The sequence below is a fragment of the Pongo pygmaeus genome, chromosome 3 (assembly GCF_028885625.2).
Source record: "Pongo pygmaeus isolate AG05252 chromosome 3, NHGRI_mPonPyg2-v2.0_pri, whole genome shotgun sequence".
Classification (NCBI taxonomy): Eukaryota; Metazoa; Chordata; class Mammalia; order Primates; family Hominidae; genus Pongo; species Pongo pygmaeus.
In genome coordinates, this window is record NC_072376.2 from 19,033,244 (window position 1) to 19,105,332 (window position 72,089).

General features: G+C 36.6%; 1 long non-coding RNA gene across 1 annotated transcript; it reads right to left on the bottom strand.

Moving 5' to 3' along the window:
• Window positions 1-42,626: 42,626 nt before the first annotated feature.
• On the bottom strand, window positions 42,627-49,748 carry LOC129035634 (uncharacterized). Its single transcript, XR_008502252.2, has 3 exons — window positions 49,001-49,748; window positions 48,583-48,703; window positions 42,627-44,743 (listed from the first exon to the last, which is right to left on the bottom strand). It is a non-coding gene; the product is annotated as an uncharacterized LOC129035634 (long non-coding RNA).
• Window positions 49,749-72,089: the final 22,341 nt, after the last annotated feature.

Sequence of the window (72,089 nt, forward strand, 5' to 3'; positions counted from 1 at the left end):
CGATAGTGTTAAAATGTCCACACTGCCCAAAGCAATCTACAGAGGCAATGCAATTTCTGTCAAATTATCAGCATCATTTTTCACAGAATTAGGAAAAGCAATCCTAAATTCATATGGAACAAAAATATAGCCCAAATATCCAAAGCAATCCTAAGCAAACAAAACAAACTTGAAAAATCACATTACCTGACTTAAAATTATTTAAGGCTACAGTAACTAAAACAGCATGGTACTGGTACAAAAATAGACACATAGATCAATGGAACTGATTAGAGAACCCAGAAATCAAGCCACATACCTACAATGAACGGATCTTTGAGAAAGTCAACAAAAATAAACAATAGAGAAAGGAAGCAATATTCAATAAATGATACTGGAAAAATTGGCTGCCCATATTCATAAAAAAAACTGGACCCCTATCTCTCGCCATGTACAAAAATTCACTCAAGATGTATCAAATACTTAAATATATTTAAGACCTGAAACTGTGAAAATCTTAGAAGAAAACCTAGGATAATCTATTCTGGACACTGGCATAGGCAAAGAATTTATTATAAAGACCTCAAAAGCAAATGCAACAAAAACAGAAATAGACAAATGGAACTTAATTAAACTAAAAACCCTCTGCACTGCAAAAGAAATAGTCAACAGAGTAAAGAGACAGCCTATAGAATGGGAGAAAATATTTGCAAATTATGCTCCAAACAAAGTATTATTAATTCCAGACTCTGTGAGGAACTCAAACAACTCAACAAGTAAAACAACAAACAACCCCATTAAAAAGTGGGCAAAGGATATGAACAGACATCTTCCAAAAGCAGACATACAAGTGGCAAACTAACAGAAAAACATGCTCAACATCACTAGTTGTCAGAGAAATGAAAATTAAAGCCACAATGAGATATCATCTTACATCAGTCAGAATGGCTTTTTGTTTTTGTTTTTGTTTTGAGAAAGAGTCTCACTCTGTCACCTAAGCTGGAGTGCAGTGGCACAATCTCCACTCACTGCAACCTCTGCCTCCTGGGTTCAAGCAATTCTTCTGCCTCAGCCTCCCAAGTAGCAGGGACTTACAGGTGAGCGCCACCACACCTGGCTAATTTTTGTATTTTTAGTAGAGATGGGGTTTCACCATATTGGCCAGGCTGGTCTCGAACTCCTGACTTTATGATCTGTCTGCCTCGGCCTCCCAAAGTGTTGGGATTACAGCCATGAGCCACCACACCTGGCCAGAATGACTATTATTAAAAAGTCAAGAAACAACTGATGTTGGCTTGAAGGCAAAGAAAAGGGAACATTTATACACTATCGCTGGGAATGCAAATTAGTACAACTTCTATAAAAAACAGTATGGGAATTTCTCAAAGAACTAAAAGTAGTACTAACATTTGACCCAGTAATTCCACAACTGGATATCTACTCAAAGAAAAATAAATTGTTATATTAAAAGAACACCTGCACTTATATGTTTATCACAGCAGTACTATTCACAATAGCAAAGTCAAAGAATCAACCTAAGCATCCATCAATGTTTGATTGGATTTAAAAAATGTGGTATGTATACATCATGGAATAATATGCAGCCACAAAATAAGAACAAAATCATGTCCCTTGCAAATGATTTTGGATGAAGCTAGAGGTCATTATCCTAAGTAATATTTCAGACAGAAAACCAAATACTGAATATTCTCACTTATAGGTGGAAGCTAAACAATGGGTAAACACGGATATAAAGATGGAAATAATAAACACTGGGGACTCCAAATGTAAAAAACCTGCACATTTACCCTCTGAATCTAAAACTTAAAATATATATTATTAAATGTTTACGTAGTGGATATTATAATTAACCTGATTTGATCATCATACAATATATACAGGCACTAAAATATCACACTGTATCCCATAAATACGTAAACTTACTGTGTATCAATTATAAATAAAAACTAATCATAAAATTTTTTAAAGGCTAAGAAGTGTATCATATCTGTTTTTCACTAGTTCCTAGCACAATAACTGGCCTATAGTAAGCAATCAGTAAGTGCATATTTATATAAGGAATAAATTCATTCCCTTTCTTCCAGGGACTAAAAATATAGCTTTCGTGATTGGATTGCTTCCCTAGTCCAGGAAATATTTTCACACACCTGTTTGTTCCACACACCCCTGGGAGATAGGCAGGAAAAAATATCATTTGTTTTGCCTGTCTGACGAAGCAACTAATTATTGGAGAGTTAAAGCAATTTACCCAAAGCCAGGAAGTTAAGAAGGAACAAAATTGGGAATACTCTTTCCCCTATACCAGGACACCTGGGTGTATTAGTCCATTTTCACACTGCTATAAAGACATGACTGAGACTGGGTAATTTATAAAGGAAAGAGGTTTAATAGATTCACAGTTCCACATGGCTGGGGAGGCCTCAAGAAACTTACACTCATGGTGGAAGGGGAAGTATGCACATCTTACATAGTGGCAGGTGAGAGGAGTGAAGTGTGAGCACAGGAAAAACTGCCACTTTTAAAACCATCAGATCTCATGAGAACTCACTCACTATCATGAGAACAGCATAAGGGAAATCGCACCCATAATCCAATCACCTCCCATCAGGTTCCTCCCTTGACATACGGGGATTACAATTCAAAACGAGATTTGGATGGGGACATAGAGCCAAACCATATCACTGGAGCAACATACTTAGGCCCTAAGCCATCTCCGTGGTTTACTTTTAAACTCACCTCACAGGGAGCATAATCATCAGAATGCTCCTCCCTTGGTCCATGTAAAGATATTTCATTCAGAAGGTAACCTTCAAATACCACCATGCTTTGCAGACAAGAACTGACATTTCTTGAGTTCTGATTATGTGACAGGCACAGTGCTACATTTTACATGTGTTAGCTTATTTAAACTCCCTAATTACTGTCTAATATAGGTATCATTTCCCATTTGAGGCATCAGATATGGGAAAATTAAATAACTTGCCCAAGGTCAAAGTTGGTAAGAGAGAGAGCTAGGATTTCAACAATACTAGTCTTGTTTCAAAGCTCATTGTCTTTATTACACACTGATTCCAAGAAAGGAAATTAGCTACTCTTCACAAAATATCTGGGGACTCCTGCCCTAAGAAATAACTGAGCGTGATTGCAGTGAACCTCTCTAATAAGAAGTAACCCTGGTTTCCTTTGATCAGAAAGAATGCTTCAGAACTGTGTGGTGTTTACAAAGCCTTTCTCCAGGAATTGCTTTCTTTCTCTGAGATGTGAAACCACAAACTAGTTGCTTTGGGTAATTAAAGGTTCTTTGCACCATCTGAATGTGTCAACAGCAAGTATCCTGGGTAAATTTCAAGTAAGTAATTGCATTCTGCCAATCTGAAATGCCTTTCTAATTTCTTTCCTTAAAATATCCACTTACTGTACCTTTTACTGTGGCTGTATATAATTTTAAAATAACCAAGACTATGCAATCAGTTGTCCCAAATAAGAGTAAGAATATGAACATTCATTTGATGAATATGTCAAAGTCTTCTATGTCATTGGATAGAAGACAACCGTTAAGTTTTGGGAACCTACTTTTCTCCTTACATGTCAGACTTCCAAGGATAATTAAAGCAACCAGAAATGAAAGTTGATTATTTCTTCTTTTTCCATTTCACCTTTACCTGTAGTAGTGTGGGTAAATCAATTTATTCATATTACAAGAACTTTCTCTTTCAAGAAAAAATGTCTATTGAAATATTACATTTATAACTACAACCTAATACACAAGATATTTTTAAAAGAGCTCCACTCTAGAAGATAAGGTGTCACCCTAAAATCCATCACACATGCTTTATTATAACAAGCCATAAAGGGGAAAAAATCTCAACAGCAAGCCATAATTTGAAGGAGGCTTTTCTCCTAGGAGTTAGTAGGAAGGATTTCCCCACAGTAGATCACTTTAAAATGTTTTGGCAAATCAACTGGATAAGTAACTAGTACAAGCAGAAAATATACATGATATTTTATAAATTAATTTCCAGAGCAAAAGCCCTCACATAATTTGCTTTTAAAACTAATCCTTCCCACTCAAGGATATGGTATATAATCAAGCAATTTATAAACTAATGGTCTAGCTAATAATTCTGTAATTGCTATGAAAGCAAATGAACCAATTGTTAATCCTACTAAAAGCATTTGAAGTGGTTTTATAAGAGATCTCCCATGCCCATGTAATACAACCACACTAAACACACACACACACTCACACACACACAAACCCACACTCACACACAGAGTTCATCTTACTTCCAAAAGTAGTTTTGTATTTATGCCTCAGAGTTTTGAGTCATATAAAGGCAGAAAAATTGGCATAGGAATATGTGTCTATTCCATTTCCATAAAGACTGAATGAATGTTTCTTATGTCTTTATTGCATGAAAATTATCCATTTTTCAAATTGTCAAAAAAGTCATTATGCAGGGTCACTAACTACAAAAAAAAATGGCTGTTTGCTTCAGGTCAACTTTACCAATGCCTCATGTTGGTCACCTAGAGCCCATAATTTTTATACATAGTAAAACGTCCAGAGGCCACAGTTATATTCCAACGGAAAGAAAAGGGAAACTATTGGATTATGAGTTTGAAGCCATTCTTTGGGAATGGAAGGTGTCAAGTGACTGAAGAGCATCCTTAGCGTCAATCATGGAACCATTTTCAATCAAACTTAACTTTAATTCTCTGCCCCTTTCTAGAGGTTTCTAGTCCTGGAACTTGAAAACCATCATATCCAACTTCTAAAACTGAAATATCAGATGAATAGTTTAAATTAGTGAAACAGTTTAAGTGTGAGTGTATGTTAATTTGCTGGAAAGATACCAGGATTCTCAGCAGTACTCAGATGACAGAAAAGATTAAATGCAAGAAGTAAAAGAGAATTAAGGCAGGGTTGATTCTAGAATGAAAGCCTATACACTCCCATGTTGGCTCTTTGTTCTACCCATGGTGCTATATAATGAATGATTTTCTTCTCCCAATTGTCTACAACATATAAACTCTTGGGGTACAGACCTTGTCTTCTAATATTAACTCTCTCAGCAATATTTGTTTTGACCATAACCTGGCTTGAAAAAGATCCTCAATGAATGGTAATTAAATTGCCCTTGGTGCTTTGCCTAGTAAAGGAAACCATTTCTAACCTAACTTTCTCACATTACCTTTCATTGTTTCCCAACATTAACTCCATATATCTGTCCATGATGACATATTACAAAAAGCAATATGAAGCTCCTTCATCCTTTAGGAAATTAATTTTGTATTTTTGTATCCCTACAAATGAGGTAATGATGAATTTAAGAGGACTTATAAGAAACACTTGCTATGGGCTCAACCATCCTTTTGTTCCCTGGTCATTCTTTAGCTAAGCTGAGTTCATAATTTCTTGTTACTGTAAAGGTTTTGACAGCTACATAGTCACTGCAAAAATATGCTTCAGGCCCTGAAGTAATCCATCTCATTAGTGCCTGACCTTTGATCCACAAAAAAAGGGTAAGGAGTTAAATATTTTACATGCTTCTCATGGCAAAATGTTACTTCTCTGTAAAACAGCAATTCAGAAAAGAGACTGGAAGATATACAAGGTTTCATAGAGAGAAAAGAAAATCAATAACTGTATGATAATCATGATTACTAAAGGTTACTAAAATATCTAATACATTTTCTCCACATGCTTTTAGATGGCCATACAATAGGAAGGAGAATTGAACTCACATGATATCTTGACTTTTTTTAATCAATGAAGCAGAAGCAATGATAAAGATAGATTAAAATTTGTTCCTAGCAGATACATTACTTTATTACAATTGGCTACCATCTTAGAAGTAATGGGGCAGCAGTAATCTTGGGTTACTCCTTATTGTAATAGAAAGCAAAGAGGAGGCACTGGCATGTAATAAATGCCTACTTAGTCCCACACATTCTTCATGTATTATTTCATGTAATCCTCACAAAAACTCTATTTGGTAAATATTGTTATCCTTATTTTACATGGGATAATAGGGAGCTAAATCAAACATCTTGCTCAATGTCACACAAATAATAAATAAACAAATTAGAATATATATCCGGTTCTACACACACCAACCTCTATGTAGAACTGTTTAAACACCTCAAAAATAACTAGAAAGAGAAGAATAAAAATGTTCTAGGATTTGCAGTGGAATATTTATTACGTTAAATTCAAACAGCTTTGGGAGGCCGAGGCGGGCGGACCACGAGGTCAGGAGATCGAGACCATCCTGGCTAACACGGTGAAACCCCGTCTCTACTGAAAATACAAAAAATTAGCCAGGCACGGTGGCGGGCACCTGTAGTCCCAGCTACTTGGGAGGCTGAGGCAGGAGAATGGCGTGAACCGGGGAAGCAGAGCTTGCAGTGAGCCGAGATCGCACCACTGCACTCCGGCCTGGGTGAAAGATCGAGACTCCGTCTCAAAAAAAAAAAAAAAAAAATTCAAACACCTTTATTGCACATTGTATTTCAATATTAGCACACTGTTGAAAAGTAGTACATACTTCTGGAAAAGTATTAGAGCACTTTCAAATTCAAGATTTCTAACTAATAATTGTATTTTAAGCTTTTATGCCAAAAATGATATTCTTTCTATTCTTTAGATCTTATACAGATTATCCTAGAATATTTTATTCTATAATTTAGAGACTTTATAATATAAACATATACAGAATTTAAGGTTCATATATCTTCAAGTTACTTCATATCCAGTGACTTTGTAACCAAGAAAGACTATTCAAGTATAGTTTCATTAGATTTGGGGATGAAGAAGGCATATAGTAAATTTATTCCCATGAAATCCCATTGCCAGAGAAGACAATATTACTCAATTAAGAGAATAGGGAGGGTGGAGAATTTACACTGACACTTTGTAGTGTAATTGGTGTCAACATTTTTCTCAAAAAGAAGGATGGCATAGACTAGGTTAAGTTTCCATTACTCGCCCACCCAGTGAATCTGGCTGATGAGTTTAATCAACGGATTGCAACATCTTTTTGTCTTAGTCCATTCAGGCTACTATAATATCATAAGCTAACTAACTTATAAATAATAGTGACATTTCTCACAATTCTGGCGGTTGGGAAGTCCAAGATTAAGGCATCAGCAGAAACAATGGCTGGTGAGAGCATGTTTCCTGGCTCAAAGATGATACCTTCTCACTGCATCCTTACATGGTGGAGGGTGAAATGCAGCTCTCTGGGGCTTCTTTTATATGGGTATCAATCCCTTTCAAGAAACTCTGCCCTTATGAACTTATTACTTCCCAAATGCTCCATTTCCTAATACTGGGGGGTGAGAATTTCAACATATGAATTTTGAGGAAATATAAAACATTTAGTCCATTCCACTTTCCCAGTGAAAAACTACATGGCCTTTGAAATCTTATTAAATATTTTTACTCCTCTTAACATTTCAAGCAAATACCACCAATCAATAATTTAAATTGGTTTCTATACCAGTTAGACCTTACGTTAACTGAATGTAGCAAAATCCTCAAATAACAGTGGTTTATTATATCATATAAATGAAATCCAGGTGTAGGCAGGCTAGTGATGTTATGTTGTGTCTACAAAGTACTTAGGACTTAGGATTTATTTAGCTTTCTAGTCTGTGAACATGAGCACTAAATTCTATATTTACTTTCACTTTATGGTTCATGTTTGATTCATCTTGTCAGCATGTAAAAGTTAGGGTTTTATTAGAAGTGCAAAACAACCATGAGGACATAAAGATATTTATTATAGGGATTAGACCTTGTACAATTGTGGGAAATTGTTAAGTTGCCCATGTTGCTGCTATGTCTGATCAGTCAGCAGGGATCACAGTCGAGGATATGGGAAAGCAAGGAAACATTTGAATGCATAAGGATAAGGTTGAACCCATGAGGATGCACTGGACACTACATCAGTCTCTCAAACCCACAAGCATACAACTTTATTATGCAGGTCATCTGAGACGACCTAGAAGACTCTGATACAGATCTGCACAAGGGCCTGAATATGTACACCAGGATTCAAAGACAATAAAGAAGATTCAGCTATTGTCCCACCAGGCACCTCATGGTGGCTGGAGTTTAAACCATCATGTCAACATTCTAGCCAGTAATATGGAGACTGTACTTTTCAACTGAATCAGTTCTTTTTTCTCTCTCTCTTAACAATTTTTTCAGCGTATGATACCCTATTGTTAACTATAAGCAAACTGGTACAGTATTTTTACAGAAATTTTACACCTTGCATGAAAAGTTCAATACCCAAGAAAAATAAAATCCTCATTTCTCCCTACACTCAGCCTCTGGCAACCACCAATCTACTTTTTCGTTCTATGATTATTTTCTTTCTATGATTATGCCTATTTTTGATACTTCATATAGGTGGAATCATGTAGTATTTGTTCTTTAGTGGCTGGTTTAATGGAAGTAGCATAATGTCTTCTAGGTTGTTCTGTGTTGTATCATATGACAGAATTTTCTTCTTTTATTGTTGACTAATATTCCATTGTGTGATATGTGTGTGTGTGTGTATATATGTGTGTGTGTATAGCACATTTTAAAATGTGCTATAAAAATGGGCAAAATCCATTTGCCCATTTGCCTTAATCTATTTTCTGTTGTTTATAACAGAATATTGAGACTGGATAATTTATGAAGAAAAATAATTTATTTGTTATAGTTGCAGAAGCTGAGAATTCCTAGGTTTTGGTGCTGTACCTGGTGACAGCTTTCTTGCTGGCGGGGAGTCTCTGCAAAGTCTTGAGGTGGTGCAGGGCAACACTTGGTGTGAAGGCTGAGCATGCTAGCTCAGGTCTCTCTTCCCTTTGGTTTAAAGCCACCAGTTCCACTCCCATGTTAACCCATATATTCATTAACCCATTGGGCCTTCATGGTCCAATCACCTCTTAAAGGGCCTATCTCTCAATGCTGCCACTCTCCAAAGTTGAAGAGTGCAAATAGTCAAACCACAGCACCATTCATCCATCAGAGGACATTTCGATTGTTTTTATCCTCTTGGTTGCTGTGAATAAAGCTGCAGTGGAAATGGAAGTGCAGCTATCTCTTTAAAATATGATTTTAATTCTTTTGGATGAATACCCAGAAGTGAAATTGCTATATCATATTATCATATGGCAGTAGCGGTTTTAAGTTTTTGAGGAAATTCTATGTTGTTTTCTACAGAAGCTGCACCATTTTATATTCCCATTAACAGTACACAATGGATCAAATTTCTTCAGAGCCTTGCCTTGCCAACATTTGCTATTTTATATGTGTGTGTGTGTGTGTGTGTGTATGTATGTGTATATATGTGTGTGTGTATATGTATATATGTATGTGTATATTTATATAGTCATTCTAACAGATGTGAGGTGATACCTTATTATGACTTTGATTTGCATTTTCCTAATGATTAGTGATATTAAGCATCTCTTCTTATACTTGGGCTTTTGTATGCCTTCTTTAGAGAAATGTCTAGTCAAGTCCTTTGCCTATTTTTGATGAAGTTATTTGTTTTTGTGCTATTGAATTATAGGAGTTCCTTATATATTTTGGAAATTAACTCCTTATCAGATGCATGCTGCATTAGCCTGTTTTCATGCTTCTAATAAAGGTATCCCCAAGACTGGATAATTTATAAAGGAAAGATGTTGAATTGACTCATAGTTCCACATGGCTGGGGAGGCCTCACAATTATGGCTGAAGGCAAATGAGGAAGAAAGTCACATCTTACATGGTGGCAAGCAAGAGAGCTTGTGTAGGGGAACTCCCCTTATAAAACCATCAGATCTCATGAGACTATTCAGTATCATGAGAATGGCATGGGGAAGACCCACCCCCATGATTCAATTACCTCCCACTGTATCCCTCCCATGACATGTGGGAATTATGGGAATGATGGTAGCTACAATTCAAAGTAAGATTTGGTTGGGGACACTGCCAAACCATATCATTACACCCTGGCCCCTCCCAAATCCCATGTCCTAACATTTCAAAACCAATCATGCCTTCCCAACAGTATCCCAAAGTATTAAATAATTTTAGCATTAACTCAAAAGTCCACAGTCCAAAGTCTCATCTGAAATAAAGCAACTCCCTTCCACCTATGAGCCTGTAAAATCAAAAGCAAGTTAATTATTTTCCATGTACAGGCATTGGGTAAACACAGCCATTCCAAATGGGAGAAGTTGGCCAAAATAAAGGGGCTACAGGATCCAGGCAAGTCTGAAATCCAGAAGGGCAGTCAAATCTTCAAGCTCCAAAATTAACTCCTTTGCCTCCATGTCTCACATTCAGGTGACGCTGATGCAAAAGGTGGGTTCCCACAGTCTTCGGCAGCTCTGCCCCTGTGGCTGTGCAGGGTACAACCCCCCTCCCAGCTGCTTTCATGGGCTGGTGTTGAGTGTCTGCAGCTTTTCCCAGCACATGTTGCAAGCTGTTGATGGATCTATCATTCTGGGGTTTGGAGGACTGTGGCTCTCTTCTCACAGCTCTACTAGGCAGTGCCCCAGTGGGGACTCTGTGTGGGGGCTCTGACCCCACATTTCCCTTTTGCACTGCCCTAGCAGAGGTTCTCCATGAGGGCCCTGCCCCTGTAGCAAACTTCTGCCTGGACATCTAGGCATTTCCATAACCAACTCTCGGTAACAATTTAGTGTATTGGTTCATTCTCACATTGCTATAAGGACATGCCTGAGACTGGGTAGTTCATAAAGAAAAGAGGTTTAATTGACTCACAGTTTTGCAGAGCTAGGGAGGCCTCAGGAAACTTACAATCATGGAAGAAGAGGAAACAAATAGTTCCTTCTTCTCATGGAGGTAGAAAGGGGAAGAGTGAGAGCTGATCTAAAGGGAAGCCCTTTATAAAACTATCAGATCTTGTGAGAGCTTACTCACTGTCATGAGACTAGCATGGGGGAAACCACCCCGTGATTCAATTATCTCCCACAGGGTCCCTCTCGCAACACATGAGGATTATGGGAACTAAAATTCAAGATGAGATTTTGGTGGGGACACATCCAAACCATATCACATGGTTTGCAAATATTTTCATCCATTCAATAGGTTTCCTTTTCACTCTGATTCTGTTTTTTGTTTGTTTGTTTGTTTTGTTTTGTTTTTGTTTTGCTTTGTAGAGGATTTATGGATTGATGTAGTCTTGACGATTTTTGTTTTCTAGTCTTTGATATATTTAAGAAACTATTGCCAAGACCAGTTTATTGAAGGTTTTCTTCTCTATTTTATTTTAACAGCTTTTAACTTTGGGGTCTTAAGTCTTTAATGCATTTTGAGTTGGTTTTTGTGTATGGTATAAGATAAAGATCTAATTTTATTACTTTGCATATGGCTATCCAGTTTTCCTAGCACCATTATTTCTTTCTTTCCAACTTGGATTCCTTTTATATCTTTTCTTGCCTAATTTATTTGACTAGTATTTTCAATACTATGTTGAATAAAAATAGTTAAGAGTGGAGGCCGGGTGCAGTGGCTCATGCCTGTAATCCCAGTACTCTGGGAGGCCAAGGTGGGTGGATCATCTGAAGTCAGGAGTTTCAGACCAGCCTGGCCAATATGGTGAAACCCTGTCTCCACTATAAATAAAAAAATTAGCCAGGCATGGTGGTGCATGCCTATAATCCCAGCTACTCAGGAGACTGAGACGTGAGAATTGCTTGAACCTGGGAATTGGAGGTTGCAGTGACCTGAGATTTTGTCATAGCACTCCAGCCTGGGTGACAAAGTCAGACTGTCTCAAAAAAAAAAAAAAAAAATAGTGAGAGTGGGCATCCTTGAGTCGTTCCCAATCTTAGATAAAATGTTTTCAGTTTTTCAGTGTTCAGTAAGATGTTAGCTGTGAGCTTTTATATATGAGTTGTATTATGTTGAGATAATTTTCTTCTATTTCCAGTTCTTGACTGTTTTTTATCACAAAGGAGTGTTTAGTTTTGTCAAATGCTTTTTCTTCATCTATTGAGATGATCATGTGATTTTCATACTTCATTCTATTAATCTAGTGTATCACAATGACTGATTTTGGTACATTAAGTCATTTTTGCATTCAAGAAATGTAAATCACATTTGGTCATGGTGTATAATCCTTTCAGACGCTGTTGAATTCTTTTTGGTAGTATTTTGTTGACTATTTTTGCATTTATATTTATCAGGGATATTTGGTGATATATATTTTTTTCTTCTAGCACCTTTGGCCTTCGTATCAGGGAAATAACAGCATCATAAAATAAATTTAAAATTGTTCCCCCATCTCTTTGATTTTTTTGGAGAAACTTAGAAGGATTGGCATTAATTCTTCTTTAACTGCTTCATAGAATTCTGCAATGAAGCCATCTGGTCCTAGGCTTTTCTTTTCTGAGAGTTTTTTTTATTACTGATTCAATTTCTTTACTAGAAATAGATCTGTTTAGATTTTCTATTTCTTTGTGTTAGTCTTGAAAAGGTGTATGTTTCTAGAAAATTATCCATTTCTTCTCGGTTATTCAAGTTGTTGGCAAATAATTGTTCATAATAATCTCTTACAATCCTTTTAATTTCTGTGGCATCAGTTATAATGTCTCCTCTTTCCTTTCTGATTTCATTAATTTGAGTCTTTACTCTTAGTTAATCTAGCTAAAGTTTTGTCAATTTTTTGATCTTTTCAAAACATCAAATTTTAGCTTTATTGTTTTTTTCTATTATTTTTCTATTCTGTATTTTTTAAATTACTTTCTAATCTTTATTGGTTTTTTCTTCTGCAAATTTTAGGCTTATTGTGTCCTCCTTTTTTTCTATTTTTTGCAAATGTGAAGTTTGGCTTTTATTTAAGATCTCTCCTCCTTTTAATATAGATATTACTGTTATAAATTTTTGTCTATCTGTGTAAGTCTTTCTTTTTCATTTTTAAGTATGATTTTGTCAGATGCAGTATTCTTGCTTGGCAATATATTTTCTTTCAGCACTTTGAATATCACTCCATTCTCATCTGCAAGATATCTCCTGAGAAATTCACTATCAGTCTGATGGAAAATCCTTTGTATGTGATGAGTAACTTTTGATGCTTTCAAAATTCTCTTTATCTTTAACTTTTGACAATTTGATTGTAATGTATCTTGCTGTGGATTTCCTGAAGTTCATTTTACTTGGAGTCCATCAGGCTTCTGAGTCACTGTCTCTCCCACTTCTTGGATTGAGAATGCATATACTTGTTGGCTTGATAATATTCCATAAGTCTTGCAGGCTTTCCCTATTCTTTTTTATTCTTTTTTTTGTTATTGATGTTGTAACTCTGACAGAGTAATTTCAAATGACTTGCTTTAGAGTTCAATTGATTCTTTTTTTGTCCTTGATTAGGTCTGCTGCTGGTCTCCTCTAGTGAAATTTTCAGTTCAGTTATTGTATTCTTCAGCTGCAAAATTTCTGTTTGGATTTTTTTCTCTCTCTTTCTAACTCTATCTTTGATAGAGATTCCTCTTAGTTGACATTCTCATTTACCCTGAAGAGCATCCTTATGGAGATTAATTGCAATTCTTTGTCAGATAATTCATATATCTCTGTTTATTCAAGATTAGTTTCTGAAGATTTATTTTGTTCCTTTATTTTGGCCATGTTTCCCTGCTTCCCCATGTCTTATAACTTTGTATTATGATCAGCACATTTGAAAAAACAGCCATTCCCAGTCTTACATACTGGCTTCATACAGGAGAATACCCTCACCAATCAGGCCAGCTAGAGATTCTGGGGGCCTTTGAATCCTTTCATGGGAGGTATGCATCTTCTTTGGATGTGTGTGTGCTATTTCTCTATTAGAGGGGCGTGTTTTTATCAGGAGCTTGTAATCTCCCACCCCCTCTGGTGTCTGTCTGCATCATCGCATGTTCTCTGGTTCTATAGCAGCATGCCACTCCACTCTCCCTTGTTTTTAGTAGCCACAGGCATCCAAATTATGGAGACTCCTTATCAGCCCACCGAGTCAGGTGAAACAGATACCAGTCCCTTGATAATCCCTCTAAATACCCAGAATACCAGATGCACAATCCACTTCTCACTTTCTTCCAAGGGAGAAATCTCAAGTTGTGTCTTCTCCTGATTTCACTGAGCCATGCTGGCCACATTAAGCCACTCTTTACTGTTCTTTGCTCTCAGCAGCCCCCAGGCATCCAAACTATGCCTGTTAAGACACCATTACAATTGAGGTAAGACAGAAACCAGTCCCTTTAGAAGATCTTCTAACAGCCCAAAGAATTGGACATAAGTACCGTTCTCTTTTTTCCCCAGAGGGAGAAATCAGAAACCAGGTCATTCTCTCCTATCACTATGCTCTGCTGTCTTGAAGGAAGAGCTGATGTTGGTAGAGTGAAATTACTCTTCTTATCTATTTAAATGAGGATTTCCTCAGCTTTGTTTTCACCTGGGATATTATAACTTCCTAACTGGATCCAGAAATTCTTCCCAAAATTATTTGGGTCTATATATCATTATTATATTGGTGTTTCTGTGAGAGAACAAGGATTGAGGCTTTCTATTCCAAAGTCTTGCTAACATCATCTCTGAGCCAACACTTTTAAAGCAACCTCTCCAGAAGTTCTACCTAACACTTATTGAAAGTTAAATGTTTAATTACTTCATCACATGACAAGACTGCCACAAACGCTGAGAAGTAGTCTTTATGTTTAGCAGCTATTTGCTCAATTAAAAATGCAGTTTCTAGTTTCAAGGAAGAAGGAAATAATAGATATATTTAATAACAAGTGACCCATGCCATAGCACTTCCAAATGAAAAGGGTAGCCTGCTTCCTCAGCAGAATATATAGAAAGCATTTACATATGTTACTATCATAGCACCTACATCTACCTGATGTATCTTGTTTATTGTCAGCCTCTCCTTGTAGGATGTGTTATTTAGTGCTATAAACTCCAAAACCAACAATAGTACACGAAAAGTATGAAATCCCAATAAAAAATTATAGGATTATGTTTATTGAATACACCAATAGCTTTTGCCATCCCATTGAGCACGCCCATGTTTAATTATACCCAAGATGACAGGTCTTTGATACTTCCCAAGATACATCCACAAATCCCAACTATGTATCAAACTGCACTGTTGAAGAGCTTCTAGGAAAAGTTAATTTTAGCCAAATTTAGACTGTCCTTCATAGGCCTGAAAATTATTCCGTCCAGCTTCCGTGCCTGAACTGACCATATCAGTTTAGGTTCCTCTATTATATAATCTTCTATTACCTTGTCCTCCTTTATAACATTTATTGCAACTGGAATCCATTAATTACCTTTATAACTCTACAGTTTTCTGCTAGATGTGAAGACAAAGAACTTGTCCGTTGTATTCATTGTCATGCCCCCATGTTCTATCAGAGCAGGTGCTGAATAAATATTAATTGAATTACTGAATTTACTCATTAATTAAATCTACAGCATCTGCTCTTTTTCTTTAATCTTTACCTGTAACGCATCTAGCCAGGCTTAGGGTTTCACAATAAAGAATTTAAGAGTCATAGCAAACCAAGTCATTTTATTATTGAAGAAATAATTCTGGAGATTATTGTTAAACTGTCTAAAATTAAAATCAATGTGATAATGGCACTAGAACTGGGACCCATGCCTCCATGGGCTCAGTTAAACACTACTCATTGCACTCTACTGACCTTTATGCTGAGAGTCCTTTGGCAACCCCATCTTCAAAATCATTTTAGGAATCTTGAGCCATCAGAACCACATACTTTGTTTTTATGTAGGACTCCTAATTATGTAGAGCTTTGGAAAAAGGTAAGAAGAGAACTCTTACTACTGAAAGTCAGTCATCTAAGGTCACAAGAATGATGCTCCTTTCTTTCAGCTGCCTTGAACTGCAGTCCTGTCTTTCCTCCTTTCTTACTGGCAAGACTTCTCAATTTTTATTAACTTCACTTTGTCTCTCTTTTTAAGCTCTCTTCTCCTCTCATTCTAGATATGTTTAGGAGGTCTTGTCCTTTCCCATGGTTTCAGTTATGTTGTGTAAGGTGCTGGTCCTAAAATATATGCCTACACAATAATGAATAATGCTAGTGACCTACTCAGACTGACTTGTATCCCTCTGTGTGCTTATCCTCTAGTTTCTATGTGCTTTGTTGTCAACGGCTCCTACCTATGACTTATAGAGGATTTCCCATGGCCACTAGAATTACCTCACTCACCTGGAATGCCAGAAGTACCTTGGAATTTTATATATTCACTTCTCTACACTCCAGGGTATAAGACCTAGGTCCTTTGATTTCCTTGGGATGAACTCTTAGGTGTGATTTATACTGTAAAAATCTCTGCATATTGGGTAGAAGCTGCATAACAGAAATAACTCTAGTGCTTGGCTTATTTCTTTTCTCTGCCCTGCTTCCTTCACTTTCTTAATAAATCATTTGCATCCAAATTCTTGGCTTACATTGTGTCCTAAAGAGAATTTCACCTATGCCACAAAGTTTATACCTACCTTCTAAACTCCAGACCTATACCTCTAATTGCCTGCTGAGCAACTTCACTTGGGTAGCTCACAGACCAACTTTACATGCTTACGACTGAACTCGTCTCCTTCCTTTCCAAACCTGCTTATCCCCCCGCATTTTCTATCCTACTGATTACATTATCATCCCTACAGAGGTCAAGGTATCAACCTGGGATTGCTTTGTTGTTCTCTTCTTCTCTTTCCATCTTACCCTTGAACCCTGTTCAACCAATCACCAATACATGTTATGCCTCTTGCTGAAGTAACAGAGCTCTTCATAGCTGAAGCCACATGTCTTTCACTTGAATTTTTTCAACAATCATCGAACAAGGCTCCTCGGCTTGAGATACAGTCCATATATTTTCCACACTGCAACCAGAGCAATCTTTATAAAAATATAAATCTCATTATAATCCTTATCGTCTATGTAAAGAAAATGAAACAAATTCTCTTACCCTAAGTCCAGAGGAAACAGTCTGAAAAATTTACAAAATCTTCAATATCTGGGCCTTTGTTCACCTCCACAGTCTCTGGGCTTCTGCTATCTGACATATTTTTAGATTGCCTGACAAATTCTGCTCTCCCACATTCAGACCCTTACCTCTTTTTGCATGTCCTATTCAGCTCTAAATACTGCCTCCATCAAAACTACTTTCAACACATCCTTCTAGTATCTTTACGTGTATTTACTCAGTCAACAAATATCATTGAATCTGTATGACATTCCAGGCACTATTCCAGGTAGTCAAGTAGCTAGACCACTAAATTCATAATATTTCAGCACTTGATTGGAAAGGCAGATATTAATCAATTAACTACACAAATGTGTAAAACTGCAACTGTGTGAAGACCTACAAAGGAGATATACACAGAGCTAAATATTCCTTTACTATACAGATTTTTTTCTAGGCATGAAAGTCCTCTCTAAGAAACTGATAATGCATCAGTTGAGATCTACAAAACTTACATTAAATAAATGAAAAGTAAAATAAGTATTCTTAACATAAGGAATAACCTGGAAAAGACCTTGCCATGGGAGAAAACACTGAGTGTCAATGAGGTTAAAAATAGGCATTCAGATTAGTTATCATGGACATAAGAAAGCTGCCTAACCACCCAAGCCCCTTCTAGGAGGTTGGCGCAAGACACCATTGTCATGCTACTCTGTATGTCTCCCTGTGCAGAGCTCTATTAGGACATTTACACCATACAGTGTAACTGTTTATTTATATACTCAACAAATGCAATTCATTTAGGATCAACACTGTATCTCTAGAACACATTGCAAGGGTGATATTTTAAAGAGGGAAGGAAGAAAGGAAGAAAGGAAGGAAGAGGGATGAGAGATGAAGGAAGGGAGAGAGAAAATAATTATTTTAATGGCAAATGAATTGTAACCTAACCTCTTGGGAGGTGTGAGGCAATTCAGGATATACATAGGAAGGATTTATTTCAAAGTGTGAGAGTTGGGTGCATGTGTACATTCATGGGAACTAATATATATATTAAAAAATATATATTTATTTATATACATAAAAATATATAATATATATTTGATTTATATATAATTATATATCGATTTATATATTTTATATATATTTGATTTGATAAATATACATATTATATATATATATATTAAATATAATATATATTTTATATATAAATATAATATATATTTTATATATAAATATAATATATATTTTATATATATTATATTTTTATATATTTTATATATATTATATATATTATATTTTATATATATTATATTTTATATATATTATATTTATATATTATATATTTTATATATATATTATATTTATCTATAAATATAATATATATTTATCTATAAATATAATATATATTTATCTATAAATATAATATATATTTATCTATAAATATAATCTACATATTTTATCTATAAATATAATCTACATATTTTTATCTATAAATATAATCTACATATTTTATCTATATGAAATATAATCTACATATTTTATCTATATGAAATATAATCTACATATTTTATCTATATGAAATATAATCTACATATTTTATCTATATGAAATATAATCTACATATTTTATCTATATGAAATATAATACATATTTCATCTATATGAAATATAATACATATTTCATCTATATGAAATATAATACATATTTCATATATATGAAATATAATACATATTTCATATATATGAAATATATATATAATATATATGAAATATAAATTATATATATATGAAATATAATATATATATTATATATGAAATATAATATATATATTATATATGAAATATAATATATATATATTATATATATGAAATATAATATATATATATAATATATATGAAATATAATATATATATTTGAGACAGAGTCTTGCTCTGTCACCCAGGCTGGAGTACAGTGGCATAATCTCGGCTCACTGAAACCTCTGCCTTCCAGGTTCAGGCGATTATCCTGCCTCAGCCTCCTGAGTAGCTGGGATTACAGGCATGCACCACCATGCCTGGCTAATTTTTTTATTTTTAGTAGAGACAGGATTTCACCATGTTGGCCAGGCTGGTCTCAAACTCCTGACCTTGTAATCCACCTGCCTTGGCTTCTTAAAGTGCTGGGATTACAGGCATGAGCCACCACACCCAGCCCATGGGAACTAACTTAATGATGAGAGAAAATGACGCTTTTTGGTTCTCAGATATCCTGCAACACAGCCTCTAGGAATAAAGGATGTGAAATAGAGTTTCAGTTACTGTATGGGGTTGGTAGTGGATAAATCCTCCAACCTACAGCCTTCTCAAGAGATTTGAGCTCTGGGGACTAATTGTCCACGAAAGACAAAGTTTAGCATGAGGCATTGTTTAGGGAGAGTACAAAGCAGTAACCTAGGCAAGGTTGTTACGGCTGAAAATTGAACAAAACATTTTTTGTCTCAAACAATTTTTTTTCAAAATGACAGAAAACTTGAGAGAAAGAGGCTCATTTAAATAGGCTGGGCAATATGAAATTGCCTTTATTCATCTTTTTTTGTATCTACAAAAATTGTGATTTCACATGGCCTAACTTAATACTAAGAAAAATGAAAAATAAATGAGCAATAACTTCCTGAATATTTTAGCTATCTCTAACTAATATACTTTTAAAATATATTATGTTGTCTATGGTAAATAAGTTTCTGTATGTCCACCAAATGATGGCATATATTGATCAGGAAAGAGAATAAGTTTCAGAGAAGTATATTCATTTATTTAACAACTATTTCTTGTTCTCCTACCAGGTACTAGGCATTGTTGTACGGCCAGGGCAAAAAAAAAAAAAAAATAGCTACTAATGTGAAACAAAACATTTAACAAATGAACACAAATATAAATTTTTATTTCTATACTATAAATGGAATGAAAAGTATAGCACACTATGAGAAGGAACAATAGAGAGCATCATGAGTTGGAATGTGTTCCCTCAAATCTCATATGTTGTAGTTGTAACTCCCAGTATCTAATAGTGTAATTGCATTTGGGATTGGCACTTTAAAAAGGTAGTTAGGTTAAAATGAAATCATTATGGTGGACCATAATCTAATATGATTGATATTCCTACAAAAGGGGAAATGAGTACACAGACATGCACAGAGGGCATGATATGATTTGGATGTTTGATATGGTTTGGATGATTGTCCCCTCTAAATCTTTAGTTGTAATGTAATTCCAAATGTTGGAGGTGGGCCCTGGGGGGAGGGTGATTGGATCACAGGGGTGGATCCTTCACGAATGGCTTAGCACCATCCCCTTGGTGATGAATGTGTCCACACTCTGGTAGTGCATGCAAGACTTGGTTGTTTAAAAGACTGTGTGTATTAGTCCATTTTCACATTGCTGATAAAGACATACCTGAGACTGGGCAATTTACAAAAGAAAGAGTTTTAATGGGCTTACAGTTCCACATGGCTGGGGAGGCCTCACAATGATGGAGGAAGGTGAAAGGCACATCTTACATGGCAGCAGACAAGAGAAGAGAGCTTGTGCAGGAAACCTCCCCTTTTTAAAACCTTCAGCTCTCATGAGACTTATTCACTATCACAAGAACAGCATGGGAAAGGCCCGCCACCATGTTTCAATCATGTCCCACCGGATACCTCCCACAACACATGGGAATTATGGGAGCTACACAATGAGATTTGGGTGGGGACACAGTCAAGCCATGTCATTACACCCTGGCCCCTCCTAAATCTCATATCTTCACATTTCCAAACCAATCATGTATTCCCAACAGTCCCCCAAGTCTCAACTCATTTCAGCATTAACTCAAAAGTCCACAGCCCGAAGTCTCATCTGAGATGAGACAAGTCCCTTCCACCTATGAGCCAGTAAATTCAAAAGCAAGTTATTTAATTCCTAGATACAATGGGGGTACAGGCACTGGATAAATACAGCCACTCCAAATGAGAGAAACTGGCCAAAACAAAGGGGTGACAGGCCGTATGCTAGTTCAAAATCCAGCTGGGCAGCAAAATCCTAAAGCTTCAAAATGATCTCCTTTGACTCCATGCCTCACATCTAGGTCATGCTGATGCAAGAGATGGGCTCCACACCCTTGAGCACCTCCAACTCTGTGGCTTTGCAGGATATAGCCCCACTCCTGGCTGCTTTCACAGGCTGGGGTTGAGTGTCTGTGGCTTTTCCAGGCATATAGTGCAAGCTGTCAGTGGATCTACCATTCTGGGATCTAGAGGATGGTGGCCCTCTTCTCACAACTCCACTAGGCAGTGTTCCAGTAGGGATACTGTGTGGGGGCTCTGACCCCAGATTTCCCTTCTGCACTGCACTAGCAGAAGTACTCCATGAAGGCCCCACCCCTAGAGCAAACTTCTGCCTGGGCATCCAGGCATTTCCATACATTTTCTGAAATCTAGCCAGAGGTTCCCAAACCTCAATTCTTGACTTCTGTGCACTCACAGGCTCAACACCACATGGAAGCTGCCAAGGCTTGAGGCTTGCACCCTCTGAAGCCATAGCCCTAGCTCTACATTGGCCACTTTGGCTAGGGCTGGAGCAGTTGAGATGCAGGACACCAAGTCCCTAGGCTGCACACAGGATGAGGACCCTGGGCCTGGTCAACAAAACCACATTTTCCTCCTAGGCCTCCAGGCCTGTGATGGGAGGGGCTGCTGCAATGTCTGTGACATGCCCTGGAGACAATTTCCCCATTGTCTTGGTGATTAACATTCGGCTCCTTGTTACTTAGGCAAATTTCTGCAGCTGGTTGAATTTCACCTCAGAAAATGGGATTTTCTTTTTTATTGCATTGTCAGGCTGTGAATTTTCCTAACTTTTATGCTCTGTTTCCCTGTTGAAACTGAATGCCTTTAACAGCACTCAAGTCATTTCTTGAATACTTTGATTCTTAGAAATTTCTTCCCCCAGATAAACTGAATCATCTCTCTCAAATTCAAAGTTCCACAAATCTCTATGGCAGAGGCACAATGCCACCAGCCTCTTTGCTAAAGCATAACAAAAGTCACCTTTGCTCCAGTTCCCAACAAGTTCCTCATCTCTATCTGTGGCCACGTCAGCCTGGATTTCATTGTCTATATCATTATCAGCATTTTGGCCAAAGCCATTCAACAAGTCTCTAGGGAGTTCCAGACTTTCCCATGTTTTCCTATCTTCTTCTGAGCCCTCCAAACTGTTCCACCTTCTGCTTCTTACCCTGTTCCAAAGTCGCATCTTCATTTTTCACGATCTTTTCAGCAACAACCCTCTCTACTGGTACCAATTTACTGTATTAGTCCATTTTTACATTGCTGATAGAGACATACCTGAGACTAGGCAATTTACAAAAAAAAAAAAGGTTTCATGAACTTACAGTTCCACATGGCTAGAGAGGCTCCACAATCATGGTGGAAGGGGAAAGGCACATCTCACACAGCAGCAGACGAGAAGAGAAGAGAAGAGAAGAGAACTTCCTTTTTCTAAAAACCATCAGCTCTCATGAGACTTATTCACTATCACAAGAACAGCATGTGAAAGACCCACTCCCATGATTCAATCATTTCCCACTGGGTCCCTCCCTCAATATGTGGGAATTAAGGAAGCTACAAGATGAGATATGGGTGGGGACACAGAGCCAAAACATATCACTGTGGCACCCACCTTTCTCTCTTGTTGACACTCTTGACAAGTAACATGCCAGCTCCTCCTTTGCCTTTCGCCATGCTCATAAGCTTCCTTAGGCTTTACTGTGAGCCAAGCAGTTTCTGGTGCTATGTTTTCTATACAGCTTGCAGAACTGTGAGTCAATTAAACCTATTTTCTGTATAAGTTACCTAGCCTCAGTTACATCTTTATAGTCAGGCAAAAAATGGCCTAATACAGAAAACAGGTATTGAGGAGTGGCATATTGCTATAAAATTGCCCTCAGATGTGGAAATGGCTTTGGAATTGGGTAAGAGGCAAAGATTCTAAGAGTTTGGAGGGCTCAGAACAAGAAAAAAAGAAAGTCTGGAACTTCTCAGAGACTTGTTAAATGGTTTTGACCAAAATACCGATAGAAATATGAGCAGTATAGGTCAGGCTGATGAGGTCTCCAATGGAAATGAGGAAGCTGTTGGGAACTGGAGTAAAGATCATTTGTAATATACCCTTGCAAAGAACTTGGCCACATTGTGCTTATGTCCTAGAGATCTGTGGAAGGTTAAACTAAAGAGTGATGACTTAGGGTATCTGGTGGAAGAAATTTCTAAGCAGCAGAATGTTCAAGATGTGGCCTAGCTGCTTCTAACAGCTTACAGTCCCATACAGGAACAAATAAATGACTTAAATTTGGAACTTATATTTAAAAGGGAAATAGAACATAAAAGTGTGGAAAATTTGCAGAGTAGTCCAGTGGTAGAGACAGAAGCTAAACAGGCTGAGGAGGAACCATTTGGTAGAAAGATTAGCATGACTAAAAGGGAGCCAAGCGCTAGTATCCAAAACAATGGGGAAAAGGCCTTGAAAGTATTTCAGAAGTCTTTGAGACAGCCTCTCTCATCATAGGCCCAGAGGCCTAGGAAGAAAGAATAGTTTTGGGGGCCTGGCCCAGGGTACAACTGCTCTGAATAGCTTTAGGACACTGCTCCCCATATCCTGGCGACTCTGGCTCTGCCGTTAACTCAAGGGAGACAAGGTAGATCTTGGACCACCACCCCAAAGGGTGCAAGCCATAAGCCTTGGTGGTTTCCATGTGGTGATAAGTCTGCAGATTGTTTGAATGCATGCTTGAAGGAGGCTTGGGGGCTTCCACCTAGATTTCAGAGGATGTATAGAAAAGCCTGGGTACCTAAGCAGAAGCCTCCCACAGGGGCAGAGCCCCAACAGAAGAACTGTACTAGGAGGAGAAATGTGGAGTTGGAGCACCCACACAGAGTCCCCACCAGGACACTGCTTATTGGAGCTGTGACTAGGAGCCAACCACTCTCCAGACCCCAGAATGATAGATTCACTAGCAGCTTAGACCCTCTTCTTGGAAAAACTCCAGACACTCAACACCAACCTATGAAAGAAGCCACGTGACCTGTACCCTGAGAGGCCACAGAAGCAGAGATGCTGAATGTCTTGGAAGCTCACTCCACACACCAGGATGCAGAACATGGTGTTAAAACTTATGTTGGAGCTTTAAGATTTAATGTCTGCCCTACAGGGTTTCAAAATTGTATGAGACCTATTACTGCCTTCTTTTGGTCAATGTCTTGCTTTTGGAATGGAAATGTGTACCCAATTCCTATACCACCATTGTATTTTTGGAGTAAACAACTTATTTTTGATTGCACAGACTCATAGATGGAAGGAATTTGCCTCCAGATGAAACTTTTGACTTGGGACTGTTGAGTTAATGCTGAAATAAATTAAGACTTTGAGGATCAATTGCAAAGGCATAATTTTATGTTGAAATGTGAGAAAGGCATGAGATTTGGGGGGCCAGGCATGGAATGATATGGTTTCAATGTTTGTTCCCTCCAAATCTAATGTTAAAATGTAATTCCCAGTGTTGGAGGTGGGGCGTGGTGGGAGGCGATTGGATCACGGGGGCAGATCCCCTATGAATGACTTAGTTACATTCCCTTGGTGATGAATGAGTTCTTACTCTGGTACTTCATACAAGATCTGGTTGTTTAAGAGTCTGAAACCTCCCCCATCTCTCTCTTGCTTCTGCTTTTGCTATGTGATACACCTGTTCCCCCTCTGCCTTCTGCCATAATTCTAAGATTCCTGAGGTTTCACCAGAAGCTGAGCTGATGCTGGCATCATGCTTTCTGTACAGCATGTAGAACTGTATGCCAATTAAACCTCTTTATAAATCACTTAGCCTATGTTATTGCTTTCTAGTAATACAAAAACTAACACACTATGTGAGGACATGGAGATGGCCATTTATAAGCTAAAGAAACAGGCCTCAGAAGAAACCAACCCTACTGACACCTTGATCTGGGATTTGTAGCCTTCAGAACTGTGAGACAATTATTTTTGTTTTTATAAACCGAACAGTCTCTGGTATTATACTTTGTTATGGCAGCTCTAGAAAGCTAGTATGGGTGAAGTGGGAGGTGGCAGAATAGATTGAGCCCTCTCTATTGAGTAGAGGATTGGTAGGAAGAGTAAAGCATTGGTAGGAATTAGGTAGAACATGATTAAAGGAAAGAGCAACACAGGCAACGGAGGTAATGTATACCATGAAGCCAGAGACCTGAAAAGCTCTGTTCTCTCTGAGTAGTATTTGATTCATCTGCCTAAGCCATCAGCAAGACCAAAGAGTGAGGCTTCTATATGGATGGGACTTTCATTCATAGTTTCCCATTACACATATCTTCAAGGCCAGACTTTCAAGTTAGCTGGGTCATTTATTTTTTTCATATCATTAATGTTAATACTTAAAATACCTAACATTTATTGAGTAGTTATTTATTTTAAGCACTACCGTAAGTACTTTACTGTCATCAACATGTTCAAGACTCCAAGCAATTCTATATGGTGTTTTTTATTAATTATTTTTTATAGGTGTGTTAACTGAGACACAAGGAAACAGACAGGTGAATTCCTCAACAGCACAGAGCAAACATAAGAGAAGGAAAATGAATCTGATGAGTTGTTCTGACTCTAGAACCCATATTATGAGCACAATTCTAGCTATTTTGGAATCCTGCATGTAAATTTTCTTCAAAAATGTTCTAAGGTTTGTTTGTTGTTGTTGTTGTGGCTTTTTTCCCATTTTAACGAATAGGTGTCCTGCCCTAAAATCAGATTATAATGAAAATATGGAGTCCATTTCAGCTCCTGATGACATTTTAAAATTATGAGTGAACCCTGAGCTCCAAACTTCTAGTCAAATAAACAATGTGTTCTCATGTTTTAAAATACTGTTCATCAGAGTTTTTGTTACTTGAAGCCAAAACTTTCTTAAAAAAATTTTAACATATAAGAAAAACAAAACGAAAATTCCCAGACACATCATATGAGGAAAATGAAAGAACATATTGTCTGTACTTCCACTAAATATCCAAACTGTTAATGTTTTAATGTGTATGTCATTACATACATTTTCTACACATAAATTACCAAAAAAGGATCATTTTTTAATATACATTTTATCCTAACATTATTTTATGAACATTTTCCTATTATATATCTTATATGTATGAAATATGCATGAAACAATGGCACTAAATATTCTTCTTAAGCAGGAATCAGCAAACTTTTAAATATAAAAGGTCAGATAATAAATATTTTAGGCTTGGAGGCCATATGGTATCTGCTGCAATCACTCAACTCTTCCATTGTAACATAAAAGTAGCCTTAGGTTATATATAAGCAAATGGACCATGTTTGTTAAAACTTTATTTACAAAATCAAGTTGGGGGCCAGATTTGACAAGTGGGCCAGTTTGCCAATCATTGTGTTAAAGCATTGCTTTGAATGGCTGTTTTGAATCCCTTTACTATATGTATTATGTTTTATTAAGCCTTTCTAAAGGCAGAAAAATAATATATCCTATATAGTTGCTATAACCCATAGCACTAGAAACACAGATAAGTTATAAATGTCAGTTTAATTAATAAATTAACAAATGCTGATAAAGTTTAGAATCAAGATTCAAGTTTTCAAATGTATAAGAAAGACACAAATTTGAAGAAAATAGGTAATCTATTCCAGTAAATAAAGAAGGAGAATTTGGGAAGCTTTTTATTCAGTGGGCTATGAGAAAGCAAATGAAACAGGAAAACCAGAAAAGATAAGGTTGAAAGAGCTAACGGAAAAATAGCAGAATCCAAAGAAGCATTCTCAGGGGGAAGGATATATAGCATTGAAGGAGAACAAAATCTGGATTGGGCTTTGGTGCTCAGACCAAGAGGGCTTGGGTCATACTAATTTGAGGTTTGATTTGAGAGGAGCCACTTTACTGGAGGGAAAGTGTTTGGTTCTTTGCAAAATTAGAGTGTTAAGTTGATGATGTCTAAGCCTCCACCCAAATCTAGACAATTTTTGCATTAATCTTTGGTTATAGATGTTCTTTCTTCTGCAAAGAACAGTTTGGTTCTCACTAGGTTAACTTAAACATGAGCATTCATCAGATGGGAATATTAAATCACAAGATGAAAATATTTTGGTGACTTGGGACTGTACTATTCCACACTATAAAGCAAAAATTCAAACCATGGAAGCATGCATATTTGCAAGCATTGAGCTGGTTGTATTATTAAATGTTTCCCACAATTCCTCAAAATCTATAAAGGAAAGCTATGAAAAAACAAAGGAATTATTTGCCATCTGGCTAAACCTAATTAAATACCCCTCTAGAAAGTTGGTACATCTTTCCCTTAAGGATATTATAGCAATTTTCCATTAGATGTTGTGTTCCTCCTCAATAGTTCACAGAGGCGAAAAGATAATACTTCATTCAAACAGAGACTCCTGTTGGATTGTACAGTCCGGGCCCTGTAACCTGTGAACTAGGAAAAAAAATGTGCGCAATCCCTACAGGTTTACCAGAGGATGCAGGGGTAAGTGCCTTGTGTGGAACTATGGTGATAAATGGGAACGATTCAATTGCTCAGAAGTTTGAATCTTCTATTTAGTGAGGCCTACATAATAATTTAACACACTCCATGAAGCACTTGGAAATGTAATTTTAAAAACCCTGTTTATTCGTGGCAACACTTAGGGTCAAAGCACTCATCTGTGACTCAGCGAATCATTGCTGATATGGATTGGTTAACGTCTTTATCCGGAAGAATGTAGAGATTTATCACTTAAAGAGATCTTTCGAACAGAGATCTTGAATATTTTTGTAATGAAATGTTACTTTTCATTTTCCTAGAACCTTGGGATCATGAGTAGTTTGTACATAAATAGGTGAATATTAGTCTTAACTGCTGAGCAGAGTAGAGAAAGGTAAAACGCTAATGCTGGTAGTTTCAAGTCCATCAACAGAAGATGATGAGAAAAACATAGGTGTGTTAACCAACTTGGATAATGATCATGTAGTATGTTTCTGACATCTGAGCTATTGTTTTTATTCTAGCAATGACTGTGCTCTCCCTTAACACATTACTATTACTACTGAAATTTCTCCTACTACCACTACTTATCATTTATGGAAAATGTACAATATGCTATTCTTTAGTAAATTCATTCCAATCATATGTATCTAATCTTTACAATATGCAGAACACTGTGGTAAATCCTAAGTACACACTGACATGGCATTCCCATTTCAGTTCTAAGCCCTTTCAGAAAGTTGTTTTATGTCCACATGTTAGGCCTGAAGATGTAACCATGGGTGATCTTTCAATATTTCCATTTAACAAGTATTCTCATAGATGACAAATATTGGAATGTACAGAAAAACATTCACATGTGCTAATATATGGCAAAGAAATGCCAAGTAATTGGGAAAAAAATTGGAAAGGGCTTACAAAAATGCAAGAAATGAACAGAAATATCATATTCTTTCTGTTACATCCTGAGCAGAAGCACAGGAATAATCTTCAATAAGGTACAACGTTTATCAACTCAGTGTGTTTTGAGGACCTACTATGTGCTAAGTACATACTATGTGGTGTTTTAATTATAATTCTTATTCTGAGAAAATTGTAGAAAATGTATCATATGATGTTATGAAATTATAGAGAGACAATAGGTATATTTTATCCAATTTTTCTCAGTGGTAGTATCTTTCAAGCCTATAGTGTAATATCACAACCAGATATTGACATCAATACAGTCAAGAGATAGAAAATTCCCATGGCCACATGCATCCATCCTATTGTCTCTTATAGCCATGATAAAAGGCTATACTTTTGTATGTCCACCCCCTTCTTAACACCTGACATCCACTAATCTGTTCTTTCATTTAAAGAATGTTACACAAATAGAATTGTACACTATGTAACCTTTCAGGGACTGACTTTTCTTACTGAGCTTAATTCTCTGGAGATTCATGTAAGTTATATCGGGTATCAATTGCTCATTTCTTTGTATTAGTGAGTGCCAAGTCCATGGCATAGATGTGCCCCAGTTTGTTTAACCCTTACCCTATTGAAGAATATTTGGTTGTTTTCAGTTTATAGCTATTACAATTAAAGCAGCTATAAATGTTCATGTACAGATTTTTTGCATAAACATAAGTTTTCCTTTTTCTGGGATAAATACCTAGGAGTACAATTGTGGAGTAGTATAACAATTGCAGATTTAGATTTTTAAGAAAGTATCAATTTGTTTTCAATGTGGCTGCACCAATTTACCTTCTCACCCCAGGGTATGAATGATTCAGTTTTATCCACATACTGTCCAGCATTTGGTATTGTCACTGTTTTGTTTTTTTGATTTTACCCATTCTGATATGAATGCAGTGTTACCTCATTGGAGTTTTATTTTGCATTTCTTAAGGGCTTATAATGAAAAATATATTTTCATGTGCTTATTTACCACCTATATATCCTCTTCAGTGTAATGTCTCTTAATGACTTTTGCGTATATGCTAATTAGATTGATTTTTTTTCCTTACTGAGGGTTTTGAGAGTTCTTACGTATTCTAGATACTAGCCCTACGTTGGATGTATGGTTTGCAAATACTTTCTCCAACTCTGTGGTATATTTTTTCATTCACTTAACAACTCTTTTGCAGTGCAAACATTTTCAATTCTGATGAAGTACAATGTATCCTTTTTCCCTTTTATAGATGTTTTTGGTATTAAGATTTTGCCCAGCCCTAGATCCAAAAAGATTTCCCCGTATTCTTTCCTAAGAGTTTCATAATTTTACATTTTATACTTACATCTCTATTTCATTTTGACTTAATTTTTTAATACAGTTAAGACATCGATCAGGTTTTTTTTTTAATTTCTCTGTTTTGTTTTGTTTTTTTTTGTTTTTGTTTTTGTTTTTGTTTTGCCTATGGAAGTTCACCTGTTCTAGCATCGGTTTTTGAAAAGGCGATTTTTCCTCTGTTAAACTGATCTTGTTCCTTTGGCACAAGTCAATTGGGTATATATGTTTGGACCTATTTCTGGGGTTCTCCATTGTGTTCCATTGACCTATGAGCCTAACTCTCTGCCAATACCATACAGACCTGGTTATGGTATCTACATAAAATAGGTCTTGAAAGTGGGTAAAGCAATTTTTCCCACTTTCTTCATCTTTTTCAAACTTGTTTAGCTATTCCACTTCCTTAGCCTTTCAATGTAAGTTATAAGATAACCCTGTCTATACCCACAAAAAAAAATGCCATGATTTTGATAAGAATTGCACTAGACATGTATATCCCATTGGGTAGAATTGGCATCTTGGCTATGTGAGTCTCACAATCCATACATAATGTACATGTCTCTTCATTTTTCACAGATCTTTGATTTTTTAAATCAGTGTTTTATAGTTTGAAGCATACAAGACCCGCAAATGTTTGGTTATATTTAAAGCTAAGTATTTAATTTTAAAAATGTTTGCAAATGGTATTACATTTTACATTTTGTTTCTATGTGTTAATTGTTTTATACATAGTGTGTGTGTATGTATATATATACACAATTGATTTTTATGTTTATTTTGTTCTATCAACTTGCTAACTTTATTTACATGTTCTAGGAGGCTTTTTTGGTAGATTTTGTAGAATTTTTCCATGTAAGATGATCATGTTATCTGCAAATAAAGGTAAATTTATATCTTTCATTCTGATCCGCATTCCTTTTATTTCTTTTCCTTACCTTATTATGTCTACTAGAGTTTCCAGTACTATGTGAAATAAGAGGGTTGAGAGTGGATGTCCTTGCCTTCACTCTGATTCTACAGGGAAAGCATTTAGTCTTTCACCATTAAGAATCACGTTATCTGTAAGAATTTTTTTTTTAATGAAGTTGAGGAAGTTCCTTTCTATTCCTGATAAGGTTTAGCTCTGTGTCCCCACCCAAATCTCATCTTGTAGCTCCCATAATTCCCACGTGTTGTGGGAGGGATACAGTGGGAGATGATTGAATCATGGGGGAGGATCTTTCCCGTCCTGTTCTCATGATATAAATGGGCCTCACGAGATCTGATGGTTTTTAAACAGGGAGACTCCATACAGAAGCTCTCTTTGCCTGCTGCCATCCAGGTAAGAGGTGACTTGCTCCTCCTTGCCTTCCATCATGATTGTGAGGCCTCCCCAGCCACATGGAGCTGTAAGCCCAGTTAAACCTCTTTCTTTTGTAAATTGCCCAGTCCTGGGTATGTCTTTATCAGCCAGGTGAAAACAGACTAATACAATTCCCTTTTCCCTAAGAGTTTTTCCTTATGTGTGTTAAAGCTTGTCAAATATTTTTTCAGCATAATTTCATGTGAACATGCTATTTTTATTCTTTAACCTGTTAATATGATAGGTTACATTACTTTTTAAAATGTTGAACCAGCCATAAATCTCTGGAATAAATCCACTTGGCTATGGTGTACATTTTTTACATATTAATGAATTCTGTTGACTAAATTTTTCTTAGGGAGTTTGTTTATGCATTCCTGAATACATCCAGGTATACTCCTATTTAGATTGGTCAGTAGTTTCATGTTTTATTATTTTTCCCGGTTGATCATGCATAGCACAGAGTGTTATTAGCTTCATAAAATGAATTGAAGTGCTCTCTCATCCACTTTCTGGAGAAGATTGTGTATAATTGCTGTCATTCTTCTTTAAACATTTGCTAGAATTCAAGACTGAAGTTATCTGGGCTTACTAGATTTTTTATCGTTTTCTTTCAGCTACAGATTCAATTACTTTAATAGTTAAATGCTACTATTGTATATTTGATGAGTTGTGAGTTTGTATTTTTCAAGTAATTGTCAATTTTTCGCATGTAAAGTTGTTCAAAATATTTCCTTATTAACTTTTTGATGTCTGCAAGGTTATAGTTTTATCCCCTGCTTTATTTCTGATAGTGTTCATTTGTGTCTGCTTTTTTCTTTCTCTTGCTAGAAGTTAGTCAGTTTTATTAATATTTCCACAGAACAAAGTTTTTGTTTTCTTGTCTCTATTTTTTATCTGATCTTAATTTTATTAATTTCTGCTTTTCTTTTTAGTTTTTTTTTCCTCAATTCTTTGGGTTTATTTTGTTCTCTTTTCTCTCAGTTTTTGAGGTGGGATCCTAGATTATTGATTTAAACTTTTTCCATTAACGTATGCCTTTATTGCGCTCTCTCTCTCTATATATATACACACACGTATATATATACACACATATATATACACATATATATACACATATATGTGTGTGTGTATGGATTATGTGTGTGTGTGTGTGTGTGTGTGTGTATAGTTGTTTTTTTTCTGAGACAGGGTCTAACTCTGTTGCCCAGGCTGAGTGTAGTGATATGATCACACTCACTGCAGCCTTGACCTCCTGAGCTCAAGCAATCCTCCCACCTCAGCCTTCCAAGTACCTGGGACTGCAGCCATGTACCACCACACCTGGCTAGTTTATGCTTTTTGTAGAGATGGGGGTCTCACTAGATTGCTCAGGCTGGTCTCAAACTCCTGGATGCAAGTCATCCTCCCACCTCAGCCTGCCAAAGTGCTGGAATTACAGGTGTGACCCACAGAGTCTGCCTGTATGTTTTTTCTTTTTCATTCAGTTCAATATATATTTGTATTCCCTTTAAACATCTTTGTTGATCCATGGATTATTTAGAAATGTGCTGTTTAGTGTGTAGTACTTAGGGAGTTTCCTGTTCTATTTTGTCATTGAATTTTAGTTTTACGAATCTGTAAATTGTATTTTTTCCAAATTTTGGAACTACTTAGACACTATTTTTTTAAATATCCTTTCACCTCACCTTCTTTCTCCTCTCCTCCTAGGATTCAGATGACTCAGATGTTAAATATTTTCATATAATTCCACGTGTGTCTCAGGCTCTGTTCATTTTGGTTTTTTGTTTTGTTTTTAGTCTACTCTCTGCTGTTCAGAATGGGAATTTCCACTACTCCATCTTCAAATTCACTGATTTATTCTTCTCTTTTCTCCATTTTGCTGTCTAGCCCACCCACTGATTTTTTTTTTCATTTTGGCTATTATATTTTCAAGTTCTAAAATTTTATTTGATTCTCCCTTCTATCTTTTCTTTCTTTGTTGATACTTTCTATCTTTCCTTTGTTTTACATATGGTCTCTCTTCTCCTTTCCACCTTTCCGAGTTTTATTTTTTACAGAATTTTCATCTGTACTATTTATGAATTTTTTTGGGAAGGGCTTTTATCTGTATTTAAAAAGAAGAGTGGAGCAAAGAATGTCTATTCTACCTTTTTGGAAGTGGAAGTCCTCTGTAAATGATGATTTTCTTTCTTTCATTTACTCAAGTATTTATTATCTACCAATTTCCAGTGACACAAAATGACTAAGATATATATGGTTTCTACCTTCAAGGTTCTTAGAGTCTAGTGATGAAGATAGATATTAAAAAAAAATCTATTTTTTTAAATAGATTAAAAAAATTGATTACAACTGAAGTAAATTGTACCACACAGAGTAGCATATTAGCAAATATAGGGGACCTAACTTAGTTTTATACAATATTTCATACAATGCCTTATACATGTGTTAGTTGTAAATAATGTTAGATTATACCAAAAGGAACAGTTTTTTCACCCAACAGGAATAGACTAGCATGTATCGTTTGAAATAAACAGAAGGTAAATAAAAATAGTATTTTATGCAGTGCCTAATAAACTTAAAATCTAATTATGGCCAAAAGGAATGCTCATGAATGTTGAATCAAAAATTTGGAAGCTGAGCATATTTCTGAGTGGTACATTCCTCTGCATTTTTGTTTGTTTTTGTTTTGTTTTGTTTTTGACAGTCTCTTGCTCTGTCACCCAGGCTGTCATGCTGGATACAGCAATGCAAACACAGTCACTGAAGCCTCAGACTCTTGGGCTCAAGTAATCCTCCTACCCCAGCCCCCTAAGTAGCTGGCACCACAAGCACATACTACCATGCCCAGCTAACATTTTTTAGAGAGGCAGTCTCACTATTGTTGCCCAGGCTGGTCTCAAACTCCGGAGTTCGAGCGATCCTCCCACCTCGGCCTCCGAAAGTGCTGGGATTACAGGCATGAGAAACTGCTCCCAACACCATTTCTATGCATCTGAGGTTATTATAATGAATGGTAACTCTACTCTGTTTTACACACAGATTCTCTCTTATTTCCACAAACAAGACAGAACTCCAGGTTGAGAGAATTTTAGTTATACTCCAGTACAGTGATTCTTAGGGTATTAGAGTGCCTGAGTCTCTTCAGTGTCATAGCACTATTTCATTATAGAATGTTCAGCTACTTTGTCTTCAGATTTGGCTGACTTCATTGTCTACCATCCTCCAAAGAACATACTGACATTTTTAATTTGATGGACTGCTGAGAAACCACAGCAGGATATAGACCAACCCATCAAAAGTGAATTTAGGATTGCATTGATGTGTAGAACTAATTAGGTGACTATGGGGAGTGGGACACTGATTGAAATCCATATGACTTTTCAATACTAACTCTGTAAGCTAGCTTCTGAAAGGAATAGTAAATTCAGGTGACTTGTTCTCTGCTGTTACCACAGTACTGCCTAGCACTTCTCTGCTTCAAGTCAGCAGCAGAGGCCCTGACCCCTCCCCTAAAGCGAAGCATCCAAAAACAGGCAAGAATTTTCTTTCACTGATCTTGAAGTAGTTTTCAGTTTATCCCGAAAAGATGCTGAAAACCTACCTTCAGATCTTCTACCAAACATATCAACTCTGTCTCTGTACTCTCTCTCAAGCCCATTTTGAGCTTTAAATACTTTAAAAATAACACTGACCACTGTATGTATATGTAGATACGAAGTATTTATATTTTTGTAATGAAAATTACACAAATATAAATATTTGTGTATGTTTGTTTAAATTTTGTATTTATAGTTTGCTTAAACTCCCTAGGGACAGATCAATCCCATGTAGTTATGGAAAAGATTACTAAACTTAGAAGACCTGAGTTTGTATAGCTTTCATAACATGTGAGCAGCTGACATATTGTCTTGTAAAGATTTTATAGGACAGTGCCAATTGCTCTTCTTCTTAAAGAAGCATTCACTAAATGTGTAAATCTAACATTTTTCTGTCTGATATCCATCATTTCTTTGAACTCTTTTATTTTTACCCAATCTGAGCTGTCTTTTGTGCACAATCAGCTTTTATCCACCTGGTAAGACTCTCCATTGGCTACCACACTACACTCAAATATTTGGTTTTGATTCATGCTCCTTAGGGTATGATATTCCTGAATCTCCACTCCAAATATTTATTTTAGATTTTTTTTTCAGAATGTCTGGTCCTTACCTCTGCTCTTACTGCTCACATTCTTGACTGAACCAGCCCTGTTTTATCTCCACATCAAATCCTGCCATTTGTTCACAGTTAATTAAGATAATTTTAGGAAAGAGAAGTAACATTTTTCTTGGGTATTAATTAAGTGGCAGAAAAAAAAAACATTGAATTGTGTATTTCATAGGCATTATCCCACTGAATCTCCACAACCTAGGTATTATTATATTCACTTTTCAAAATGCTTAATAGAATCACAGATAAACTAAGTAACTCATATAAAGTCATATAGCTGGAGAATGATTGGATTAGGACTCAAATCTTAGATTGTTTGACCTCAAAGTGTTTTGAGCTCTTATTCTCTATAACAGTTTCTTATAACCAAATGATGAATTGATCCCTTTAAATGAGGAAAATTATGGTGGGCACTGATTCATGGTTTAAATTATGATCTTCATAGTGGCACTTATTGAATACAAAAGTATAAGTTTTATACATATAACTTTTGTGCAACTCCAACACTAAATACATCTCTGGGTATTGAAGAGACTTCTTAAACTTATTATTTGCAAAACTGATCTTTTGATATTCCCTTCTATTTCCACACTTGCTCCTTCTGCAGTTGTATCTATTTCAGTTAATGTCAACTGCATACTTCCAATGTTGCAAGTCAAAAATAATAATGTCAGCCTTTAATTTCCCTCTTTCTCTCACTCCCCACATCTAGCCCATCAGGAAATTATATATTCTTTATTTTCAATGTAGATCCAGAATTCAAGCTCCTCTCACAACTCCCCCTACTCCCATCCTGGTTCAGGTCATCGTCACTTCCCTCATAGGGCAGCCTTTCAACTTCTTTCCTTGCTTCGGTTCTTGACATCGTTAAGTTCATTCTAAACACAGCAGTCAGAAAAATCCTGGTTAAACATAAATCAGATCACAATGTTTCTGTGCTACAATCTGCCCAATGGCTCACACTGGACTCAGAAGAAAAGCTAAAACCCTTCCAATGATTTACCAGGCCCTACATAGTCGGGTGCATGTTTTTACTTCTATAACATTCTCATTTTATTCTCTGCCTTATTTATATCTCTCCAGCAACATAGACCTGATCACTCTTGTCAACTACACAGACATGCTCTTGCCTTAGGGCATTTGCACCTGCTATTCCCTCTACTAGAAATGCTGTTTCCCTGGTTGTCAACATGGAAAGTTGCATCTTCTTGAAGATCTTCAGTGTAATTCCACCTACTCAGTGAGGCCTTTCTTAACCATAATACTAAAGCATACTAAAAATTGCATCTCACCTCATCCTCCTTAGTCTCCTTTACTATTTCATTTTTCTTCCTAATCATTAATCAGTATCTCACATGCTATATAGTCTACTTATTTATATCGGTGAGTATCTGCCTCTTTTATTACAGTAAAAAGATGCATGAGTGCAAACATGTTTATCTATTAATTATCCTATTTCTAGTACCTAGATGACTGATTTGTACATAGAAAGGCTTAAATAATTATTGAATGAGAAAATAATTTAAAATTAATAAAATAACTATACAATTAATAAAAGTAAATCTGAAAATATTAGTTGAATGCAATAGATAAGTTTTATGATATATATAATGTAAATTTTTTGAAACAAATTTTGCCCATATTGCATCCCATAACAGAAACATATTTGCACGTTTTTGATTTTTACTTGTTTTCAGATTAATTCCCTTGAATTTGACAATGCTAAGCCATTATTATCACTTCTCTTAATTTTCTTATTAACAATGCAATTGTTCTTTATTTTGTTGGGCCAATTAGTAGAATAGTGCCCCTCAAGCTACCATATAAAAAGAGAAAACATTTTCATTCTTTGCATATTTACTACCACATTTATTATCAATGAAGCATGGATAATTGGAATATAAAAGATGGAAAATGTCCTGCAAACATCAATTCACCATGTGAATATGGCAGATAGAGCATGAATTGTTCAGTGAGCCCAAATTTTATAATATGCAGTAACTTACTTTTACCTTTGACTCTTCCCTACTTGAAATATTGTAAAACTTGTGTCTTACCAAGTGAATTCTTCTGCCCTTCACCTCTTGTGAAGGAGATTGTAAAGGCAAATTCATATATGGGAAATAAAATGCATCTCAATACTCAATTATGAGATTATTATACAGGTGACCCAGAATATGCATACATTTTTTAAGATTGTCATCAAGAGAAAAATATAAAAATTCATCAATTCTTATAGAAATTGAGACTATGTCTGCAAACTCACATGATCCACAAAGCACAGTTTAAGAAATATTCCTTATACTACAAGGAGTTTGCACGGTAAAGTATGATAAATAGCATATGGCAATATTACACTAGATTGAATTGAAAGAGAAACATTCAATTTGTGAAAAAGGACAGTCTTATTTAAGGAAATGACATTTATACTAGGGCCAATTTAGGAAGGTAGAAACTGAAAGGGAAGTTAATTCAGCTGGAGAAAATTCCATGAGCAGAGAATGAGAAACCAAAAAGACCCTGATTTTTCAATAAATTTCAAAACCATTAATTTGCTGGAAAACAGTTTAAGAAGGAGATTAATGAAGATTAGCACGAAGAGATAGTCTGGATATTAGATACACTAAGAAATAATGGTAGCCTATGGGTATACAGTGCTTTCTACACCCACAGGCACTCTCCTAAGCGCTTTACCCATAGTCCCTTGTTTCACCTGCACCATAACCCTTTGAAGTAGATGTTTTCATATTCTTCTCTCTACTAGGCTAAGAAAGGTTCAGCAACTTTTCCAAGGTCACACTAATTTGATAGATCTTAGAGTTTGATTCTGGAGCCCATGTTTAACACTCTGTTCTAGACCTCTAAATATATAATTCAGTGCGTATGAAGAATTAGAACCCCCTCCAGGACACAATAAATTATTGACAGTTGATGTAGTAGGAAAAGTACAGAAAGTTCTCAGGAGCAAGAAGTAATATTTTGAAATAAGAATCTCCTAAAAGTTAATAAAAATACCTTACAGACTCCTAAAAGTTAATAAAAATACCTTACAGACTCAGTTTTCTCATAAGGCCAGAGAAAGAGAAGAGTTTCTAGTGATCTTTTGTATTTTAACAAACCACATTTTAATAAAGTGTGTTTCTCATTTCCTTCTTTCTCTCACATCCCTCTCCCTCCCACAGCTTTGCAACAGTCACCTCATTGCAGCATTTCCTTTTCTTTCAAGCCCTATAACAGCTCTGACTGCTCATTTATCTTTTTTTCGGTACTAACTAAATATTTTAGTAGTTTGTGCCCCATGAATCTGATGTAAGAAATTGTTGGCCTTCAGTGATCTCATAAATGCTAAATCTGATCTGTGAAAACTTGGCAAAATCGTGTTATGATCTTTGTTTCTCATGTTCTCCACCCTCAAGTGCGAAGGGACCACTTAGCTAAAAATGTTTAAAATTTTCAAGAAACAAAAGTCAAGCAGAAGAAGTGAAGTGGTTTTATTTTTCTCCTTAGTAAATCTTTAAGTTTCTATGTGTGTTCTTTCATCTGCTCTCCAGAATGGTAAATGGAAGTCCTTGACACATAAATTAAAATTCATTTTAATCTTAATAAATATGGTATGGGCATTCTTTGTTTTTCTCTACACATTCCCTTTATTAAAACATGCAGTCTGGTAACTGATTAAAACATTATTTCCAGTTGACACAAAATACAAGGACATTTCATGTAACCATATAATAATAAATATCTGAATTAAGAGGCTTTTTCTCACTTTAAAATGTAAAGTAGAATCTACATTTACTTCTCTTTTTATGTTGTGGGGAAAAGGTGTGGGAAATCATAGCATGGTATCATTTATATGTTTATGATGGTAATATAGGATTTCCAGGAAAATTATGTTAAGTATTCTGTTTTACAAAAGCATACTTTTTAATGATTATCATTGAAATAGTTAAATATTTTTAATTATCAAACAAGGAATGAATGTTATTCATCAGTAGCATCTGCAACAGACCTAATATTGGATCAATGTTGTGTTAGATTTTACAGGCAGAAAAGCTAGGAATGGGAGAATTAGATGGATCATCAAATATAGGAATGACTCCATGCTTGGTGGAGAATCAATACAATAATATGTGGCCACTCCAAACTAAAAAGTGGCTATGCCACTGTACTCAATACTTGATTTAAAATATTTATTAAGTCCACTATATGCCACCCTATTTGGTGCTGCAATGAATTAAAAAGTCATTGCAAAGAGGTAGTCCCTGGCCTCATACAACTTTTTTTTTTTTTGGTTGGGGGTGGGGTGGAGATCATACAGGTAATAAACAAGCATACAAATAAATAAATTATATTCAGGTTCTCAGTCCACTATGGGAGAAAATCCTGGAGACTCAAAAATCTAGGTTGTACTATTAGTATAGAGGAAAAAAGTATATGAAAACCTGGACAATATTAAACACTTGCTTCTGATAAACCTGGGAAGACATTTACACTCTATCCTTTTCTATCTTCATATCTAAGGTGAGAATATTCCACTGACAAGTCTTTTAATCCCCCCTTCATGTTGTATAATTTTAAAATCCTTGTGTTGACTTCCTTGGCTGAGGAAAACAAAGGAAGACTTTCAAAGGGCATAGATGGCTTTCGCACTCCAGTGGCATCACGATCTCTATTAAGGTGCTCAAGGTATATGTTCCATCTAAGTTGAAGAACACCCAATTATGACAATAGAATGAATTTTGAGATTTCCAGTCAAGATGACAGATTATAGTGTTCTCATTTGCCTTTTCTCTTCTCCACCAGGCCCCATTAAAACAAAAACAGGCCGGGCTCAGAGGCTCATGCCTGCAATCCCAGCACTTTGGGAGGCCGAGACGGGCGGATCACCTGAGGTCAGTAGTTCAAGACCAGCCTGGCCAACATGGCAAAAACCCATCTCTACTAAAAAATACAAAAATTAGCTGGGTGTAGTGGCGTGTGACTGTAATCCCAGCTACTCAGGAGGCTGAAGCAGGGAGAATTGCTTGAACGCCAGAAGTGGAGGTTGCAGCCTGGGCGACAGAGCGAGACTCCGTCTCAAAAAAAAAAAAACCAAACAAACAAAAAACCCCCACAAAAACAAAGTGATTTTTTGAAAGGTATCTATAAATTCAAAGAGAATTGAGGAGACAACACTATCCAATTTTTCTAAGCTGCAAAGTATGAGCCTTAGCCGATCAAGAAAGCTGACCTCTAAGTCAGCACTTGAAAAAGCCAATAAGCAACTTGCCTTACTGAAACATACACAGAAGACTCAAATTTCATCAGCAAGTATCTCTGTTCTGAGGATAAAATTGTGGCTAAAACCTGGAGTCCTGAGAAATTCCATTTCATAATCTGCAATACATCCCCTGTTTCAGAGCTTATTCTTCACTTTCAGCATTCAGAAGACGACCTTACCTTATTTTGGCCAAAAATTAGGGTTTATTTCCTGGAAAGGTGGAAAAAAAAATAGAGACTCTGGAATAAGATCCCAAACAAAATTGAGAGCAAGTGTATGAAAGGAAAAGAAGGCAATTAATTATGAGCATAGTTACCGAATGTAGAGATTCCTAGACCCTTTCCTCCACTTTTCTAGGAAATTTTGATTTTTTTTTTTTTAAAGAGTGGACAGAAATAAGGTACCTCAATTGGGGAAACATCAAGAAAACACTAGTCAGAGCACCATACAAAAATGAACTTCAACAAGTTATACCGCTCATACGTACAATGATTCTAATCAGATTTTTCTTACCTCTCCTCAAAGCTAAGCATCCCATGATAAATTTAAGGATATCGTCAAATAGAAAGAGACCAAGGAATCAGGTTAAAAACATTAAATTATAGGAAAAATAAAATATTTCAGGAGGAGAAACTTGACAAAAAAAATCTTCAGAAGAATGTAATAAAATATTCATGAGGTAAGTGTAATAAACTGCAAAAAGAAAATACAGAGACCAACTAAGAGTTCTTGCACTTAAAATATTATTTAAAATATTTGAATATAATACACTTTTAAAAATTAGAGATCCATTCCAGGAAGTCCAAAATTTGGATAATGGGAGTTTCAGAGACAGCGTGTATAGAGGAAAGAAAGGAATGGCCAGGAAAGTAATTCAAGAAAACTTTCCTAATCTGAAGCTCCTGAGTTTCCATATTAAAATTTTCTCCAAAGAGACTACAAAAATCAAGAAAATAGACTCACCAAAGCACATCATCATGAAAATTTAGAGCACTGAGAACAAAGAAAATTCTACAAAAGTTGAGAGAAAATAAGTTTATGTGATGTATCAAGAATCATATTGGCGTTAGATTTTCTACAGTGACAAAGAATGCCTTCAAAATTCTAAGGGAAAATTGTTTCCATTTAAAATTTTCTATCTAGGAAGCCATGAAAAAAGAGAGTCTCTGGATCTGCAGTTTCCTCCACTATCTACATAGAGCTATTGGCATTTGAAATGTGGCTAGTGTGAATTGAGATGTAATATCAGTAAAAAATACACACTAGATGTCAAACACCTGTTACAAAAGAGTGCAAAATACTTCATTAATAATTTTTACACTTATTATATGTTAAAATGTTGATAGTTTTGATATGCTGAAATAAAATATATTATGGAAATTAATTATATATGTATCTTTTATTTGTTTGCTGTATCTATTAGAAAAAGTGTAAGTGATATATGTGGCTCACATTGTATATCCATTGGACAATTCTTCTAAAAAGGATGGATAAATGAGAGCTCAAGCCAAGATCTCTGGAGCAGTCTTATAAACAAATTGCCTAAATTGGAGCAGATCAGAGGATCCAAAAAATCTTTTCCAAGTGACGAAATTAACAGATACTAAGATGAAATAGAATCTAGATTGAGAGAATATTTATACTACTTTGGAAGAATTTTCATTTGAATTAGTAATAAGCACTTAGAAAAAAACAAGCAATTAAGGAACAAGACAAATTTAAAGAGAAAATAAAATCTTATGTAGTAAAGGAAATATCAACATAGTATTACATGGCTCAGCTGTGAATATTATTTACACAGACATGATAAAAACAATGATTACTGACCTAAGCAAAGTTAGGATATAAATAATTATATCCTAATTTGGTAGGATAAGACAGGAAGTGTTCATGTGTGTAATGAGTGCTGCAGATTACGACACAGAGTCACTCATATTCCATGACGGTAAGAAAAAATTGAGTACCTAAATTTAGACAACCAAAACTGACAATATAAGAATTTTATTCATAGAGATAGAAGTGGGTATTGAAAAAATCAACAAAGAGAGTTACAAGTAATTTATCCTTGGAAGTAGAAAATAAAAGAGAAGGGCAGATAGGCAACTACTATTTTTTACAACATACCATTTGGGTGTCTAAATTATGTGCAAGTTATAATTAGATTAAAATTTTAAATATATAAAACAAAAAATAGGCAAAGAATAACAAGATATTCATAGAAGAAAGTCAAAATATACAGTAACATATTGAAAAAAATTCGAGGTTTTTTATTGAAATTGAAATGGTATAACTTTGAATCCATCAAATTCAAATCCAGTGCTCATTATTATGTGGATAAATAGGCTCTTAAATGTATTGCTAATGAAGGGTGAATTGCTGGAAATGGTTATGGAAAATAAACCTTGCACTGTCTAATAAAATTACTTCTTCATCCAAAAATCCCATTTTGAGGAATTATTTTCACAAAAATAAATGATAATAGGAAAGACTTATTAATAAGTATATTGCATCTGTATTATGGAATATTAAGCATCTATTTAAAGAATTTATTAAATCTATATGCATCAAAGCAAGAAGTAACCCTTTACAGATTTTAATTGAAAAAGTAATACTAAGAACAATGTCTTTAGTATATTCACTTTGTTAGAAAAAGAAAAAGGTAGGAGAGAAAGAACAAAGTTCCTCCACAAACATGTATTTATATGTCGTTATGTGAATATGTAGAAAAATGGATTAATATGTTGCAAATTGTTGATTTCAGTACTATTAGCAGCCGTGTGAGACAAATGTTTTTTCTGTACATGTTACTTAGCAAAATCTTAATGACAAGCAAGAGAAATTCTCACGTTCTCATCATACCTTAATAAGACTTCAGTTTTCAACACCTATAAACTTAGATTTAATTTATGTTTACTCATCTATCTATCTGAAAGTCTGTAAATTTGGTTGAATGATCTACGAAATTCTTCATGTTCTATCACTTTGATCCACAAAATGGCAATATCATATACTTCAACCTATTATTCACCTGTCTTTTTTTGTCTATTTCACCCTGGGAATATAGAAGTTCTCTGAGGGCAAAGGCTTTGTCTGTTTGTTTACTTTACCCCTAGTGCTAAAATAGTGCATGGCTCATAGTGAGAATTGGGTTAAAAGTTTGTTTAGATTATGTATGAATGAATAAGGTAGCATGTCTCGTTTTTCTAGTTTAAATAGAAAATATAAAATTTTCAAATATCGAATCTTTAAAATATCTAAATATATTTGTATTTCCTCTTTAAGCAAATAGTTGTTTACGATGTGAAATTGATGGTTCAACTTCAAAGTATTGTTATTCCCTAAATTTTTATATGTGATTTCCAGTTTTACTATGTCATCAAAAATGTGGACTGTAAATTTTCAGATTTGGCAACTTTGGCCAAATTTATTATTGTTTATAAAATCTGGTATCACTTAAGAAAACATGCAGGTTTTTCTTGTAGAGTACCCAATTCACACATATCTATTATTTCAAGTTTATTTAACTAAAATACTTGAATTTTTATTAATCATAAGCTAGTGATGATGCTTCATGCTATGGTTAATTCTTTTTAATCTCTCTTTGTCAATACTGTGCAAATGTTCATCATCTAAAGTTTACAGCTATTAAGTATCTAATATAAATTGTGGTATCTGTCAATAAGGAATGCCCCTTTTGGTCATTTGGTCTCAATGACCTTCATTCCAGAAACATCTTTAAAAAAATAAAACAGGTTTCTAGTTATTAGACTATCTTCTTAAAATTTAAGTGATAAAAACTACAAGGATCTAATAGGCCTTAAAAACTCTGGTATATATTTTTGTCCAAAAATGTATCTCTACTCTTTTTCCCAGTAACATTTTACTGCAACAAAAATTACAATGTATGAAAGTAGAATGAAGTGGTACTGATTTATATGCAGTCAATGGCACAACTGAACTGCATAACTATTCTTATAAATTTTATATTTTACTTTGGGTACAAAACAAAACAAACAGAGCAATCCTTGATCTTTTTTTGGTATTTGTCTGATTTAGTTCCAGGTCCTCAAAGTGTCAGCTGGCTTTCTTCTGCATCATTAATCCTTTAGAGAAAGGAAAAAAAAAGAGAGTGGAAAAGAAAATAAAGATTATTTTCAAAAATAAATGTGTGTTTTATATATATGTAATAGACATGCATATATACATATACATATGTAATAGACATACATCTATACATATGTAATATATTTACATAAATATACATATGTAATAGACATTCATATATACATATACATATGTAATAGACATACATCTATACATATGTAATATATTTACATAAATATACATATGTAATAGACATTCATATATACATATGTAATGTACATACATAAATATACATATGTAATAGATATTCATATATACATATGCACGTATATATGTAAACCCCGTGTGTGTGTGTATGGAGAGAGAGAGAGAGAGAGAGAGACAGAGACAGAGAGAGCTTGAAATGCATTCTTCCTTCACTGGAAGACAGGCCACTCTGCTTATTTTCCAGGCTCTCCAGGCAAACATGAGTCATCTGTTTTTACTTGTATTCAGTTTTTCTAATGATTGTTGGAGAGATTAGGTGGAGTAAACCACACAGATGACACTATCTCCCTTCCAATTTTCTAAAATGTAATGTGATTTTCCTGTCAACCTTTCTGTGGACTTGTCTCTAAACTAAACTATGCTAACATATATATTAAGATATTAATAGATCTTTGTTATTGCCACAAATATTATTCCAACAACAAATTATCACACTTAAACAAGGCCCAAAACAAATCAAGTACACAAATGAGTGATTATCTAGAGCACTCAGTAAGGAGGCCAGAATTTGCTATTTTTGTTTTCTGTGCATTTTTTTGGTCATAGATTTCTCCATACACTGCTGAAAACTCATGCCTTCAAAACCAGAAAATCCTTTATCTTTCTCTCCACAGGTGGTAGAAGACTACATAATTTTTCTCTAAAGAAAGAGAATCACAGCACAGAAAATTAATTTCCAAGACCATTAACTAAAAAATGAAATTCTGCTGAGTTCACACCACAGGAACTAGACTATGCTGCTCTATATAGTATTAGTTCTTATAAGTCTCCCATCATAAAATAAGCTAATATGTCTCTCCATTCACTTAGTAGTACACAATGTGATATCAATCAATACTTTCATTCATTTAATGAAAGTTGATTAAGTACCTTAAATGTGCTGGGCATCACTCCAGCCACTGGAGATAAGAACGATAAACAAAACAGACAAACTCCTGCCTTCATGTGGCTTACTCTCTAGTGAGCAATTCAAAATGAAAAATGTGTAAGTCACTGACAAGTGGTATGGAGAAAAGATAGCAGTAAAGGGGATGGTGGTGGGGGTGGTGAGTGCAATGTCAAATGGCTCCATCCGGGAAAGCATCAAGGGGAAGGGGCCATTTAAATAGAGATCTGAAGGAGGTGAGGAAAGAAACCTTGTTAACATCTAGGGAGACACTTTCCAGGCAAAATGGTGATATGCATAAATATTTGAGAAAAACTGTATATTTACTGATACAATTAGGCATCAATTATCAAAGTGTTTGCAACTAAAAAGTACATTTAACAAATATATTTTAATATAGATTCCTAACTAAGGACACTCCAATTCAATACATTAAAGCAAGCTTTGTTGTGATTTCCTAGGCCTGTCTCTTTCGTTGGCACACTTTGATCCTTTCCCTACTGACTATGATTTTCTAATCACCCTCTTATAGAAACTCACTCTCAAGATTAAATAGGGATAGGTTGATTCACACTAAAACGCGTAGTAACTGATAATACTCCTAGGTTTAACTACCTGTCTCCAGGAACACTTGAATTTTGAAAGTGCATCAAAATTCAAACCAAATAAATCCATTTATAGCAGTGGTGTTTCAAGATTTAGCAAGAGGTAATAATGCTACTAATACAAGGAACGCAGGAGTAAAACTCTGGACTTGAAGGTAGAAGTCTTCAAGTTCACTTCTTACTAAATTGCTGAGGGTTCTTTGACAAATCACACAACCTCTTATAGCCTAACCTTTTCACTTATAAAATTAAGGCATTATGTGGAATAACTACCAGACATCTGCAGCTACCGTGCCATATATTTATCTCAATGAGATTTTATAGGAGCCTTTTAATAAAAGAAAACAACAAAGGAGGTGATATGATTTGGTTCTGTGTCCCCACCCAGATCTCAGCTTGTAGCTCCCATAATTCCCTCACTGTGGGAGAGACCCAGTGGGGGATACCTGAATCATAGAGGTAGGTCTTTCCCTTGCTGTTCTCATGATAGTGAATAAATCTCACAAGATCTGATGGTTTTAAAAATGGGAGTTTCCCTGCGCAAACTCTCTTCTCTTGTCTGCCGCCATGTGAGATGTGCTTTTCACCTTTCGCCATTAGTGCAAGGCCTCCCCAGCCACATGGAACTGTGAGTACAATAAACCTCTTTCTTTTATAAATTACCCAATCTTGGATATGTCTTTATTAGCGATGTGAAAACAGACTAATACAGGAGGACTATCTTATTCTGCTATGTCAGAGACTGAATGTCTAATCCAATGCCCTCTGGCTCTTAAGTACCCATTAAATTATAACTCTAATTTCAAATGAGACAGCCCTGTAACTGGGGTGGGGTAGACTAAAAAGTCCCATGGCTTTTATGTATTAAAAGTAAAATAGATGATGGGAAATGTCTTATGGGACCCACGTTGAATACAGTATATATTTTCTCAGTCAACCAATTGCCTCTAAATTTGCTATTTATAATTTACTCAGTCTTAATTAGCAGGCTGTTCCCCAAGTCAACCCTGCTGCAGGCAGAACATGAAGTAGAATATGAAAAAAAAAAAAACAAGTGTTTCTGGTTGCTGAAAGCAAGCCATACATATTCATGGTGAAAACAGAAAATCATTTGCCAAACTGTGGACGGTAAATACAAATTAACCCTGCAATAAAAAGTGTAATATTTGCATTTTCAAGCCTTAGATCTCTCTGGGATTAATTAGGTGATCAATCAGAATTTGAGTTATCAGGAACAAAATCTGGCCTTAGATTATGTGTGTTAGTGTTTGGAGGGGGGAGTTGTATTATTCATTATTTTTGCTTTCATTATAATTATTTGATCCCATCCTCAAAGACTGTTGTATAAACTGATTGATGAAATCCGTCTGTGAAAATATTTTACAAACTGTTCATGGCTACATAAATACAATGGGGTTTTATTGTTTCTAGGTGTGCTCAACAGAGTAAAAATGAAGAGATATATTCATAATCTGGAAGATTCTCAAATTGTCTCTCTCCTGTCTATCCCCACTGTAACCTCCATGGCTTAGCTACTCAACATTTCCTTTCTAGGGGAATGCAACAGCTTCTCCATTACTCTCTGGCTCCTGGCTCAAGGTTTGCTTCATTCTGGTCCATTCCCACAGTGCTGCGAGAGCAAATTTTCTGAGACCCAAATATGAAGTTAGATCATTTATAAAGTTTTGCCATGCCTTTGGATAAAATTCAACTTTCTTAGCTTGCCACAGATGATCCCTGTCCTGCCTACCTCTCCAGACTCATCTCCTGGCACTCAATCTGTCAACAATTCTTGACCAAGAATCAATTTTGTGCCAGGCACAATTCCAAGCCCTGCACATTTCATTCTCCACATTTTAGCTTTATTAAATCATGTACATCCCTTAAAAATATTGAGATCTCTAAGCCTTCTGTGCATTTTCACATTGTTGTTTCCCTGCGAAGAACACTCCCTTTTGCCTCTACATCTTGCTAAATTCTTATGGGTTAGGACTTGGATAGGAAATTCAATTCTATGGGAGGTCCTCTCTGACTTCATTTTGCCCACATTAGTGGTACTCCTCTCATGGCACTTACCAACCTGTATTATGTTTGTCAACTCTCTGTTTGTCTTTCTCCTTTCTTAAAATTCTTGCACCTTGAAAACAAAGATGGCGTCTGGTATTTCTGACTTGGTAGGGCCCAGCAGAATCACTGGCACACTGTAAATGAAAATAAATATGCAATCAATGGATGAATGCCAGAGGGGAAACTCTCAAAGGTCCAGGACACCAAAAGTAAGTCATCAGTGATATCCAACTTCATAAAATAAATTTTTATTAATTATGAAGATATTCTGGATAAAGGAAAACTTTTATGGTTTCTATTACTTATATCCTGTAAAATAACGTTGGCAATTTATTTCAAAATTTAATGTATCATTAGGAATCTATCCTTTTGGTTTTAATTTACTAAAAACACTATCTTTGAAATCACAAGCTTAAAAAGCAATTATTTACCTCAGGATTTATCCATTTGGAAAGACAATTGGGACATTTTCTGAGGGCACCCAAAAAGATAAAGTGAGGGCTTAGGTGGGTCGGCATGGGGTGAAAACAAATTATAGTGAGAGATGACAGCATGCTGGCAGTCCTCACAGCCCTCACTCGCTCTTGGCACCTCCTCTGCCTGGGCTCCCACTTTGGCGGCACTTGAGGAGGCCTTCAGCCCACCGCGGCACTCTGGGCTGGCCAAGGCCGGAGCCCGCTCCCTCAGCTTGCAGGGAGGTGTGGAGGGAGGGGCGCGAGCGGGAATCGGGGCTGCGCGCTGCGCTTGCGGGCCAGCTGGAGTTCCGGGTGGGTGTGGGCTTGGCGGGCCCCGCACTCGGAGCAGCCGGCCGGCCCTGCCGCCCCCGGGCAATGAGGGGCTTAGCACCCGGACCAGCGGCTGCGGAGGGTGTACTGGGTTCCCCAGCAGTGCCAGCCCACCGGCGCTGCGCTGGACTTTTCGCCGGGTCTTAGCTGCCTTCCCGCCGGTCAGGGCCTAGGACCTGCAGCCCGCCATGCCTGAGCTTCCCTATCCGCCTCCGTGGGCTCCTGTGCAGCCCGAGCCTCCTGGACAAGCGCCGCCTCCTGCTCCACCGCGCGTAGTCCCATCGACCACCCAAGGGCTGAGGAGTGCGGGTGCACGGCCCGGGACTGGCAGGCAGCTCCACCTACAGCCCTGGTGCGGGATCCACTGGGTGAACCTAGCTCGGTTCCTGAGTCTGGTGGGGACGTGGAGAACCTTTGTGTCTAGCTCAGGGATTGTAAAGGCACCAATCAGCGCCCTGTCAAAACAGACCACTCGGCTCTACCAATCAGTAGGATGTGGGTGGGGCCAGATAAGAGAATAAAAGCAGGCTGCCCCAGCTGGCAGTGGCAACCCTTTTGGGGTCACCTTGCGCACTGTGGAAGGTGTGTTCTTTCACTCTTTGCAATAAATCTTGCTACTGCTCACTCTGGGTCCACACTGCTTTTATGAGCTGTAACGCTCACCGTGAAGGTCTGCAGCTCCACTCCTGAAGCCAGCAAGCCCACAAGCCCACCAGCCCACCAGAAGGAAGAAACTCCGAACACATCCCAACATCAGAAGGAACAAACTCCAGACGCCCCGCCTTAAGAGCTGTAACACTCACCGCGAGGGTCCGCGGCTTCATTCTTGAAGTCAGTGCGACCAAGAACCCACCAGTTCCGGACACAATAGGAACAAAGTTTGGAGAGACTCCAAATGGAAAAGCAAGTTAGGACTTGAAAACACTGGTCAAACTGTAGGCAACACTCTAAACCAACTATGAGCTATAGTCAACTATGGCCCATAGGTAAAATCCAGCCTGCTATCTAATATAAATATGTTTTTTACAAATTTTAAATTGTTCCTTTTTTAATAGTTATCTAGGTATCTATATAACATCCATGTTTTTGCCTCTTTGTCTGCAAAGCATATAATATTTACTGTCTGGCTGTTTACAGAATACATTTCCAAAGCCCTGGTGTACTAACAAAGGCCAAGAATGTGAGCATGGAATAGGAGTGACACAGATGGGAAGAATGCAAGCAGAAGGTGGACATTTTTCTGAAGGGGCCCAATGAATTCAGACACACACTACACAGAAGCCCCTGGAATCACAATCATGTGTAAACAAGTTTCTTCACTTATATTGAAGAATATAGGCGATATCCACTCTTTACACATCTAATCAACCAACTGGTCTTAGGGAGAGTCTTACTTTAGAAGCCCACCCATAGTCCTGGAGATCCTGTAAGGGAGTTGGGTGGGATAATGATAATATGAAATGAAGTAGAAAGAGAAAAGATCTTTTCAGTAAAAGAAGAAAGTCAAAGAAACTTCTAGTCTTGAATACTTCTTCCTAGACATGAATAAAAGTGGATGATTTATTTTTGGCTGAGTCCCCTTCTGAAAAACACTGTGATAAAGAATGAATGTTTGGTGGCCATGTGAACTAAGAGTTCAATTCACTTTGGTCTACAAATCAAATTGTCAAAAGCTCACCCTAATCTCGTCCATCGTTCTCACTTATGATGTGTGCCCACTTAACTTAGGCTTTAAATTTATCTGCAATGATAACTTCTTGTCAACTTGATAAAATGTACAAAAAGACACCAGACTGAGTCAAAAATTGCTTTCACAAGTGGCTTGAAAGTCATTGAGCTTTGTAAACATGAAAAACACATCTTGACTAAAGACATGTTCAGAACTCTGGAGTGACACAGTAACAGTTTTAAATCCTACAGTGCATTCCTCTTTTGTTCTTAAGAAAATGGGAGTATATATAATGGAGTATATAATTGAAGCAATTATGATGTGTTAAGTTCTAAGTGAAATATATGGAGATAATCTCTTTCTAATAGCCCTTAATTTAGGTGCCAGTGCTATAATCTGCAAGTAACCCTGGTGGCTCTTAAAAAGTCATTTTTGACCTTGCATTTTTCTTCCCCTATTTAATTGTCTGTCCTCCACATCTTTATTTCTCAGAACAAAGCTGAGAGTGGTCCTCTAGGAGCAGCCCTTAGAGCTGCATCTAATTTAAAATATGGAATCTTTCACGCCATTACCTGAGGACTTACTACATATTAGACTGTGTATAAGCATTTCTTATAACAATTTGGCAAATTAGGGTCTCCAGTCCTCTGATGAGGAAACTGAAGCTCAGAGAGGTTAAGAAACATAACCATGTTGGATTTGTGCCATATCAGCATGGATAAAGTCGGAAATTGTGCTCCCCATAATCTCTTTTCTTGTATGGCTCCAGGTTAACATTGGTCAAAGTGGTACTTGCATGAGATATAGAAGGTGGAAGTAAAACAACAGTCGTTCGTTTCCCTTAGAAGATGGTTGCAATTAGACACCATGATAAACAGGAGAAGCTTGCTTTTGCTCTCCTGTGCTCTAGGTATATCTCATCTTCCAGAAGGCTGACCTGCTGATCAATAACAACCCAGGCCCACCACCAGAGAGCTGGCTTCACACAGCAGAGGGAGAAACTACACAAATACAACAGCTCTCTATAGACTCTCCACAAATCCCTTTTCTTTGGTCCCAAATAGGTATCTTGAACTGCTTGGCTTTTTATAATTCCCTGAAAACGCTGGCTTGCTTAACTATACCACTGCTTCAGGAAGAGTGATGAGTGTTACTTTCTCTGACTTTTTGAACTCCTCTTCTAGACTTTTACTTCCCTAATGTTTCCCACATTGGCTGGAGGTCCAATTGCTATAATAATTCCTCACTCTCAAGTGCTCACTGTGGCTTTACTTGTTTGTCTCAACTCTGACTGATACACACAACCAAGACCATGAAGCAGACACTAGGACAGTCACAGCCAAAAGTCCATGCTCTTCTTTTCTATGGATTATGGTTTTTGACTATCTTTATGTTTAAGGGGTGATTCCAGGCCTACTTCCAGCCCTTAAAAGAAGGATAGAAAATGTAATAGTCACAGATCGCCACAACACAAGGCAGGAGGAACTAAAATTCATAAGAAAAGTGCAGGCAGAGCATTAAGGGCCTTCAAAGGTAGAAGAGAAGATCTGCTAAACGGAGCCTTTGGAGATGAATGCTCCCTCAGCATTCACAGTGAAGAGAGTAGAGGTCATCAGATGGAGAAGCACAGAGAATGAAGAAATTATGTAATAAGATGGCAATATTTTTTTCTCTAAAAAGCCAAATCTGGATTTCTATTGGGGAGAAAGCTAGATTAGTAGGAAAAAATGCATATGTTACAAACTGAGCAAATAATGCTTCCCTCCCCTCAAGGGCTAGTGTGAAAAGTCTTCAAGAAAGGGGAAACTACTCTCATAATGAAGGCAGAGGAATTTGAAATGGGATTTGGGTATGGATGTGAAGTGCAGAAAAATCAGGGAAAAGAGGAATGAGAAGGGGACAGAGGCAAGAAGAAAAGGAGAAGGAGAAAGAGGAAAAGGAGGAGGAGACAAGAAAGTAAAGGACAGGAAAAAGGTGGAAGAACTTGAGCAAAATAGGAAGGAAAGGAAAAAAGAAGAAAAAAAAAGCAAGTGGACGGAGAAGAGAAAATGATTCCCAGTGGCAGAAGGTTTTAATATGTAAATACCCCCATATTAACCCCAAAGTTTACAAAATAATTTTTTAAACTAAGTACATCATACGAGCAAAGTCTTGGATGTGAACACACAAGAGTTTAACATCAAGGTACAGTACTGCCAAGCAAAACTGATATGTCCCGCTGGAATGCAAGAGCTTGAGGGTACAGTGAAGCTTGAAACAAGATCCACAGACTTGGCTGAAATCATGGGAAAGATTTTGGAACATCACAAGTCATGGATTGGAGTTTCAGACAAGTTTAATGAGCTCCCTGGAGGGCAGGGGTACCCCATATGACATCTGTGTTATTATAATTAGAGTTACCATACATTGAACATTCTAAGTATGTATGCCATTTAGCCATCTCCAAAACCATAAAGTGTAAACTATTATTATCTTCATTTTACTAATAATAAAACAGAGCAGTTGAATAACTTCATAAGATCACACAGCTTAAAAGGGTCAAAGATGATATTCAAACCAAGGTTTTTCTGATTCCAGAACCAGCAACTTAATCTTACTTCTCAATGACTTAGAAACAGTTGCATGCACTATAGTCTTCTTTATTCTCTTTGACTCTGCACTATGTTGAAACCAGAACACTACATAAAATGTAGAATCTGCTATCAATTTTTCCAGGGCCACTTCTTATTATTGTTTCTTCAAATGAGACAAAGCTGCAAAATCACTGTTTCTTTTCATTAGGCACTTGGTAAGGGACTGTTCGGCTATCACAATAAAGCTAACATGATCTCAGCCATTCTTATTAAGACAAGTGTTTTAAATTAAAAATTAACATCTTTGACATGTTAGAATGGTATATATTAACTCGAAGTCAGGTTTCTAAATAGGAAAAATATGAGATTAGCATGATCTAATGGACGAAGGGAAAGAACACCTTGTCTCATTCCTGTCTTCTAACATGGAAGGAAATATTTCCTGTGCTTTTGTTTAAAATCAAAAAGCAGGGTTAAAATGTCAAGTAAAAACAGAATGCAGTTGACAATAAGTTTAACCATACATTATAGATATATATTTTTAACAGGTGACTTGATATGAGATTCTTATAAATCAGAAAGGAAATCCCCAATCATGGTTCCTATTACTCTGTCTTTTAACCATTGAAGACTAGTTTCTATTGAAAGTCTCTTTTGTGTTATTTTTATATAATGTTAGTGTTTGGCTTAAAGACTAAGAAATATCCTGGTGCGCTCTAAAATAACTGTTGAAGTATGAGACACAGAATTCCCTGGATACTGGAGGTGCCTCATTCATCCTCCGTGTTAAATCACAGCCACCAAGTTGAAAATAGAAAAATAGAATTGCCCATTTCTTTGGCACATATGTCATAAAATAAACAATTGATTTTATGTTTGCGTGTTTGTATTTCTGTTTTAAGTACATCGCTTTTCGAGGTTTCTTTTTTTTTTTATGTGTTTGTTTTTAAGTTATTGAGTACAGAGTGGGATGTTTGACTTAGATCAGGTGAGTCCCCTAAACTGGTAAATATTTACACACATTTAACCTATAAATAAGTTCAAGACAATTGTCTGAGTTTTTAATTACTTATATTTTTTTAATGTGTATATCTAAAACCGAGCATGCATATCTTCTAATTACCAGAAAAAACTTTTGGTCCCCTTAGTTTTTGTTAGGACCTAGGGCAGGCTGTAGCCAACATTTTCTGTAAAGGTTCATATAGTAAGCATTGAAGGCCCAGAGTTATCAACCTCAGCGCTACTGACATTTTGTGTGAGATGATTATTTACTGGGGAGAGCTGTATTGATCACTCTAGGAATCTTAGCAGTATCCAAGTCTCTTCCCATAAGAGTCCAGTAGTATTCACCTCTCATAGTTGCAACAACCAGAAATCTCTCCAGATTTTGTCAAACGTTCCTTAAGACCTAGGAGCAAATTTAGCTATGGTTGAGAGCTATTGCTTTGTAATATACAGGTCATACAGTCTCGGTTGCAACTATAAAAGTGTCCATAGATGATATGTAAACAAAAGAGCATGGATGTGTACCAATACAAGATTATTAATGAAAACCAAATTGTGAACTTTATACAATTTTCCTGTGTCATAAATTATTCTTCTTCTTTTGTTTTTTTTTGTTTTTCAACCATTTCAAACTTTTAAAACTATTTTTGGCTCATAGGGTAGACAAAATGACAGCAGACCATGGTATTCCAATTCCTAATCTAGGGGGTCAAATGATAAACAAGACTAGTCTCTGCTTCAAAACACTCCTGATCTACAATAACAAATGTTTCTTTACTTGGTAAATCCTTTCAAAAAGATATGGAAAGGTAGCACCAAGGGATTTGGTTTACAGAGAAGGCTGCACTGAGAAGGGACTAAATTATCCCAGTAGATGACCAGAAGTCCACCAGCGAGTCCATGACAGAGGTGGTAGAGAGGCACATATTTTATACACCAAACTATCAATTATATATCAGTTGATATTGATACAAATGTCTATATGTATGTGTATATATTTTTATTTATTTCAAAGAAGCAACATCCCAAAATTAGATAGATTAGAAAGCCTTCTTTCAACCACCTTTCTCCACATTTTTGATTGGTTGGTTGTTGTTGGTACTAGTTCTGTCTTGAATCCAGGGTTTGCACATATAACAATACTTTTTTTTTTTTTTTTTTTTTTTTTGGCGGAGAGTCTCGCTCTGTTGCCAGGCTTGAGTGCAGTGGCATGATCTTGGCTCACTGCAACCTCTGCCTCCCAGGTTCAAGCCATCCTCCTGCCTCAGTTTCCCAAGTAGCTAGGACTATAGGTGTGCGCCACCATGCCCAGCTAAATTTTGTATTTTTAGTAGAAATGGAGTTTCACCATGTTGGCCAGGATGGTCTCGATCTCTTGACCTCGTGATCTGCCCACCTCGGCCTCCTGAAGTGCTGGAATTACAGGCATGAGCCACCATACATAGTCTTGACAGAAGTAGTTTTTCTGTGCTGGAGGAATGACAGCAAAAACAATCATAAATGCAGCAAGCTTATTGACCACCAAATTGATTTGAGGGAGTTGAAATCAGCAAATATTGGGATGGATTTATGTGAAGGACAAAATTCCTTGAGCTGTTCTTTCCAAATGTACCCAAAGAAGCTCTTTGTAATTTTTAAAGAATAAGCTGCATACATTGTGATGAAGTGAACTTAAGGAAAAAAAGTGCATTCAGTTTGGGGAAAACGGGTATTTTTCCCCTTTATTTCCTTGAGTTTTATCTTCCCTATCAATTTGCTGCCATCCTCAGAGCAGTGGTTTCTGTAACATGTACTGATATAGACAACCCAATATCAGAACTATATCTGCCATGTAACTTTAATCCTCAACTTTGGCCACAACTATTCACAGTGATTAATACCAACTGAGCTATACAATTGTCAGTTGTTCTCAAGAGAAGCATCAGTGTCTCTTGGTCTCTTGTGGGCATCTGTGGCAACCACTGAAATGGATAAAATTAAGGGTTAAGCTACCCTGTACTCTAACCATTTCCTTGTAAGCATCCAGTCTAAGAGTTATTCATCTGACCTCTTCACTAAATAGTACCCTTACACTGTTACCCCAGGAGATGAAATGTACTGTAACAGATCAGGGAACGACTCACGCCGATCAGTGAAACTTTCCAAACAACTAAAAATATGCGTCTTTAAGTGTAGATAGATGATAAACAGATACATACACACATGTGTGTATGTATAGTTATAGATGTACATACATATATATGCATAAGCATATATATGTGTGTATACATATTTCTTGTATGCTATGTATTCTCCTATCGTCAGTTTCATCTCCTCTTTTGTATTTTAGTTGGTAATTGGTGTTTCTCTTTTACTATACCATCCCACAATGTGTTTGAGGGAAGCAATTATGGTTTGCTCATATCTGGACACACTACAACACTTTATGCAGTGCTTAAGCATGCAGTAAGTATTTGTTGTATTTCAATTTAAGTACTCAAAAACTTAATAGTATTACCAAAAACACAATGATTGGTAAAGGGATATTTTAGAAACAATTATGATATATGGGTCTTGTTTTAGATAAATTGTTCACCAAATATTACAGATAAATGCTCCAAAAAAAATTGTATTTATTTTTGCTATTGTCATGCATCTAGTGAAAGATTGAGACTACTAAGTAGTGAAAACAGCCTAAAAGATTTTAGTTTATCTCAGAAAATCACATGCAGCAATTATCAGATATTACCCACTCTGGTTTCTCAAGCCTCTGCTCTAGGGGAGGGAGTGTTTCCTTAAATTACTTTAAGAATAATGAATAAATAAACAAATGAAATTTGAAGAGAGAAGACAACTCCTCTGTGGAGAGGCACTCACAAGAAAGAAAATCTAATAAAGTTACCTTCAAACTTCAATGTGCATCAAAATCGCCTGTAGGGCTTGTTGAAACACAGATTGCGAGGCTCCATACTCAGAGTTTTCTGCTTCCATAGGTCTGGGTAGATGCCCAGAAATTTGCATTTTTACTAAGTTCCAAGGTGATGCTGAAGTTGCTGATATGGAACCCTACTTTGAAAAGCATAGATCTAATGTCATATTTCATGTATCCATCCTTACTATTTCTCTCATTGATTTAGGTAACTACCTTCTTTATACATGACAAAATTGACAGTTGGAAATCCAGTTACAACTTCTCTTATCTCATTTGGATAGTGTTTCCATGGAGGATTTCCTTCTTCATATTTACTGGGAAATTTATGATTTTCTAAATCCTGAATCTCATGAAAAATCTTTCAACAAATCTGAGAAAAGTGTTGTAAATCCCCTGTGAGAATTGAAGCATAACACACACCATTGAAATGTGACTAATCTTACAGAAAACACTGACTTGAAAGTCATGGCAGGGAACACCAACACACAGAGTCAAAGGTTGAGGTCAACATTTCTGAGAAGCAGGACAGAACATTTAGAAGACAAGGTGTCATGATAAATTGATCAGTATGACGTTCTGCTGTTCCCATGTGATCAGTTTGTGTACATGGCCCCGTCCATTGCTAATGGTGAGCCTTTCCAACAAACAGAAATAAGCTTATATGTACTGTATACTTTATACCCACCCTATGAGTGTTGTTCTAAGAAATATCAAGTTTAGAAAGCAAAATACATTTTAATTGCCAATTTCAAGGCATGATTTTCTCAACCTTGATAGGAAATTGGAATGTTAACGTTATTCACATAGTGCTTATGAATGTTCACTGGCATTTTTTCAGTGTTTGAATATTACCTAGGTTACAGCTCCTGGTAAACACTTTATCAGAATTAACGCAAGGAAAGAAAACCTGAATGTTGTTGTAGAAGACTCTGACATGAAATCAGAAACTGATTTAGAATTTGTTTTAATATTGCAAAGCAATAATAATTTCAACAGCAAGTGAAAATTGGGGGAAGTGGACAAAAGGTTTTTATTAATAAGGAATTAAATGTGTTCTAAAGCACTACATATCCTTACAGCTAACCTGGAGAAACTCAGGAATAAGCTTTCTAAAATATGACCAATTTCAATTCAAAAGGAAATAAATTTTTCTACATCTATTTGTCCCAAAAAAGAGTGTTTATATTGAATAGGGTATTTAATGTCTTGAGTGTTTAAAAATTTCATTTTAGAATGATAATTTATTAATATTAAGTAATTTATGTTGTCCTGTAGCTTTAAATTATTTTATTTGATATTTATTTTTGTGTTCATTCTCCTTCCTTTAGTTTTCCTATTATGAAATATATATATCAAGCTGAGAACATTTGTACATATTATTGAAATATAAATGTTGTCACAATATATTAATACTGGTAATAATAAACCATATATTTATTGTTACATCCATTTTATTTTGCAAAAAATATGTATGAAACAATGTAAATCTACTGCTGAAAAAAGATGCACTGTTTATTTTTATGGTCACTTATTATTACTGAAAATGCATAAAGTGCCTTAAAAAAATGAAAAAGAATCTGATTTTGAGAATTTCTACAAATTCCCAGGAATTCTAATTTCTTTCTTTTTCTTTTTTTTTTTTTTTATTTTTGAGACAGAGTCTCTGGTACGGTTTATCTCTGTTTCTCCACCCAAATCTCATCCTGAATTGTAATTCCCACATGTGAGGGAGGGAGGTGATTGGCTCATGGGGGCATGCTGTTTTCATGACAGTGAGTGAGTTCTCAGGAGATCGGATGGTTTTATGAGTGTTTGGCAGCTCCTCCTGCACTCTTCTCTTTCCTGACAACTTGTGAAGAAGGTGCCTCCTTTCCCTTCTGCGATGATTGTAAGCTTCCTGAAGCCTCCCCAGCCATGCAGAACTTTGAGTCAATTAAACCAAATTCCTTTATAAATTACTCAGTCTCGGGTATTTCTTTACAGCAGTGTGAAAACAGACTAATACCAGAACAGGCTGGAGTGCAGTGGCACCATCTCCGCTCACTGCAACCTCCCCCTCCTGGCTTTAAGCAATTATTTTGCCTCAGCCTCCTGAGTAGCTTGGACTACACGTGTGTGCCACCACTCCTGGTTGTTATTATTATTATTATTATTATTATTATTATTATTATTATTATTTTTAGGAGAGACCGGGTTTCACCATGTTGGCCCGGCTGGTCTCAAACTCCTGGCCCCAAGAGATCCACTGAACTCAGTGCCCAAAACTGCTGCTATTACAGGCATGAGCCACTGCACCTGGCCAATTCTTATTTGTTGTTTCCAAATTCAAAGATTAATATCTATCAGAAATTTGGAAATGCTATATTTGACAGAAGCAGGCATTTCCAATTTCCAAGTTTCACAAAGTAGCAAACACAAGTATTTTATTTCTATTTCCTGATTTTTTTAAGCTTTTATTTTAGGTTCAGGGGTACATGTGCAGGTTTGTTGTATGGATAAATTGTGTCTTGCAGGGATTTGACATACAGATTATTTACCCAGGTAATAAGCTCAGTATCTGATGTTAAGTAGTTTTTCAGTCCTCACCCTCCTCTTCCCTAGATCCTGTTTATTTATGAATAAATAAACAAATGAAATTTGAAGAAAGAAGATGACTCTCTCTGCCCAAATCTGCTCCTTCTGCAAACTTCTTCATCTCAATTTGTGACAAGTCCATTCTTACCAGCATTTAGGGTGAACACTTGGAACCTTACTTGTTTCTTTCCTTTCCCTCATGCCCCACACCCAGTTTGGAAGAAAGCTGTGCTGGGTTTACCTTCCAAATACATCCAGAATCTGACCACCTCTCCACCACCCAAGGCCAAGCCACTGCATTGCACATTTGAGCCATGCAAAAGCTTCCTCGTCTGCCTTCCTACAGGTTATTCTCAACACAGCTGCCAAAGTGATCCCTTTAACATCTCTCTGGAGTACTTCTCCAGTTCAGAGCAAAAAACAAAATTATTGCAGAAGCCTTATGTGCCTCTCCATGGTGTATCCTTGGTTACTCTCTGTCAACACCTACTTTATCTCCTTTGCACACTCTGCTCCTTGAACATACCAGCTCACTCTCTTTCTGTGGCCACCGCTGTTTCCTCTGCCTAGAACATTTTTCCTAGATATCTTTCTTGTTCACTCAGATAATTGGTGAGAACAAGTCTCTTTAATAGCAAATTGACTGGAAAATACTAGGAAAGCACATGGATGTATGTGGAGAGGTGGATTTTTTTGCTGGCCTATATTTTGTCCCTTTGTTACTAGTTATTTTAATTACCTCCTAGAAATAGGCCATGTTAGCCCACTCATCTTTCTTTTTCCCACAATTGAAGAAATATTTGTTACATTGCCTAGAGCCCAGAATCTCGTTGCTAGGGTAGAATTTTCCAAGGGTTCTTTGGCATATGTCCCTGAACAAAAGATTTTTTAAAAAATCTTTTATATTATATTTTTACTGTTCCTGTTCTATATTTAGATCTGTTTAGATATACAATACATCCCACTATGTTACATGTGCCTACAATATTCAGTACAATCACATACTGTTTAGGTTTTTGGCCTAGGAGCATTAGGCCATACTGTATAGCCTAGGTATGTAGTAGGCTATATCGTCTAGGTTTATGTAAGTAAACACTATGGTGTTTGCACAACGATGAAATCACCTAACTGTACGTTTCTCAGAACTTATCTCTGTGCTTAAGCAACAATGCATGACTGTAACTAAATTGGATACCATGGTGTAAAAGGTAAAGGTTTCCAGTAGCATCCTAAAAGACTCTTTTCCAGAAACCAGAATGTTTTTATATTTTCAGTAAGCAAGATCTGTTTTGCTTAAAAGAGTGGTTGTTAGTGCTCTTCCATAAAAAGGTCCAGTTCTCCTTATGGAAATCAGAGAGGGATGTATTTTCCTGCCTTACTTGAAGTCAGAGGCAGCCATGTGTCTCGTATTGGCAATAGGATGTGAGCGGAAGTGATGTTTGTCATTTCTTTTTTTTTTTTTTTGAGACGGAGTCTTGCTCTTTCGCCCAGGCCAGAGTGCAGTGGCGCTATTTCGGCTCACTGCAAGCTCCGCCTCCCGGATTCACGCCATTCTCCTGCCTCAGCCTCCCCAGTAGCTGGGACTACAGGCGCCCGCCACCGCGCCCGGCTAATTTTTTGTATTTTTAGTAGAGACGGGGTTTCACCGTGTTCGCCAGGATGGTCTCTGTCTCCTGACCTCGTGATCCGCCCGCCTCAGCCTCCCAAAGTGCTGGGATTACAGGCGTGAGCCACCGCGCCCAGCCCGATGTTTGTCATTTCTAAGCTAATGTTTCAAGAGTCAGTCTGTAGTTTGCCACATTTATTTTTGCCTGCTTTGGTGACTGTGCAGCATAAAGGTGAAGACTCCTGCATGCCGAGGTCCTGAGTGAAGGTGATCTAAACTGCAACTACCCAGCTGGCCTGCAATGGTCAGAGAGAATGAATGAGAAATAAACTTAGGTCGTTTTAAGGCATTGAGACTGGGTGCTTTTTTGGTTTTGATTTGTTTTTCATTTTTGATATTGCAGAACAACTTAACCTATCCTGACTTATACACCTAATCTAAGGTATTTTTATTTTCCAATTTTTGACTGTGTTTGAGTCATTTAGGCAATTATTGACATTTTTTTTTATTTTTGGAAGATTGAAACCAGTTTTTGAGTAAGAATTTCAAAAGTAATGAGTGGACTGCCTCCTGAACAAAGCATTCAGCACATTGCTTACAGGCCTCTTGCAATCATTTTGATGATTCTGAATACTCACTAGACACACAGATGCACGAAGCAATATTTGTGTAGAGTGACAGGAATTTCTGTGATGTTGCCAAAATGTTCATTTCTGCACATATAAATCCAACTCCCTTGCATTTATCATAACTGGAAAATTCTTTGAGGTTTCTGTAACTGGCTTTTAACTGTCTCAGTGCCTGTTTTTTAGAGGATTAGCATCCACTAGGAAAACTTTCCCTGTCCCATTTCCTCAAAGCAAAGTGCTTCGAAAGACAGAACAGCCAGAAGTATTCCAGGGTATATTCATGATCCAAGCACCCACTCCTGAGAGTAGAGAGAAACAGAATTTAGAGGTAATCCCACCCAATTTTGTGGACTTTCATGCAATTTGACTTAAAAAATCCACTCCAATCTGGAGGCATATGGATTTATTTACTCATTTCCTTTGCAGAAGAGTACTTTAGGAATCATTTCTGCCTTTCCCCCACCTCCTGCCTTTCTCTGTCTCATCATTTGGAGGCTACAGGGGAAATAAATTTATCTTGAAAGAGTGTTATGAATATGACGTGGCCATTATTTGATTGAATACTCAAAAGATATAATCCTACCCAGCGACCATGTCACATGAGGGAACCATGGTTACCATCAATTACTGTTCATTTTCTGTAAACATGGACCTGAGCCAACTTTAGGGGGAAAATAAAAAGTTGGCAAATGATGTATTTGGCATCTTCCATCTGTTTTTTTTTTTTTTTTTTTTTTTCTCTACCCCTTCAGTTTTTGCTCTGGGTTTATTATTTTTCTTGGGGCACCAAAACTATTAGATCAGGGATTGTGTTTCTTGCCTACACTTCTTTAAACGTCTCCTGCTGTGGAAATGCTGTCCTCTGGCTCTTATTGTTATATTAGGACATCATTTTGAGCTACTGCCAGAGTGCTATGGAATCCCTATCTCTGAAATGGATTTCCAGGGAAAGTCTAGGGTAGGCTTTTGAGATGTTAAGCAAGTTCCTTAAGTTCATATAGCTGCCTGAAAGCAAACAAAGCATTGCATTTTAACAGGTTATCAATTATAAATGGATTTCAGGTATTAAAGGATGGTCAATTATAGATAAACGTTTGGGCTTAGGACTTTGACTAGAGCCCGTTTCTAGCTGACCTTGTGACTGACGCTGCCACATGGACTCCACTTTGCTCACCTTGTGCTGCATTCAGGCATCTTGGAGAATTAACCTCAGTTCCAGAGGCAGGAGCTGCAGAATCTAAGCCAATCACAGTCATCCTGACTCTCATACCATCGTGAATGTCTTAGGGATGGGCCAATCAGCATAGAGATTTATTCAGGAGCATGGAAGTGATGGCAACAGATGTGAAAAAACATTTCCTTAGGTCCTTTGGAGAAGAAATTTCTTTCATTTTATGAAAAATATTTTAAGAATATTTAAGGGTCATTAAGAAATGACCCTTTTTCTCTTCTCCAGGGAAGATGAGGAAGGAAGCAGGATGAGGACATGACACTTCTACCAGGGTTCACAAGGGGGTGCCAGCTTTACAAGTACTTTGGCATCTGAAAGCTGAAAATGATGTGAGGGAATTGGTCCTTGTTAACTTCATCATGCAACTGAAACAAACCTGCTTTGGGGTCCATGTTTCCTCTGCATTTCCTTCCAATTAAATGAGACCTGTAAATCTCCTTTTTTTTTTTTTTTTTTTTTTTTTTTAGCAATTTCAAGAGTTTTAAAATTTGCAACCAAAATATTCCTTCACTATTACACCCTCTAAGAATAATAGTCTCCGATAAACATATGTGTGCATGTATCTTTATATTTATTGCAACACTATTCACAATAGCAAAGACTTGGAACCAACCCAAATGCCCATCAATGATAGACTGGATGAAGAGAATCTGGCACATATACACCATGGAATACTACATGGCCATAAAAAAGGATGAGTTCATGTCCTTTGCAGGGACATGAATGAAGCTGGAAAACATCATTCTCAGCAAACTAACACATGAACAGACAACCTAACACCGCATGTTCTCACTCATAAGTGAGAGTAGAACAGCGAGAACACATGGACACAGGGAGGGGAACATCATACACCGGGGCCTGTTGGAGAGGTGGGGAGCTAGGGGAGGGACAGCATTAGGAGAAATACCTAATGTAGATGATGGGTTGATGGGTGCAGCAAACCACCATGGCACGTGTATAGCTATGTAACAAACCTGCAAGTTCTGCACAGTTATCCCAGAACTTAAAGTATAATAAAAAAAAAAAAAGAATAATAGTCTCTAACTTTCTAAAACATCCACATATGCCCAGTATCCAGGTGATTCATAACGCAGTCATGTATTGTTTAATAATGTGGATATCTTGTGAGAAAAGTGTTGTTAGAAAGATTTCCTCTTTGTGCAAACATCATAGAGTGCGCTTATTACACAAACCTAGATGGTATAGTCTGCTACACACTTAAGTTATATGTTATAGTCTATTGCTTCTAGGCAACAAATCTGTACAGCTTGTTACTATACTGAATACTATAGGCAGTTGTAAAACAATGTTATATATTTCTGTATCTAAACAGATCTAAACATAGAACAGGTACAGTAAAAATAAGGTATAAAAGATTGTCCAAACTTGTACACCTTTTATGGCACTTACCATGAATGGACCTTGCAGGACTACGGTTGTTCTGGGTGAGTCAGTGAGTGAGTGGTGAGTGAGTGTGAAGGCCTATGATACTACTGTACACTACTTCAGATTTTATAAACACTTAAACTTAGGCTACACTAAATTTATAAAATTAATATTATTTCTGTAATAATAAATTAACTTTAGCATACTGGAATAGTTTTCTTTATATGCTTTTAATTTTTTAACTTTTTGACTATTTTGTAATAACCTTTAGCTTAAAACATACATTGTACAGCTGTCCAAAAATATTTTGTTTAATTCCTCTTTTATAAGCTTTTCCTATGGTTTTTAAATTTTTTTTTGCTTTTTAAATGACTGGCAGAGCAGCAGGTTTGTTTACACCCGCATCACCACAAACACATCAGCAATGTGTTGCCCTAGGGAGTTACAATGACTGTGATGTCACTAGGTGATACGAATTTTTCAACTTTTTAATAATCTTATGGGAGCACTGTCATATAGGCAGCTTGTCGTTGACTAATGCGTCGTGATGCAGTGCATGAATATATAATGTGTCTATAAAAATCAGATCTTTTGTCAGATAAATTTATGTTAAAAACACATTTGGGCTGGATATGGTGGATCACACTTGTAATCCCAACTCTTGGGAGGCTGAAGCAGGCAGATCGCTTAAACTAAGGAGTTTGATACCAGCCCGGGCAACATGATGAAACTCTGTCTCTATAAAAATACAAAAATTTGCCAGGTGTGGTGGCACATGCCTATAGTCCCAGCTACTTGAAGGGCTTAGGTGGGAGGATCCTCTTGAGATGGGGTGGTTGAAGCTGCAGTGAGCTGAGATTGAGACACTGCACTCCAGTTTGGGAGAAACAACAAGGTCCTATCTCAAAACACACACACACACACACACACCCCTTTGAAGAGTCTCACTCCATGTTTAATAAGAGTAATGCTAATAACCATGATTAGACCTGCATATTCCTCAATAAAAATATTTTTGAATACCCCTATTATGTTTGCCCACAGAGAATGCACTATATTTTGCTAGTAATGACAGACACTGCAGTTGTGTTTGGTTAATAATGCACAAATATATTTAACAAAATGTGAATTTTTAAATTCTTCTTTGTCTCAGACATTTGTTTATGCCTAATAACATAATACAAATATCAATAGTTTTTATTTTCAAAGAATTAATCCATTAATTTGACATAAAATAACTTTTCTGGTTTTTATGAAGGAAAAAATATGAGAGAGAAAAGAAAAACCTGAAGGCAACTATAGGTAAATGAAATTAACTATGAAATTCATTTACATAACTCCAGAATCTGTAACTGATATTTCCCTTCAATTTTAGTGACTGTATATCCTAGTCCCTACGTGCATATAGTTGGCTGTTCTTTTCCTCCTCACCTTATTTATATCTTTTTTTATTCTTTTTTTTTCTTTTTTTTTAAAACTATACTTTAAGTTCTAGGGTACATGTGCACAACGTGCAGGTTTGTTACCTATGTATACATGTGCCATGTTGGTGTGCTGCACCCATTAACTCGTCATTTACATTACGTATATCTCCTAACGCTATCCCTCCCCTCTCCCCCAACCCCACAACAGGCCCCTGTGTGCGATGTTCCCCTTCCTGTGTCCAAGTGTTCTCATTGTTCAATTCCCACCTATGAGTGAGAACATGCAGTGTTTGGTTTTTTGTCCTTGCAATAGTTTGCTGAGAATGATGGTTTCCAGCTTCATCCATGTCCCTACAAAGGACATGAACTCATCATTTTTTATGGCTGCATATAAAAACCCTAGAAGAAAACCTAGGCAATACCATTCAGGACATAGGCATGGGCAAGGACTTCATGTCTAAAACACCAAAAGCAATGGCAACAAAAGCCAAAATTGACAAATGGGATCTAATTAAACTAAAGAGCTTTTGCACAACAAAAGAAACTACCATCAGAGTGAACAGGCAACCTACAGAATGGGAGAACATTTTTGCAATCTATCTTTATTCATTTCTATTCTTAGCAGTTTTTTGCTTTGTGGGCTTTCCCTTCCTCAGTTCCCTCTTGCATAAAATGAGATTTTTGTTTTTAAATGCTTAAATGAGCCAATAGTGTAAAGTTCTTAGAACACTGCCTGAAACACAGTGTGCACTCATTGATTGCTTTGCCTTATTTATTAATGTTCCTAATCACCAACAGTGTTATATAACATACATGTAGCAAACACTTTTCAGTTGTTTTTACAAATGCAGTTTTATTGGATACACAGTGCTCTGTGAAGAGTTTCTTATAATATAGTTTATTTTTTATTTTGTGGTTGTTTAATAGTTACATTGTTTGTAGTTTTGTGAGTTTTAATTTTTTTAGATTATTATTATAAATAACCATGTAATGTATCTTTATTTATTTATCTTTGATTAAAACTGTCTTATTTCCTTGGGATCCAGTCTCAGAATTGAAATCACTGGGTGAAGGAGTATACTGGTGTGACATATGTCTTCCAAATATTTCATGGGGTTCCCTACATGTAGCTTCCTTACTGCTGGTTGGAGCCTATTTCTGGCCAATGGGCACTGGCCAGTAGGGTGTAGACCTAAGAAAGTTGTGTCACTTCCAGGATGAGCATTTAATTTCCAGAGAAAAAACTTTGGATGTTTTCTCTGTGCATTCATGGGGGTCTTGTATTGAAAAATGGAGGCACCAAAAAGAAGCAGTTTATATCACTAAGTTGCTACATGAAGGACAACGTACCAGAGAGTTATGTGGATATAAAGCTACCCTACATGAGCAAGAAGCAAACAGTTTTGGTGTTAAGTACTGAGACTTGAGGTCTCTTTGTTATGGCACAAATAGGATGCTGCTGAAGTACAGTGGCTTGCCTTTATCCACCCATGGTTTCACTTTCAGAGGTTTTAGTTACCTATGGTCAACTGGGGTGTGAAAATAGGTTAAGTACAGTACGATAAGATATTGAGAGAGAAAGATACCACATACACATAACATTTATTGTGGTACATTGTTATAATTGCTCTATTTTATTATTAGTTATTGTTGTTAATCTCTTACTACACTTAAGTGATAAATTAAACTTTATCATAAGTATGTATGTATAGGAAAAAACATAGTATATACAGGGTTTGGTACTATCTACATTTTCAGGCATCCAATGGGGGTCTTGGAACATATATCCCATGGATAAGAGTGATATGTTTTGGCTGTGTCCCTACCCAAATCTCATTTTGAATTCCCATGTGTTATGGGAGGGACCCAGTGGGAGGTAATTGAATCATGGGGGCAGCTCTTTCCCTTGCTGTTCTTGTGATAGTGAATAAGTCTCATGAGATCTGATGGCTTTATAAAGAAGAGTTTCCCTGCACGAGTTCTCTCTCTTTGCCTGCCGCCATCCACGTAAGATGTGACTTGCTCCAGCTTGCCTTCCACCACAATTGTGAGGCCTCCTTAGCCATGTGGAAATGTAAATCATTAAACCTCTTGCTTTTGTAAATTGCCCAGTCTCAGGTATGTCTTTATCAGCAGCACGAAAACAAGCTAATACAAGGGGAAATTCCTATACTAAGTTAGCAGTTGGATGTGAGGAGTTGAGAAAACTAAAATCAGACTTTGGCAGGATATGGATTCATTTTATAGTACTGCCAAAGTAATTGACAAAATAGTGTCTTAGTCTATTCTTGCTGTTAATATAACAACTGTAGCTAGGTAATTTATAAATAATATAAATTTATTTCTTCACAGTTCTCGAGGCTGAGAAGTACAAAATCAAGGCACCAACAGGTTTGGTGTTTGGTGAGGGCCATGATCTCTGCCCCCAGGATGAGGCAGGTTATTCTGAAGGAAAGCTATGTTCTGAAACTCTCTTCCAAAATTTATAAGTTGAAACTTAATCAGCAATGTAATAGTATTAAAAAGTGGAGCCTTAAGTGTCATGAGGGTAGAGACCTCTTGGATGGGATTAGGACCCTTATAAAAAGTTTGGGTGTCCTTACATGGCAGAAGTATAGAATGCAGCAAACCTACTCCCTCAAAACTTTTCATAAAGGCCATAATCCCATCCATGAGGTCTCCACCCTTATGTCACTTAATTATGTCCTAAGGCCCCACTTTTTAATACTATTACATTGGTGATTAAATTTCAATTTATAAATTTTGGGGGATGGTTTCAGAACATAGCTTTCCACCCCTGGCCCACAGAATGTTCTTCACACCTGCAACATACATTTATTTTATTCCAGTAGCCTCAAAGTCTCAACTAATTCCAGCATAACTCAAAAGTCTAAAGTTCAGAGTCTCATTCAAATCAAATATGGATGACACTTGGTTAAGATGTGAACCTGTGAGATCAAACAAGTTATATACTTCCAAAACACAATGTAGGACAGGCATTGAATAGACATTCCTACGCCAAAAAGGAGCAATAGGAAAGAAGAAAGGAATAACAGGTCTCAAGTCCAAAACCCAACAAAGCAAACAATATTGAGGCTTCAGAATAAACTTTCGACTCCATATCCTGCCTTTTAGACACACTGAGGCAGGGCTCACCCACAGCTTTTCTGAACACAGCCCATACAGTAACTCACACAAGTTGAAAGTGGGTTCCTGAAGCTCTCTCAGGCTGGTGTTGCACACTGGTGGTTCTACAATTATGAGGTCTTGGGTATGACACTGACGAGGTTCTCAGAGGCATCCTTAGAAATATAGGTAGAAGTAGCAAGGCTTCCATAGTTCTTGATGTCTTCATGGCTGCAGAGTTAGTAGCAAATGGATACCACCATGATTTATGGCCTGTACCTTTCAGAGGGGCAGCTGAGCCACACCTGGGCCCATGAGCCACAGCTCGATGGTCAAGAAGCATTGCACTCCAGTTTAAGGAGCAGAGATGTGAGGTGCTACAAGGCAGCAAATGCTGAGGTCCTATGGGTGATTGGGTCTTTTTTTTTTTTTTTTTTTTTTTGAGATGGAGTCTCGCTCTGTCACCCAGGCTGGAGTGCAGTGACGTGATCTCAGCTCACTGTCACCTCTGCCTCCTGGGTTCAAGTGATTCTCCTGCCTCAGCCTCCTGAGTAGCTGGGATTTCACCAATCCCCAGAGACCCCAGAGATGGGGTTTCACCATGTTGGTCAGGCTGGTCTCCAACTCCTGACCTCCTGATTTGCCCACCTCATGATTTGCCTGCCTCAGCCACCCAAAGTGCTGGGATTAGTCCATGCCCACTTCTATGATAAAATACTTGAGACTTGGTAATTTATAAAGAGCAGAAATTTATTCTGGAGACTGAGAAGTCCAAGATCAAGAAGCCAGCAGGTTTTGTGCCTGCTGAGGTCCATGGTCTCTGCTCCAAGATGGTGCCTTTAACACTGTTTCTTCACATGGCAGAAAAACAGAAGACAGCACACCCACTCCTTCAAGCCCTTTTATAAGAGCCCTAATCCATCCATGACAGTTCCACATGACTTAATCACCTCCTAAGGCCACACTTCTTAATATTATCACACTGATGATTACATTTCAGCATGCGAATTTGGTGGAACACATTGATATCATAGCACTATTACCTACCCAACATATCTGTGGATCTACGTGAAGGATTAGAAATTAGACACCTATTGATTGAATGTCATTGAATGCTATTTACAATTTATTATAAGAAAAATAAATTCGGCAAAGAATTGGCCAACTTTCAAACATAATTGAAGGAAAAAGATAAAGTTTATTAATTCTGTAACTTGCCGGGTTGAAGAAAGTACCTGTTTATCAACTCCAAACAGTAGGAGTAAAGGTTATTAAGTCCAAAATGTCCAGTAAAAATTTCATCTGATTAAATACTCCCAGGACAAAGATTAGACTAAGAGTGTAATGCCTTTAAATATCATCAATAAAAATTATTAATAAGATATTTTATATTTTTGTGCAAATACTAAAATTCACATCTCAACTCAGACTGGCCACATTTCAATTAGCCAGTAACTGCATGTGCCTAGTGGCTACTGTGTTAGACAGTATAAACCTACCTACTTTAATGAATATAGCTCTATATTATAAACTGGTACTTTCAACAACAAGAAGGACCACCACCTTCCTGATGCCTAAGTTAGAAAATGTGATGGTTAAATGTATATGTCAACTTGAAGGGTGTTTTTCAAAGAGATTAAGATTTAAATTGGTGAACTTCCAGTAACACATTGCCCTCCATAATGTGTGTGAGCATCATCCAATTAGATGAAGGCCTGATTAGAACAAATAGACCAGCCTCCTTGAGCAAAGGGTAATATATCAGCAGACTGCCTTCAGACTTAATCTACAGGTTTGTTTCTCTCAGGTCTTCAGGCTGTTGTCATTTGAACTAGAACAGAAACATGAGCCCTCCTGGGTCTTCAGCCTGTTGGCCAACACAGCAGATTTTGGACTTGCCAGCCTCCATTATCATGTGAGTCAATTTACATATAAAGATTTAGATATAAATATAGATACACATATAGATATATTGATTTATATCCAATTGTTTCTGGTTTTCTGGGGAACCTAATACAGAGAGCAATTACTTAAATCAAAGTCACTAATTTCAACCTTTTGTTCTATTGTCCACATCTGTCATAAAGGTTGGAAGTGAAAAACTACATTTTTCAGAATGATTATAGCTAAGGTCTTAGATGGAATTGAGATTCCACTAATGAGTTGCAGTTGCAAGATTTTTGGAAGATACAAGTGAGGAAAAATCTTTTTTCAATGAAGTGCCAACAGACATAGGATTTCTTCCATTACCAAATCCTATGTTCCTTTGTCTAGTAACTGAAACAGTTGTAATCGCAACATACTTCTAGCAGCAGCCACAAATATTTTCCTGTTCTTCATATCACAGCTATAGTGCTATGACCCTGAAACCAGAAATCCAGTGCAGCTCTCTGACATTGATTCCTTTGTCCTTTCAGCAATTTTCTAAGTACCTAATTACCTTTGGATTGAAATACCCAGAGAGGTTTCTGTTACCCACATTAAATTTCACTGATAGAATAATGTGTTATATTTAATTATTTGTTAGATTTTTAAAATCAGGGTTAGTTATGGTAAATGTTAAGGTTCTGTAAGAGCTTAAAATTTAGTTAGCTAAATAAA